The sequence below is a fragment of the Larus michahellis genome, unplaced genomic scaffold (assembly GCF_964199755.1).
Source record: "Larus michahellis unplaced genomic scaffold, bLarMic1.1 SCAFFOLD_117, whole genome shotgun sequence".
Lineage (NCBI taxonomy): Eukaryota > Metazoa > Chordata > Aves > Charadriiformes > Laridae > Larus > Larus michahellis.
This window is the reverse complement of record NW_027436403.1, coordinates 127,527-197,051: the sequence shown is the minus strand read 5'-3', so window position 1 is coordinate 197,051 and position 69,525 is coordinate 127,527. Positions and strand designations below refer to the sequence as shown.

Sequence of the window (69,525 nt, the reverse complement as noted above, 5' to 3'; positions counted from 1 at the left end):
GAGATGGGAGCTGAGACTAATAATTTTTTCCAGATATCTTTATTGAGCTTATCTAAAAAGAGAGCCAGGATCCATATGCAAACGAGGTCTTTGGGTCACGAAAAAAAGAAGTAGGAAGCCAAGAATTGTAATAACAAAGGTCTAGAACAAAAAAAACCAAAACACATAAAAACAATCAAATGAACATAAAAACCCAACATCAACAAAAAAATCCCACAAAGAGAAAGTAAAGAAACATATGAAGAAAAATTAGTCCTGCTTTTTCCTGAGATGCAGTGGGAGCTCCATTGGCACAGTGGACACCTTATTAATCTAAAGAAGATTGTATGCAAATAGTTTCCTCAGGGCATCCTTGAGCTCTTTGTTCCTCATGCTGTAGATGAGGGGGTTCACTGCTGGAGGAACCACTGAGTACAGCACTGCCACCACCAGATCGAGAACTGGGGAGGAGATGGAGGGGGGCTTCAGGTAGGCAAACATGGCCGTGCTGATAAGGAGGGAGACCACGGCCAGGTGAGGGAGGCACGTGGAAAAGGCTTTGTGCCGTCCCTGCTGAGAGGGGATCCTCAGCACGGCCCTGAAGATCTGCACATAGGACAGCACGACGGAAAAAAAGCAAACAAAAACAACCAAGGCACTAACCACAATAAGCCCAACTTCCCTGAGGGAGTCTGACTCTGAAGAGGAAAGCTGGAGGATCTGGGGGATCTCACAGAAGAACTGGTCGACAGCATTGCCCTGGCAGAGGGGCAGGGAAAATGTACTGGCCGTGTGCAGCAGAGCATTGAGAAACCCACTGCCCCAGGCAGCTGCTGCCATGTGGACACAAGCTCTGCTGCCCATCAGGGTCCCGTAGTGCAGGGGTTTGCAGATGGCAACATAGCGGTCATAGGACATGACAGTGAGAAGAGAAAACTCTGATGTAGCACACAAAAATAAAAAAAAGACCTGTGCTACACATCCCCAGTAGGAGATGGCCCTATTGTCCCAGAGGGAATTGGCCATGGATTTGGGGAGAGTCGTGGAGATGGATCCCAGGTCAAGAACAGAGAGGTTGAGGAGGAAGAAGTACATGGGGGTGTGGAGGCGGTGGTCACAGGCGATGGAGGTGATGATGAGGCCGTTGGCCAGGAGGGCAGCCAGGTAGATGCCCAGGAAGAGCCCGAAGTGCAAGAGCTGCAGCTCCCGTGTGTCTGCGAATGCCAGGAGGAGGAACTGGCTGATGGAGCTGCTGTTGGACATGTGGTGCCTCTGGGTGTGGAGCACTGAACAAGGAGGAAAAGACAGTGAGAAGTTAAGGGAGACTTCTCTGAGCAAAATCAACAGCATTTCTCAGACTTCACACTCTGCACTGCTTTTCCACTTCTATCAGATCTTCATTCAGCTCTGTGGCTGGAGCTCAGACTGTTTCTGGCGGAGTGTGCCAGGAGGAGCGGGACCTCTGCCCGCTGGCTGCCCAGGAGTCAGCCCTGCTCTGCAGCAGCAGATTCGTGGGAATGGGGTGGCCAGTCCTGGTGTTCCAATTTGTCAGATAAACCTCTCCTCATGGAAAAAGGGCTTGTCAGTCTCTGCCCTCCCATTGCCATGAAACCACAGTTGCAAGAGTGTTGGAGAGAGGTTCTTCTACAGCTCTCTCCCGTCTCAGCTGGAGATTCTCTTGCATTTCAGAAACCCTCACCATTTCTGCTGCATTCAGGGACAGCAAAGGGAGTCCTGCCAGGCAAGGGGATTGTCTGAGGGTTAGTGCAGAGAGAGGGGAGCTGGTCTGTCCCTCTGTCTTGTTCCCAGCTGCCCTCTGCTTCTGCCTTTCTGAGACAGAGGGGAATCGCACTCGCGTGTTGACATGGAAAGGCACCAGGCACTGCTGAGAGCAGAGAAACCCACTGCCGAGAGCTCAGTGTCTCACCCTTTCTCAAGGTCTCAGCACCCCACTTCTCGCCAAGGACACACATGGCTCCTTTCACAAACCCAGCAGCGTTTCCTTGGTCGTAGCGTCTCTGCGCTTCTCCACAGGGCATTCAGGTAACAGCAGGATGCTCCAGGATGGATTGGCATCCTGGAGGGCAGCGCAATGCTTGGAAGGACACCCCAAGGAGATACCCAAGTGTCCTAGTGATGGTATGTCAGAAAGGGAAAGTCATCTCCTTCCTCAAGGGATGATAGAGACTGCATTGCCCACAGCCCCACGCGTTAGAGGAGAGCTTGGACACTTCATTCCCATGGAGACACTTTATGGGAAGGAATCACTAGACCGGTGCCTGACTCGGCTGCTGCAACTCCCATCCGCAGAGAGCCTGGCTGGGAGAACAAGACGACAATCACAATATCACAAACAGGTGGAGAAACAAGGGAAAACGCAGTGATGGTCTGGCTGAGAGAGGCCAGGGCAGAGACAGCCGGGCACTCAGGACAGCGTTACCCCTACCCTGCTGTGCCCGTCACCTCCCCAGCATGAACTTTGCTGGGCCAGTTCTCTCGGCCCCTGTGCTCTGGAGAGAAAAATGGACACACGGCACATGGTTAGAGAGCTGCAGCACGGCTCTGCTGGAGCTCTGGCTTCACAGGAGGGTCATGCCTTGAACCACAGAGCCCTGAGGGCTGAGGCTTTGCTGGGTGGGAGAGGAGGCGAGGGGGCTTGCTCAGGGGAAGGGGTCTGCATTGGAGGGGATCATACGGAGTTTTCTGAATCCTTCCTCCCACAGCCATTTCAGGTTTTTGTTTCCACAAATTCCCTGACCCTATCCCTGCTGCCGGGAGATTCTCCTCCTGGGAGGTGTTTCCCTGTCCCATGTCTTTTCCCTGTCAGCTCTCACAGTCCCCATCCCAACCCCTGTGCACTCCCCTTGGCCCCACAGAAACCTGCCTGTTTGCCGGGCACTGCCTGGGTTCATGTTCCTGTTTGCAGGTGGAAAAGGGCAGGTCAGAACAACCCCGATGGGTCCAGCAGAGCTGATGCTGGTGCTGCCCATGGGCAGAGGAGTGGCTGAAGGCACTCCAGGAGGTTCCTGGCAGATCCTACTGACCACTCAAAGCTACAGCTCAGGAGTCTCACTGACTTCTTCCAACTTCAGAGCTCCCTATACATTTATCCCTTTCTCTACCTCCCCACCCTCTCACTAGGAAAATAAAAACACAAACGCAGGAAAGCTCCTTATCTGTAACGTAATTCCTGCCTTGAGCTTCCCCTTGAAAAGTGCCCTCAGAAATGTCCTGGGGGTGAAGTGCAGCTGAGAGCAGCCCTGACCCACGCAGCACCCCCTTGACAGCAGGACACTCTCCTGCCAGGAGCTGCCTCTTCCACCCACACCTTCTCCCCGCACTGCTGCTGGCAGCTCCTCAGGGAAACCGAGAGCTGATCCTGACAGGAGATAAGTCCCTGCCACAGCACAAAGCACCCTTGGGTGCAGGGACCCTGCTCTGAAGGACAGACCCCTGGCTGCACACCCACCTTCACACTCTGCAGCCATCCCCGGGTGAAGGCAGCTGATGTGCCCTGTCCCTTTGACAGAGCCATGGGGAAGCCCTGCTCCAAAGCAAGTCCTTTTTCTCTACACTGGAGAACCTCTGAGAGACCTCCTGATAGATCCCAGAGGCTGTGGGATGTGCCAGCTTCAGGAGATCATTCCAGGAACCGCAGCTGCATTGCCCTGCAGCCAGAGACTTACCCTGTTCAGGGCTGGGAAGATTTTTCTCCAGCTGAGCTCTGCTCTCTCCTCCACCCCAGACTGCCTTTACACCCTCTCTGCCTCCCTCCTCTGCCCTCGCTGCCTGCAGGCAGTGCCCTCAGCCCTGCTGCGCTTGGCAGAGGAGCTGCTCCTGGGCAGAGCTGTCTCTCTGCAGCGCTGCCCGCTTGCCATGAGCTCCCTCCATGCCAGGAGCCCAGCCCAGCTCAGCAGCAGAGGACCAGCCCAAGGCAGCCCTTTCTCTGCCCCCTCGGGGCTCCCTCCAGGTGTCCCTGGGGCTCCAGGGGAACCTGCTGGGAAACAGGATCAAGTAACCACTGATGTTCCCTCCCTTAGCTGGGCAGAAACACTTTCCAGAACTGTTAATGCTGCAGTCAAAATTATATCAAAATATCACCTTTTCTGCTCTTATTATTAGACAGGACACCAAGACAGTGACAGGCAGGCATATCCCTTACCCCTGCTGAGGGAAGGGATTCAGATGAATCTGTGGATCATATCATCCTGCGTTTCAATTCCCGGCCTTTGAAGGAGAATCAACTGCCTTCCATGCCTGCCGCAAACCCACAGGAGGTGGGATTCCTCTCTCCGCATTTGTTCAGGTGGGCATAAAATACGCACCTGCACGTGAGATCCTTGTCTCAGCTCCTGTGCTCATCAATGCAGATGGCAGACAGGACAGAATGCCTAGTGACATTGAAGGTGTCAGGGGTGGTCAAAGATATGTGTAGATAACTGCAAGCTCTACTGGAGCCATTCATAGAGACAGGGCAATGTCTCAGGGATCGTGAATGAGCCTGGTGGGAAATTCCTTTGGCCAAGTGAAATGACAGATGATGCCTAAATAAGGGCCAAAATAATCTTCTTCTACTTTTTTTGTTCATGGCAGTTTTTAGAGGAGTTCATATCAACGACTGCAGTCCTTGGCCACAGGTAGAGCTTGGTCTCTCTCTTTTCCATCAGCTCAATTTACCAGATCTCCAGTGACTCTCATGGCATTTGTCTCATGTTCAGCCCCACTTTGCCTAACAGAATTCAGGGCAGCTGCTCAATTAATGTTCAAATCCAGGCCCACAGAGCTACGTGAGATGCCAGGGCTGGCATTGACCACACAGGACCTATGGGAAATCAATTCCCATTCAGGGCGGATGCATCACAGATGCCCCAGAAGGCATCGCAGAGAGTGCAATTGGGTGTCTGTTCCCTTGACTGGCGCCTTCAGTCAGAGGCATCAGTCATCAGGTGTCATCAGAGAGGCGAGGTCTGTCCCTTCTCCACACAATAGCTGCAGGCATTGCATGGACATGGAGCACGTCACACAGGGATCTTTACTCACTGCCTTGATGATACAATCAATGCAAACACCAAGAGATTTCACAGTGTGCCTGGATACATCTTGTTCTCAAGGGCAGCATCCTCCAGATCCAGCAATGGTCCATATCAAAACTCAACTGAAACTCAAATAGGAATTCTGGGGCACCAAGAGGAGCTTTGGTAATTCAGGAATTACCTGAATAGTTAAAGAACAAAAGGGAATAATGTAGGACCACTGCTGAATTTAGTAGGAGTAGGTAGGTAGATCTAAAACATCTATTGTCCTCTTTGCCTCAGTTACCACCAGCGAGGTCTCCCAGGCCTTGGTGCTTTGAGGCAGGACTCTGGAGGAGAACAACCAGTGGTGGATGGGGATCAAGCCAAGGGTTACTTGAGCAAACTACACCCTTACCAGTCCATGGGACTGGAAGGTTGCATCCAAGGGTATTGGGAGGGTGCTGGACTGTGATGTGATCCCAGTAAGAAAGGCACTCCGACATCAGAAGGTATCTTTTAAAATGCTGTTTAGGAGTTCTGGCTTTTTACTGGGGGGTATCAGAGAGGCAATCTTATGTCCTTTTAGATGGGTACAGCATTCAATAAGACTTTGACCCAAATGCAGTAAGTCATGCAGGCTCCATCCATAGAAGAGAGTCTCCTGTTTTTCTCTTTCAAGCTACTGTAGAGTTTTCTTACAAGGAACATCACTATTCACCATCTCTACACTCAAAGAGAAAGGAAGTTTCCATGAGAACGTCCTGCTGCAGGGTTGGATACAGGCAAGCCCACGCAGGAGGCGTAATGCGCAGTAGAGAGTGGGACCTGTCTGCAGGCTCTTGTGTGACAACATGCTGCTGAGGTTGTCCTGCAGCCAAGGGACCTGTGCAGCACAGCACAGGCATGAAGGCCTCACTGTCCGTGCAGCACAGCCCAGGCCAGCACAAACTGCTCGATGGACAATGGTTCTTCTGGTCAGGATCAGTGCTCAGGTTTCCCTGAGAGGAGTCTGTGCTCCACCCGGGTGCCACAGCTGAGCTGCTGGGGCCCAATTGTGCCCTTCCAGGAGGAGCCCTGTGTCTTCTCCCAGCACTGTGATGGTTTTGGATTCAATGAGATGTGGTGGGACAGCATGCTTGTGGTGGGACACTGTCTTGGCAGTTACAGACTACTTGATCAGGCACAGTAGGCAGAAAAAGTCTTACAAAAGGAACTCAAAGAAGTCTCCAGGTTAATGAACAGGTTCTTATGGGGAACAGTAATTACCCAGGCATTCACTGGCCAGGCAAAGAAACAAGGTGCCAGCAGCCTGGAGGATCTTGACACACCTTCTTAGCAGAGCTGCCTGGTGGGCCAGGAAGGGTGATGCTCACCTAGACCTGGTCCTGGCCAACAAGGAAGGGCTGGTCAGGGATGTGATAACAAGTGTCAGCCTTGCTGGAGTGACCAGGAACTAGCGGGCTCCCAGATGCCAAAGAGGAGTGAGGAAGGCCAGCAGAGGAACACGCATGGGTGGCTCCAGAGGAGAAGACTTTTGATGTACTGGGGGGACTGATCCAAGCGGTGCCATGGCAAGCAGCTTTGAAGGGTGAAGGAGCTGGGGAAATCCTATAGGCGTTGCAGCACAGCCTCCTCCAAGCACAAGAATGATGTCTTGGAATGCCCATGAAGGGAAACACTCATCTCAGGAGGCTGCTGGTATAAAGTGACTGGGCGGCAGGGCACAAAGGCAGCACACAGGAGGTGCAAGAGGGGAAGCTGCAGAGGAGGCGTTTGGAAACCTGGCCCCAGGATGGGGGGAGGATGGCAAAGCCAAAGCTCCCAGAGGCTTGAGAGTTGCAGGGATGGGGAGAACATGCAAAATGAGTTGGTAGAGGCTCAGAGGGTCATGCGAAACGAGTCACACTCTGCCTGGAGGCCTGCAACGAGTGGGCACTGCAGAGGTTTGCATCTTGACTGTGTGCCTCAGCCTAGGAGATGGGCATTCCCCCTGCTGGGGGTGGCTGTGCCAGTCCATCCACATGGGTCTAGAGGGTGCAGACTCTTTCTGAAGACATTCCGGTAATGCAAAAAACGTTTGGATTAATGCAGAACTGGCTCTTCAAAATCAAACATTTCATTCACTTGGCCTCTTTGCTTGGACATCCTTTCATTTTGACTGCTCTCCTGAAATCTCTCCAATGAGCCACAGAAGAATTGAAGACTAAAGGAAACTTTTGCCCAGACGTGGCTCCTCATGGTGTTTTACGTGGAGATGAGCCCTCTGGTGCCGAGTTCCTGAACTGCAGATCCTGAAAGACTGAGCAAGCCTCTCGAGAAGTAAAAGCAAACCTCCAGGTTTCTGAGGGTGTTACCAGACCCTGCTGCAGTCCGTCACCGAAGAGACCATGGAGAGAAGGAGCAAACAAAGTTCCTGCCCCTGTGGTCTGGTGAAGCAGAAAGTCAGAGACACTTGGTCTGGGAAGAAATGTAAATGTGGAAATCACTGTGAAAGGCCTTGATGTTCTTCACCAAGCAGGATGGCCAAGCCTGGGCGCCCATCCCCTGGGGAGGGATGTCCATTGCCTCTTGAGATGCTCTGGGGTCTTTTTGGGTGATGTGGGAGTGATGAGGTGCCAGGTGCAGGTCAGCAGTAGGACACCTCCCAGGCTCTGTGGAGGGTGGGTGAGGAGGCAAGAAGGCACTGGAGCTGTAAGGACCTGGTGTCCTCTCCTGGGTCTCAGTGGAAGAGACAGAAGCCATAGCTGAGCGGACAAGGGTCTCTGTTCTGTTGGGGTGTCAAAGCCCCACCACGGCCCTTGGCCATCCCCACCGCACCTGCAGTTAGCAAATTCAACAGTGGCCATACAATATCTTTGTTCCTTCTTTAACTGTTCCTGAAGGAGGAGCAGCTCATCCTTGTGCCCTTGAACTCCTTTGCACGTGTTCTAGCTCTGTGTGAGCTCGGACTTTCCTAAATCCAACTCTATTTCTGAATTCTACCTTTTTTTTTTCTTTTTAATCCTTACATCTGCCTCTTGCATGTTTCCTTTTTTCTATGGACCTTCCCCATCACTTTCCTGTTTCCCCAGGCTTCTCTCCTGATAGCTCTGCCTGTTGTCCTGATGACTGTTCTGCACACTCTCATACTTGAAAGACACTGTCCTTGAAGAACTGCTGTACCGAGCTCTGCTGCCCTTCTGTGCTGCTCACACGGGCTCCCCCCAGAAAAGTCACAAGACTAGGCCAAAGTCTGCTCCTCTGAGGTCTGGCATCTGCACTCTTCTATTCCCCTTCCCCTTGGGAGGTGAGACCTAATTATGTCATGGTCACGACAGCCAGGGCTGACACTGGTTTTCACATCCATGTCCAGCTCTTCCTTCTTTGAGAGTAACAGCTGCAGATGAGTGTCACCATTGTTGGCCAATCCGGCAGCTGTGCTAGAAAGGCCTGTATCTCAAGCTGTGCCTTGAGCAAGACCCTCCAGAAACATCCGGGAGTGCTTGAATGCTGTTGTGGTCCCCTTCCACTGAATTCCAGGGTAATTAAGCTCTGCAAGGGTCTTTAATAGGTTCTTTGTCTCCCACTGCAATGTCACCCTTTACAGTCTCTCCTCGAATGCTCCCTCACCAGGGCTCACCCAACTTGTTCCTCCCAGAGAAGAGCTCCACACATCTCAGCAGCTCCTTCACAAGCCCCCAAGACCTCAGTTGTGCAAAGGCGTTGCTTCAGAGTTGGAGTGGCTGGCAGATAGTCATGTGAAGAAGAAATGAGGTTCTCTCAAAGAGAACAAACCCTACTTTCCAAACAGAGCTGGGCTGTGCAGTCTGAGCAGGAGAGGGGTTTGCTGTCTGTTGTGTCTCTGCAGCCCTGAGGGCCTGTGCTGGAGGTGAAGCTGATCTCAGGAAGGAAGACCGCTGATGGTCAGACAGTGGAGCTCTGCCAGGAAATGTGAAAAAATTATACACGTTTAAAGTAAGAGTACGACTTCATCAGCTGAAACAATTGAACACTTTAAAAAAGTTGTCATTGTTTTCCCATGAGATCAAAATGAGGAGTCTTCAGAGTGTGCGTCAATAGCAAGAGGAAAGCTGTAGACCTTCCAGACCAGGAGAACTCTACTTGCATTGTCAGTGCTCCCTCTCAGGCTGTGCATTTGATCTCCCTCATCTTTCACGTATTTCCACCTCTCCCAACTAAACTGACCCTGTCTGCAGTCACCTTTCCAGCAGCGCATCTGCACAGAAGCACTTGCAATTGCTCTCTAGATTTCCCTTCCCCTTCCTCTTTGGTCATGCAGACACCTCTCAGCAGTCCAGTTGCTGCTTTGAGCTTCAGGGACTTAAAACCTTGCCTATCTTCCAGTAGTCTGCCTCATTCTGTCTTTAGCACGATCTTTAGGTGTGCTAATTTGATAATTTTTCACCTCTCTAAAACATTTTTTGCGTGGTTATGCCTTGTGGAAGGTGAACATCATTGGTGGCAGCTTGTACTTGGCACACAGTTGAGGAGTGGTTTATTTTAATGGTGAAATTTATCAGGGTTTTTTTGTTTGTTCAAAAATAAAAAAAAATCCTCTTTGCCTGTGTGCAGCAGGTCTCTGAGGAAAGCAGGTGGGAGCTGGTGCAAAGGAGCTGGAACATCCAGCTGCAGACTGCGGTGGAGAAGTGTGATGGAAGGAAAAGGGATGCAAGTCCCAGGTGGCCGATGAGAGCCATGGTGGGGTTGGGGAGGTTGGCCGTCCTGTGTGGGGGGTGTGATGCTGAGTGAAGGACACCGGTGGGACAGTGCCCAGCCTTGCTGGGGGTGTGCAAGGAGGCCAGGAGGCCCCCCCAGTGCCTTAGGACAACATGTCTCCTCACAGGCCTTGGTGGCAGAGACCATTGCTGTGCCCAAGGGGACAAAGACTTGCGTTCTCTTGGTGACTTCCAGCCTTGCCAGTGCCCTTTGCCATCTCCACCACAGCTTGTCCTACGCTGTCCCACAGCTGCTTCTTCTTCCCTGCTGGCTGGAGACACCCATCTCCCTTCCCCACCTTGCTCTCACCCTGGCAGTTCCAGACACTCACTGACGTCTGTCCACCCTCACACTCTGCTCCTTGACACACAAAGACATGGACTCATCTCCAACTCCTGCAGGACTTGTGGAAAGGGATCCTGCTGCTGCAGGAAATACAATGGCTGCCATAGGATGGAGGATACCAGCCCCCCCAGCAGTGATGGGCATCACACACTCGCCATGCCCACCCCCATCCAGGACTGGGGTCAGGGGCCCAGGCATCTTGGCTCTGCTGGAAATCCCTCCAGTGAGTCCAGAAATCCCAAGACATTTCACTGCTGGGAAGGCAAATGCTGGCTGAAGCCTTGGGACCATTAGTGTGGATGTCCCACCACCTACGGAAGAGTCCAGGAAAGTTTCCAGGAAGAAGAGACCTCACAGGCACCAAACACAGCCTAAAGCCTCATCCTGGCCTAAAAAGGTATTCAGAAGGAAATGACCTCACAAACACAGACCCCAGTCATGGGGCCTGCTGCTGGACAATCGTGTGCCCAAGGAACCATAACCTCAGAAGCAACCTCTAGCTGCTGGCATGTTCCATACATGCTGGCATGGTCCATCCTGTGTGTTGCATTCATACCCATGCTGCTGGCATGTCCCGTACTTGGGACCTCACAGGAACCAAGCCTGGTCATCAACCCTCTGCAGGCCTAAAGGGTGCTCTGGAACACAGGCCTTCAAACACCCAGGAGCTTGCTCATGGTCTCTCAGGTCCTCAGGCAGCAGCACCCTCACAACTGGCATTCAGGCTCTTTGCCTGCTGCGGGGCTATAAAGGACTCAGGCAGATGTGACCTCCCAAGCACCTAGGTCATCCATGAGGCTGGTGCTGGCCTATCAAGCACTCAGACCTTTGCGGTGACCTCCAAACCAGTATCGAAGTGATCTGCCTGTTTCTGGCCTATCAGAGATTGTGGCAGCACTGACCTCCTAACCAACATCCACACCATGTGCCTGCTGCTGGCCTGTCAGGTGCTCATGAAGGAACAGCCTCGTAGGCACCAAACCCAGCCTTGAGCCGGGGGTTGGCCTGCCACCTGCAGAGACAGGGTGACCCCAAAATAGCATCCAAAGCAGATGCCCGCTGTTAGAGCAGCGGTGACCTCGCAATCAACATGCCAGACCTTGGCCTGCTGCTGGCCTGTTGGGTTCTCAGGCAGAAGGCACCTCACAAGCATCTACCCGAGACATTGCTGGACTGCCATGTCCTCACAGAATCATGTAGATTGAAAGGGATCTTTGGAGATCGACTAGTTCAATCCCCCTGCCCTAGAGGGAGTCAGCCAGAGCAGGTCACTTAAGAAGACGTCCAGGCTGGTTTTTAGTATCTCCACGACAGGACACTCCACAGTCATGCACCCCTCATGCCGAAACCTGTTTTCTTGAGTTCAGTTGGAATTTCTTATTTTTGAGGACTGGGGCCTAAAGCACGTGCCCTGTGTGGGGCCGGTGGGGGAGATGGGCTTCTTCAACCTGGTGAACCTCCTCCAGTGATGGTCACTGTCCAAAAGGGATAACCTCACTCCAAGCATGGGAGAGAGATGGATGGGATATGATGGATATAAAAACATGGAAGGATTTGGCTGAAGAGATTATCAGCCTGCTGAAAGACCAGGGCATTCTTCCAGCTGCCCGAAGCTCAAAGCTGCACCTGGGGAGTTTAGAGGGATGTGCCTGAGCGAGGAGTAAGGGGACGGGGAAACTGGAGAGCAAGGGGAAGGCCGGCCCTGCTGCCCCATTAACGGTCCAATGGCCCCACCATGCTGGAACCGCATGGGACAGGTGTGCTCAAGGGTGGGGAGACATCCTCCCTGCAGGCACAGAAATGCTCCCTAGCTCTTCTCCAGAGACACCCCTTCTTCCAGGAGAGCCTTTCCCCAGGTGAGCGTGTCCAGGCTGGCCTGGCTGGACATTCCTGGTTCCCACCCCGTGCTCCATGTAGGGTCTTCAGCTGCTGTTTCTGATCTGCAGAGGAGGGGGCTGTGGTGCCCTGGGGACATGCGGTGACCCTGCACTGGCCATGCTGGTCGGAGTGAGGAGAAGATCCCCTTTCCATCTTCCCTCCTGGGTCATTCAGACAGGACCAGGCTGGGCAGGACCAAGGGGTGTTTCCAGTGGCACAAAGGGCAGGGGAGGGGTGCACTAGATCCAGCCCATGGGGCTTTCCAAGAGGGTGTCCTGAACCACTCTCCAGTCTTCTGTCCCTTTTCCTGCTGGCTCCTCACAGCCTCTCCTGGCAGCCCACACTTGTTTGTCCATTGGCTCCTGATGTTCCTCTTTTCCTCAGGGAGACATTCCCTTGGATGGTCACTCGTTTGATGAGGTGCCCCTCACTGCCCACCCACCCTCACACACTGTCCCTGCAGATCCCCTGAGCTCTCTTGGCAGCTTCCAATTCTTTTCCACGATGAAATCTGGCACCAGCCCTGCTGCAAGTGGGGCAGCACCAGGCCCATATGGCAAACACCTGTTGCTGTTTGAGTGGACTTGTTCAACCTTGAAGAGAGGTCTTCATTCAACTCTTGGTCCAAAAACTATTCCCATGAGACTCCGAGCCTGTTGCCCTGAAACCATCAAGAACCACAGAGGGGAAAAAGTCCTTTGAGGGAGTGGCTCCTTGGGTGTAACGCCTGACGCCAGCTTTGGAAGAGGCATCCAGCCTTCTGACCCTGCCCTGAGGAGGCATTTTCATTACTATGTTATTTTCACAGAGACGAGCTCTGAAATAATGTTTTATATGGCCTGTTCCTGCCTGCAGCCACAGGGGTGCCACTGTAGAGACAACAGGACTGTCACAAGGTACACGAGGCCTTAGGGGGAACACAAAGGCAAGGGCACAGCAGGACAGTGGGGATGTGAGGAGAGACCATCACTGGAAAGGCCTCGTCCTGCTGCTGTCCTTGGCCATGGCTCCAGGGAAGCAGCAGCCCCGACTCGCAGGCGGCAGAGACAGAGTGCCCAGCGAGGCAGCCAGGGGCAGCCCCAAGGGCCCCAGGGGCGGATGCTCCATGGGGCAGATGAGCATTTGCCTCCTGAACCCCTCCTGCATACTGGGGCTGCTCACCCAGCTCCAGAGGAGAAGTGAAGAGATGGGAGCTGAGACTAATAATTTTTTCCAGATATCTTTATTGAGCTTATCTAAAAAGAGAGCCTGGATCCATCTGTAAACGAGGTCTTTGGGTCACGAAAAAAAGAAGTAGGAAGCCAAGAATTGTAATAACAAAGGTCTAGAACAAAAAAAACCAAAACACATAAAAACAATCAAATGAACATAAAAACCCAACATCAACAAAAAAATCCCACAAAGAGAAAGTAAAGAAACATATGAAGAAAAATTAGTCCTGCTTTTTCCTGAGATGCAGTGGGAGCGCCATTGGCACAGTGGACAGCTTATTAATCTAGGGAAGATTGTATTCAAATAGTTTCCTCAGGGCATCCTTGAGCTCTTTGTTCCTCATGCTGTAGATGAGGGGGTTCACTGCTGGAGGAACCACTGAGTACAGCACTGCCACCACCAGATCGAGAACTGGGGAGGAGATGGAGGGGGGCTTCAGGTAGGCAAACATGGCCGTGCTGATAAGGAGGGAGACCACGGCCAGGTGAGGGAGGCACGTGGAAAAGGCTTTGTGCCGTCCCTGCTGAGAGGGGATCCTCAGCACGGCCCTGAAGATCTGCACATAGGACAACAGATTCAAAACAAAACACACAAACACTAAAAAACAACCTAATACAAGTAGCCCAACTTCCCTGAGGTAGTCTGAGTCTGAGCAGGAGAGCTTGAGGATCTGGGGGATCTCACAGAAGAACTGGTCCACAGCATTGCCCTGGCAGAGGGGCAGGGAAAATGTACTGGCCGTGTGCAGCAGAGCATTGAGAAACCCACTGCCCCAGGCAGCTGCTGCCATGTGGACACAAGCTCTGCTGCCCATCAGGGTCCCGTAGTGCAGGGGTTTGCAGATGGCAACGTAGCGGTCATAGGACATGACAGTGAGAAGATAAAACTCTGCTGAAGCACAGAAAAAGAAAAAAAAGACCTGTGCTACACATCCCCAGTAGGAGATGGCCCTATTGTCCCAGAGGGAATTGGCCATGGCTTTGGGGAGAGTCGTGGAGATGGATCCCAGGTCAAGAACAGAGAGGTTGAGGAGGAAGAAGTACATGGGGGTGTGGAGGCGGTGGTCACAGGCGATGGAGGTGATGATGAGGCCGTTGGCCAGGAGGGCAGCCAGGTAGATGCCCAGGAAGAGCCCGAAGTGCAAGAGCTGCAGCTCCCGTGTGTCTGCGAATGCCAGGAGGAGGAACTGGCTGATGGAGCTGCTGTTGGACATGTGCTGCCTCTGGGTGTGGAGCACTGAACAAGGAGGAAAAGACAGTGAGAAGTTAAGGGAGACTTCTCTGAGCAAAATCAACAGCATTTCTCAGACTTCACACTCTGCACTGCTTTTCCACTTCTATCAGATCTTCATTCAGCTCTGTGGCTGGAGCTCAGACTGTTTCTGGCCGAGTGTGCCAGGAGGAGCGGGACCTCTGCCCGCTGGCTGCCCAGGAGTCAGCCCTGCTCTGCAGCAGCAGATTCGTGGGAATGGGGTGGGCAGTCCTGGTGTTCCAATTTGTCAGATAAACCTCTCCTCATGGAAAAAGGGCTTGTCAGTCTCTGCACTCCCATTGCCATGAAACCACAGTTGCAAGAGTGTTGGAGAGAGGTTCTTCTACAGCTCTCTCCTGTCTCAGCTGGAGATTCTCTTGCATTTCAGAAACCCTCACCATTTCTGCTGCATTCAGGGACAGCAAAGGGAGTCCTGCCAGGCAAGGGGATTGTCTGAGGGTTAGTGCAGAGAGAGGGGAGCTGGTCTGTCCCTCTGTCTTGTTCCCAGCTGCCCTCTTCTTGGGCCTTTCTGAGACAGAGGGGAATCGCACTCGCGTGTTGACATGGAAAGACACCAGGCACTGCTGAGAGCAGAGAAACCCACTGCCGAGAGCTCAGTGTCTCACCCTTTCTCAAGGTCTCAGCACCCCACTTCTCGCCAAGGACACACATGGCTCGTTTCACAAACCCATCAGCGTTTCCTCAGTCATAGCGTCTCTGCGCTTCTCCACAGGGCATTCAGGTAACAGCAGGATGCTCCAGGATGGATTGGCATCCTGGAGGGCAGCGCAATGCTTGGAAGGACACCCCAAGGAGATACCCAAGTGTCCTAGTGATGGTATGTCAGAAAGGGAAAGTCATCTCCTTCCTCAAGGGATGATAGAGACTGCATTGCCCACAGCCCCACGCGTTAGAGGAGAGCTTGGACACTTCATTCCCATGGAGACACTTTATGGGAAGGAATCACTAGACCGGTGCCTGACTCGGCTGCTGCAACTCCCATCCCCAGAGAGCCTGGCTGGGAGAACAAGACGACAATCACAATATCACAAACAGGTGGAGAAACAAGGGAAAACGCAGTGATGGTCTGGCTGAGAGAGGCCAGGGCAGAGACAGCCGGGCACTCAGGACAGCGTTACCCCTACTCTGCTGTGCCCGTCACCTCCCCAGCATGAACTTTGCTGGGCCAGTTCTCTCGGCCCCTGTGCTCTGGAGAGAAAAATGGACACACGGCACATGGTTAGAGAGCTGCAGCACGGCTCTGCTGGAGCTCTGGCTTCACAGGAGGGTCATGCCTTGAACCACAGAGCCCTGAGGGCTGAGGCTTTGCTGGGTGGGAGAGGAGGCGAGGGGGCTTGCTCAGGGGAAGGGGTCTGCATTGGAGGGGATCATACGGAGTTTCATGAATCCTTCCTCCCACAGCCATTTCAGGTTTTTGTTTCCACAAATTCCCTGACCCTATCCCTGCTGCCGGGAGATTCTCCTCCTGGGAGGTGTTTCCCTGTCCCCTGTCTTTTCCCCGTCAGCTCTCACAGACCCCATCCCAACCCCTGTGCACTCCCCTTGGCCCCACAGAAACCTGCCTGTTTGCCGGGCACTGCCTGGGTTCATGTTCCTGTTTGCAGGTGGAAAAGGGCAGGTCAGAACAACCCCGATGGGTCCAGCAGAGCTGATGCTGGTGCTGCCCATGGGCAGAGGAGTGGCTGAAGGCACTCCAGGAGGTTCCTGGCAGACCTACTGACCACTCAAAGCTACAGCTCAGGAGTCTCACTGACTTCTTCCAACTTCAGAGCTCCCTATACATTTATCCCTTTCTCTACCTCCCCACCCTCTCACTAGGAAAATAAAAACACAAACGCAGGAAAGCTCCTTATCTGTAACGTAATTCCTGCCTTGAGCTTCCCCTTGAAAAGTGCCCTCAGAAATGTCCTGGGGGTGAAGTGCAGCTGAGAGCAGCCCTGACCCACGCAGCACCCCCTTGACAGCAGGACACTCTCCTGCCAGGAGCTGCCTCTTCCACCCACACCTTCTCCCCGCACTGCTGCTGGGAGCTCCTCAGGGAAACCGAGAGCTGATCCTGACAGGAGATAAGTCCCTGCCACAGCACAAAGCACCCTTGGGTGCAGGGACCCTGCTCTGAAGGACAGACCCCTGGCTGCACACCCACCTTCACACTCTGCAGCCATCCCCGGGTGAAGGCAGCTGATGTGCCCTGTCCCTTTGACAGAGCCATGGGGAAGCCCTGCTCCAAAGCAAGTCCTTTTTCTCTACACTGGAGAAACTCTGAGAGACCTCCTGATAGATCCCAGAGGCTGTGGGATGTGCCAGCTTCAGGAGATCATTCCAGGAACCGCAGCTGCATTGCCCTGCAGCCAGAGACTTACCCTGTTCAGGGCTGGGAAGATTTTTCTCCAGCTGAGCTCTGCTCTCTCCTCCACCCCAGACTGCCTTTACACCCTCTCTGCCTCCCTCCTCTGCCCTCGCTGCCTGCAGGCAGTGCCCTCAGCCCTGCTGCGCTTGGCAGAGGAGCTGCTCCTGGGCAGAGGTGTCTCTCTGCAGCGCTGCCCGCTTGCCATGAGCTCCCTCCATGCCAGGAGCCCAGCCCAGCTCAGCAGCAGAGGACCAGCCCAAGGCAGCCCTTTCTCTGCCCCCTCGGGGCTCCCTCCAGGTGTCCCTGGGGCTCCAGGGGAACCTGCTGGGAAACAGGATGAAGTCACCACTCATGTTTCCTCCCTTAGCTGGGCAGAAACACTTTCCAGAACTGTTAGTGCTGCAGTCAAAATTATATCAAAATATCACCTTTTCTGCTCTTATTATTAGACAGGACACCAGGACAGTGACAGGCAGGCATATCCCTTACCCCTGCTAAGGGAAGGGATTCAGATGAATCTGTGGATCATATCATCCTGCGTTTCAATTCCCGGCCTTTGAAGGAGAATCAACTGCCTTCCATGCCTGCCGCAAACCCACAGGAGGTGGGATTCCTCTCTCCGCATTTGTTCAGGTGGGCATAAAATACGCACCTGCACGTGAGATCCTTGTCTCAGCTCCTGTGCTCATCAATGCAGATGGCAGACAGGACAGAATGCCTAGTGACATTGAAGGTGTCAGGGGTGGTCAAAGATATGTGTAGATAACTGCAAGCTCTACTGGAGCCATTCATAGAGACAGGGCAATGTCTCAGGGATCGTGAATGAGCCTGGTGGGAAATTCCTTTGGCCAAGTGAAATGACAGATGATGCCTAAATAAGGGCCAAAAAAATCTTCTACTTTTTTTGTTCATGGCAGTTTTTAGAGGAGTTCATATCAACAACTGCAGTCCTTGGCCACAGGTAGAGCTTGGTCTCTCTCTTTTCCATCAGCTCAATTTACCAGATCTCCAGTGACTCTCATGGCATTTGTCTCATGTTCAGCCCCACTTTGCCTAACAGAATTCAGGGCAGCTGCTCAATTAATGTTCAAATCCAGGCCCACAGAGCTACGTGAGATGCCAGGGCTGGCATTGACCACACAGGACCTATGGGAAATCAATTCCCATTCAGGGCGGATGCATCACAGATGCCCCAGAAGGCATCGCAGAGAGTGCAATTGGGTGTCTGTTCCCTTGACTGGCGCCTTCAGTCAGAGGCATCAGTCATCAGGTGTCATCAGAGAGGCGAGGTCTGTCCCTTCTCCACACAATAGCTGCAGGCATTGCATGGACATGGAGCACGTCACACAGGGATCTTTACTCACTGCCTTGATGATACAATCAATGCAAACACCAAGAGATTTCGCAGTGTGCCTGGATACATCTTGTTCTCAAGGGCAGCATCCTCCAGATCCAGCAATGGTCCATATCAAAACTCAACTGAAACTCAAATAGGAATTCTGGGGCACCAAGAGGAGCTTTGGTAATTCAGGAATTACCTGAATAGTTAAAGAACAAAAGGGAATAATGTAGGACCACTGCTGAATTTAGTAGGAGTAGGTAGGTAGATCTAAAACATCTATTGTCCTCTTTGCCTCAGTTACCACCAGCGAGGTCTCCCAGGCCTTGGTGCTTTGAGGCAGGACTCTGGAGGAGAACAACCAGTGGTGGATGGGGATCAAGCCAAGGGTTACTTGAGCAAACTACATCCTTACCAGTCCATGGGACTGGAAGGTTGCATCCAAGGGTATTGGGAGGGTGCTGGACTGTGATGTGATCCCAGTAAGAAAGGCACTCCGACATCAGAAGGTATCTTTTAAAATGCTGTTTAGGAGTTCTGGCTTTTTACTGGGGGGTATCAGAGAGGCAATCTTATGTCCTTTTAGATGGGTACAGCATTCAATAAGACTTTGACCCAAATGCAGTAAGTCATGCAGGCTCCATCCATAGAAGAGAGTCTCCTGTTTTTCTCTTTCAAGCTACTGTAGAGTTTTCTTACAAGGAACATCACTATTCACCATCTCTACACTCAAAGAGAAAGGAAGTTTCCATGAGAACGTCCTGCTGCAGGGTTGGATACAGGCAAGGCCACGCAGGAGGCGTAATGCGCAGTAGAGAGTGGGACCTGTCTGCAGGCTCTTGTGTGACAACATGCTGCTGAGGTTGTCCTGCAGCCAAGGGACCTGTGCAGCACAGCACAGGCGTGAAGGCCTCACTGTCCGTGCAGCACAGCCCAGGCCAGCACAAACTGCTCGATGGACAATGGTTCTTCTGGTCAGGATCAGTGCTCAGGTTTCCCTGAGAGGAGTCTGTGCTCCACCCGGGTGCCACAGCTGAGCTGCTGCCGCCCAATTGTGCCCTTCCAGGAGGAGCCCTGTGTCTTCTCCCAGCACTGTGATGGTTTTGGATTCAATGAGATGTGGTGGGACAGCATGCTTGTGGTGGGACACTGTCTTGGCAGTTACAGACTACTTGATCAGGCACAGTAGGCAGAAAAAGTCTTACAAAAGGAACTCAAAGAAGTCTGCAGGTTAATGAGCAGGTTCTTATGGGGAACAGTAATTACCCAGGCATTCACTGGCCAGGCAAAGAAACAAGGTGCCAGCAGCCTGGAGGATCTTGACACACCTTCTTAGCAGAGCTGCCTGGTGGGCCAGGAAGGGTGATGCTCACCTAGACCTGGTCCTGGCCAACAAGGAAGGGCTGGTCAGGGATGTGATAACAAGTGTCAGCCTTGCTGGAGTGACCAGGAACTAGCGGGCTCCCAGATGCCAAAAGGGAGTGAGGAAGGCCAGCAGAGGAACACGCATGGGTGGCTCCAGAGGAGAAGACTTTTGATGTACTGGGGGGACTGATCCAAGCGGTGCCATGGCAAGCAGCTTTGAAGGGTGAAGGAGCTGGGGAAATCCTATAGGCGTTGCAGCACAGCCTCCTCCAAGCACAAGAATGATGTCTTGGAATGCCCATGAAGGGAAACACTCATCTCAGGAGGCTGCTGGTATAAAGTGACTGGGCGGCAGGGCACAAAGGCAGCACACAGGAGGTGCAAGAGGGGAAGCTGCAGAGGAGGCGTTTGGAAACCTGGCCCCAGGATGGGGGGAGGATGGCAAAGCCAAAGCTCCCAGAGGCTTGAGAGTTGCAGGGATGGGGAGAACATGCAAAATGAGCTGGTAGAGGCTCAGAGGGTCATGCGAAACGAGTCACACTCTGCCTGGAGGCCTGCAACGAGTGGGCACTGCAGAGGTTTGCATCTTGACTGTGTGCCTCAGCCTAGGAGATGGGCATTCCCCCTGCTGGGGGTGGCTGTGCCAGTCCATCCACATGGGTCTAGAGGGTGCAGACTCTTTCTGAAGACATTCCTGTAATGCAAAAAACGTTTGGATTAATGCAGAACTGGCTCTTCAAAATCAAACATTTCATTCACTTGGCCTCTTTGCTTGGACATCCTTTCATTTTGACTGCTCTCCTGAAATCTCTCCAATGAGCCACAGAAGAATTGAAGACTAAAGGAAACTTTTGCCCAGACGTGGCTCCTCATGGTGTTTTACGTGGAGATGAGCCCTCTGGTGCCGAGTTCCTGAACTGCAGATCCTGAAAGACTGAGCAAGCCTCTCGAGAAGTAAAAGCAAACCTCCAGGTTTCTGAGGGTGTTACCAGACCCTGCTGCAGTCCGTCACCGAAGAGACCATGGAAAGAAGGAGCAAACAAAGTTCCTGCCCCTGTGGTCTGGTGAAGCAGAAAGTCAGAGACACTTGGTCCGGGAAGAAATGTAAATGTGGAAATCACTGTGAAAGGCCTTGATGTTCTTCACCAAGCAGGATGGCCAAGCCTGGGCGCCCATCCCCTGGGGAGGGATGTCCATTGCCTCTTGAGATGCTCTGGGCTCTTTTTGGGTGATGTGGGAGTGATGAGGTGCCAGGTGCAGGTCAGCAGTAGGACACCTCCCAGGCTCTGTGGAGGGTGGGTGAGGAGGCAAGAAGGCACTGGAGCTGTAAGGACCTGGTGTCCTCTCCTGGGTCTCAGTGGAAAAGACAGAAGCCATAGCTGAGCGGACAAGGGTCTCTGTTCTGTTGGGGTGTCAAAGCCCCACCACGGCCCTTGGCCATCCCCACCGCACCTGCAGTTAGCAAATTCAACAGTGGCCATACAATATCTTTGTTCCTTCTTTAACTGTTCCTGAAGGAGGAGCAGCTCATCCTTGTGCCCTTGAACTCCTTTGCACGTGTTCTAGCTCTGTGTGAGCTCGGACTTTCCTAAATCCAACTCTATTTCTGAATTCTACCTTTTTTTTTTCTTTTTAATCCTTACATCTGCCTCTTGCATGTTTCCTTTTTTCTATGGAGCTTCCCCATCACTTTCCTGTTTCCCCAGGCTTCTCTCCTGATAGCTCTGCCTGTTGTCCTGATGACTGTTCTGCACACTCTCATACTTGAAAGACACTGTCCTTGAAGAACTGCTGTACCGAGCTCTGCTGCCCTTCTGTGCTGCTCACACGGGCTCCCCCCAGAAAAGTCACAAGACTAGGCCAAAGTCTGCTCCTCTGAGGTCTGGCATCTGCACTCTTCTATTCCCCTTCCCCTTGGGAGGTGAGACCTAATTATGTCATGGTCACGACAGCCAGGGCTGACGCTGGTTTTCACATCCATGTCCAGCTCTTCCTTCTTTGAGAGTAACAGCTGCAGATGAGTGTCACCATTGTTGGCCAATCCGGCAGCTGTGCTAGAAAGGCCTGTATCTCAAGCTGTGCCTTGAGCAAGACCCTCCAGAAACATCCGGGAGTGCTTGAATGCTGTTGTGGTCCCCTTCCACTGAATTCCAGGGTAATTAAGCTCTGCAAGGGTCTTTAATAGGTTCTTTGTCTCCCACTGCAATGTCACCCTTTACAGTCTCTCCTCGAATGCTCCCTCACCAGGGCTCACCCAACTTGTTCCTCCCAGAGAAGAGCTCCACACATCTCAGCAGCTCCTTCACAAGCCCCCAAGACCTCAGTTGTGCAAAGGCGTTGCTTCAGAGTTGGAGTGGCTGGCAGATAGTCATGTGAAGAAGAAATGAGGTTCTCTCAAAGAGAACAAACCCTACTTTCCAAACAGAGCTGGGCTGTGCAGTCTGAGCAGGAGAGGGGTTTGCTGTCTGTTGTGTCTCTGCAGCCCTGAGGGCCTGTGCTGGAGGTGAAGCTGATCTCAGGAAGGAAGACCGCTGATGGTCAGACAGTGGAGCTCTGCCAGGAAATGTGAAAAAATTATACACGTTTAAAGTAAGAGTACGACTTCATCAGCTGAAACAATTGAACACTTTAAAAAAGTTGTCATTGTTTTCCCATGAGATCAAAATGAGGAGTCTTCAGAGTGTGCGTCAATAGCAAGAGGAAAGCTGTAGACCTTCCAGACCAGGAGAACTCTACTTGCATTGTCAGTGCTCCCTCTCAGGCTGTGCATTTGATCTCCCTCATCTTTCACGTATTTCCACCTCTCCCAACTAAACTGACCCTGTCTGCAGTCACCTTTCCAGCAGCGCATCTGCACAGAAGCACTTGCAATTGCTCTCTAGATTTCCCTTCCCCTTCCTCTTTGGTCATGCAGACACCTCTCAGCAGTCCAGTTGCTGCTTTGAGCTTCAGGGACTTAAAACCTTGCCTATCTTCCAGTAGTCTGCCTCATCCTGTCTTTAGCACGATCTTTAGGTGTGCTAATTTGATAATTTTTCACCTCTCTAAAACATTTTTTGCATAGTTATGCCTTGTGGAAGGTGAACATCATTGGTGGCAGCTTGTACTTGGCACACAGTTGAGGAGTGGTTTATTTTAATGGTGAAATTTATCAGGGTTTTTTTGTTTGTTCAAAAATAAAAAAAAATCCTCTTTGCCTGTGTGCAGCAGGTCTCTGAGGAAAGCAGGTGGGAGCTGGTGCAAAGGAGCTGGAACATCCAGCTGCAGACTGCGGTGGAGAAGTGTGATGGAAGGAAAAGGGATGCAAGTCCCAGGTGGCCGATGAGAGCCATGGTGGGGTTGGGGAGGTTGGCCGTCCTGTGTGGGGGGTGTGATGCTGAGTGAAGGACACCGGTGGGACAGTGCCCAGCCTTGCTGGGGGTGTGCAAGGAGGCCAGGAGGCCCCCCCAGTGCCTTAGGACAACATGTCTCCTCACAGGCCTTGGTGGCAGAGACCATTGCTGTGCCCCAGGGGACAAAGACTTGCGTTCTCTTGGTGACTTCCAGCCTTGCCAGTGCCCTTTGCCATCTCCACCACAGCTTGTCCTATCCTGTCCCACAGCTGCTTCTTCTTCCCTGCTGGCTGGAGACACCCATCTCCCTTCCCCACCTTGCTCTCACCCTGGCAGTTCCAGACACTCACTGACGTCTGTCCACCCTCACACTCTGCTCCTTGACACACAGACATGGACTCATCTCCGACTCCTTCTGCAGGACTTGTGGAAAGGGATCCTGCTGCTGCACGAAATACAATGGCTGCCATAGGATGGAGGATACCAGCCCCCCCAGCAGTGATGGGCATCACACACTCACCATGCCCACCCCCATCCAGGACTGGGGTCAGGGGCCCAGGCATCTTGGCTCTGCTGGAAATCCCTCCAGTGAGTCCAGAAATCCCAAGACATTTCACTGCTGGGAAGGCAAATGCTGGCTGAAGCCTTGGGACCATTAGTGTGGATGTCCCACCACCTACGGAAGAGTCCAGGAAAGTTTCCAGGAAGAAGAGACCTCAGAGGCACCAAACGCAGCCACAAGCCTCATCCTGGCCTAAAAAGGTATTCAGAAGGAAATGACCTCACAAACACAGACCCCAGTCATGAGCCTGCTGCTGGACAATTATATGCCCAAGGAACCATAACCTCAGAAGCAACCTCTAGCTGCTGGCATGTTCCATACATGCTGGCATGGTCCATCCTGTGTGTTGCATTCATACCCATGCTGCTGGCATGTCCCGTACTTGGGACCTCACAGGAACCAAGCTGGTCGTCAACCCTCTGCAGGCCTAAGGGGTGCTCTGGAACACAGGCCTTCAAACACCCAGGAGCTTGCTCATGGGCTCTCAGGTCCTCAGGCAGCAGCACCCTCACAACTGGCATTCAGGCCATTCACCTGCCGCGGGGCTATCAAGGACTCAGGCAGATGTGACCTCCCAAGCACCTAGGTCATCCATGAGGCTGGTGTTGGCCTATCAGGCACTCAGACAGCGGTGACCTCCAAACCAGTATCGAAGTGATCTGCCTGTTTCTGGCCTATCAGAGATTGTGGCAGCACTGACCTCCTAACCAACATCCACACCATGTGCCTGCTGCTGGCCTGTCAGGTACTCATGGAGGAACAGCTTCGTAGGCACCGAACCCAGCCTTGAGCCGGGGGTTGGCCTGCCACCTGCAGAGACAGGGGTGACCCCAAAATAGCATCCAAAGCAGATGCCCGCTGTTAGAGCAGCGGTGACCTCACAATCAACATGCCAGACCTTGGCCTGCTGCTGGCCTGTTGGGTTCTCAGGCAGAAGGCACCTCACAAGCATCTACCCGAGACATTGCTGCACTGCCATGTCCTCACAGAATCATGTAGATTGAAAGGGATCTTTGGAGATCGACTAGTTCAATCCCCCTGCCCTAGAGGGAGTCAGCCAGAGCAGGTCACTTAAGAAGATGTCCAGGCTGGTTTTTAGTATCTCCACAACAGGACACTCCACAGCCTCTCAGGGCAGCCTGTGCCAGGGTCATGTGCCCTTGATGCCGAAACCGGTTTTCTTGAGTTCAGTTGGAATTTCTTGTTTTTGAGGATTGGGGCCTAGCGCATAAGCCCTGTGTGGGGATGGTGAGGGACACGGTCTTCTTTAACCTGGTGAACCTCCTCCAGCGAGGGTCACCGTCCAAAAGGGATAATCTCACTCCAAGCATGGGAGAGAGATGGATGGATATGATGGATATAAACACATGGAAGGATTTGGCTGAAGAGAGTCTTAGCCTGCTGAAAGACCAGGGCATTCTTCCAACTGCCTGAAGCTCAAAGCAGCACCTGGGGAGTTTAGAGGGATGTGCCTGAGCGAGGAGTAAGGGGACGGGCAAACTGGAGAGCAAGGGGAAGGCCGGCCCTGCTGCCCCATTAACGGTCCAATGGCTCCACCATGCTGGAAGCGCATGGGACAGGTGTGGTCAAGAGTGGGGAGACATGGCCCTGGCAAAGTGCCCTGGCAGCCCTCAGGGCTCTGTCCCCCTCGGCCCTCCTCTTTTGGTGGCCTCCCGCAGTGCCTGGGCCACAGGTGGTCTGTGTCCCCTCAGTGCCAGCCCCTCTCCCCAGGCCAGCACAAGAGTCCTGCTCCAGGCACAGAGCAGCCTGCCCAGAGTGGGGGCCTGCAGAAAGAGGTTTCTCCTTCTCATGGATTCCTCCCTGCAGGCACAGAAATGCTCCCTAGCTCTTCTCCAGGGACACCCCTTCTCCTGGAGAGCCTTTCCCCAGGTGAGCATGTCCAGGCTGGCCTGGCTGGACATTCCTGGTTCCCACCCTGTGCTCCCTGCAGGGCCCTGAGCTGGTGGTGCTGCTCTGTAGAGGGAGGGGGCTGTGGTGCCCTGGGGCCGTGGGGTGACCCCACACTGGCCATGCTGGTCAGGATGGGGAGCAAGCAGACAGAAAAGGATCGCTGGTGCTGAGCCCCTTTCCATCTCCCCTGATTGCTCAGTAGCCAAGGACAGGGCTTGGCAGGACACTGGGGTGTCTTCGGTGTCACAAAGGGCAGGGAAGGGCTGCCCTAGATCAACCCCACAGGGTTTTCAGGACACTGGGCTGAACCATTGTCTAGTCTTCTGTCCCTTTGGCCTGCTGGCTCCTGGCATTGCAGGGGCCTTGTTAGTCCTTGGTCTCTTGAGGTTCACCTTTCCTTCAAGGACACTCCACCTTGGATGGTCACTCATTTGATGAGGTGCCAATCACTGCTCACCCAGACTCACGTACTTTTCTGGGAGATCCCCTGAGCTCTCCTGGCAACTCCAAGTTCCTCTCCAGGATAGCACTGGCCATCAGCCCCACCACAAGTGGGACAGTACCAGGAAGGACAACCAAAAACCATTTGCACTCTGCTTGGACATGTGCCACCAAGAAGGGAGCTCTAGGTCCAGCCCTTGGTCCCCAACAGATTCCCCTGCAACACTGACCGTGTCCCCCTGAGTCTGTGGAGAACCCCAGAACACCAAGAGGACTTTTCATGGAACAGTTCCTGGGGTGTGTTCTTGATACCAGCTTTGGAAGAGTCATCCAGCCTCTGCCCCTGCCTTGAGGAGTCCCATGAGTGACAGTGGTGCCAGTAGGAAGGCCCCCTCTGACACAGTGGTTCACATGGCCTGTTCCTGCCTGCAGCCACAGGGGTGCCACTGTAGAGACAACAGGACTGTCACAAGGTACACGAGGCCTTAGGGGGAACACAAAGGCAAGGGCACAGCAGGACAGTGGGGATGTGAGGAGAGACCAGCACTGAAACGCCTCGTCCTGCTGCTGTCCTTGGCCATGGCTCCAGGGAAGCAGCAGCCCCAACTCGCAGACAGCAGAGACAGAGGCAGCTGCCAGCGAGGCAGCCAGGGGCAAACCCAAGGGCCCCTGGGGCTGATGCTCCATGGGGCAGATGGGTATTTGCCTCCCAAAACCCTCCTGCATGCTGGGGCTGCTCGCCCAGCTCCAGAGGAGAAGTGAAGAGATGGCAGCTGCGACTAATAATTTTCTGCTGGCTTCTTTCTTGAGTTTATCTAACCAGGGAGCCCAGATCCATACATACCTTAGGTATTTGGGTCAAGAGGAAAACATATAAGAGACCAAGAAGAACATCACAGGTATAAAACAAACGAATAAACAAATAAAAACAGCAAAAATCGTTTAAAACCCACAAAGAAATAAGAAAGACAAATATGAAAATAGTTAGTCCTGCGTTTTCCTGATGTACAGTGGGAGCCGTAGTGGTATAATGGGCACCTTATTAATCTGAAGTGGACACCATTCAAATAGTTTCAAAACTGCATCCTTGAGCTCCTTGTTCCTCATGCTGTAGATGAGGGGGTTCACTGCTGGAGGAATGAGCGAGTACAGAACTGCCACCACCACCTCCAGGGATGGGGAGGAGATGGAGGGGGGCTTCATGTAGGCAAACATGCCAGTGCTGACGAACAGGGAGACCACGGCCAGGTGAGGGAGGCACGTGGAAAAGGCTTTGTGCCGTCCCTGCTCAGAGGGGATCCTCAGCACGGCCCTGAAGATCTGCACATAGGACAGCACCATGAACACAAAACATGCAAAAACAACAAAGGCATGAACCACAATAAGCCCAATTTCCCTGAGGTAGTCTGAGTCTGAGCAGGAGAGCTTGATGATTTTGGGGATTTCACAGAAGAACTGGTCGACAGCATTGCCCTGGCAGAGGGGCAGGGAAAATGTACTGGCCGTGTGCAGCAGAGCATTGAGAAACCCACTGCCCCAGGCAGCTGCTGCCATGTGGACACAAGCTCTGCTGCCCATCAGGGTCCCGTAGTGCAGGGGTTTGCAGATGGCAACGTAGCGGTCATAGGACATGACGGTGAGAAGATAAAACTCTGTTGCAGCTCAGAAAACAAAGAAAAAGACCTGTACAACACATCCTGTGTAGGAGATGGCCCTGTTGTCCCAGGGGGAATTGGCCATGGCTTTGGGGAGAGTGGTGGAGATGGAGCCAAGGTCAAGAACAGAGAGATTGAGGAGGAAGAAGTACATGGGGGTGTGGAGGCGGTGGTCACAGGCGATGGTGGTGATGATGAGGCTGTTGGCCAGGAGGGCAGCCAGGTAGATGCCCAGGAAGAGCCCAAAGTGCAAGAGCTGCAGCTCCCGTGTGTCTGCGAATGCCAGGAGGAGGAACTGGCTGATGGAGCTGCTGGTGCACATGTGCTGTTTCTTGGCATGGGGACTCTGTCCAAAGGAGGAAAAAAACAAGACAAAATTAGGACAGACGCCTTATAGCAAAGACAGTCTGCTTTTCAGTGATTGGTTTCTTTTGATTTTTCTACCATCATAGTTGGTGAGTGGTCGTTTGAGAGGAAGAAATTCTAATTTTTATGATTGAAACTCTGGAGTCTTGAGACAGGACAGGAAACAGGGCTCTGATCTCTGTGGTTTAGTGCAGAGTCAGGAGAGCTGCAGTGTCCATCAGTCTTTTTTCCATCTGCCTTGTGCTTCTGCTTGTGCTGCCTTGAAGATGACTTCACACACAAATTCCGCTCAAAAAAAAAACAAAAAACAAACACATAACTGAACTCATATGGGAACAGCAGAGCACTGTTTGAAAGGACAAATATACAAATTCTTCTCTTTCCCAAAGCAGAGTTAGAGCTGTGATGGGGAGAGCAGGACACAACCCCTCACAGAGAGAAGCAAAGGACTCTGTGAGGAGAGTGCCGACCCCCGAGGAAAGGCTCAGCCCTCCCTAGGATCCCACAGGAGAGCTCTGCCTTTCTGGGGGCAGCTGGCAAGCCAAGAGGACAGGCAAAGCAGAGAGTCTGGGGTCCCTAGGATGGGATGTTCTGAGGGGAGAGTCAGCTCATTGCCCAGCAGAGAATGCCCAGAAGACGTCTCCAGTGAAGGACCAAAGGAGAGCTGCCTGAGCGCCCCCTCCCCAGTGCGTGTTGGCAGTTTCCTCCCACTCCCTGCCCATGTCTCTGCTGCCTGGAGCTGCCCCTGCCAGGAGCTGCTTCTCTGTGCCCAGGTCTCCTCCCTGTCCCTGCTCCCACAGCCCATCCCACCCGCTGGGGGCTCAGCTCTGCCCTGCAGACCCCTCCTGGCAGCAGGGCACTGCCCAGGGCCATCTCCCTCTTTGTGGCTCCTCAGGAGGAGATGAGAGAAAGCCTGATGCTGGAAGCAAAGGTGCTGCTGGTGCTGTGTGTAGGGAGAGGAGGGGGTGAAGGCACTTTGTGAGCTTTCTGGCAGATCTGCTGATTCCTCAGTGGAACAGTGACAGCTCCTTTCCCTCAGGAGACAGCTGAGAGCACAGACCCTGCAATGTCTTCATCTTCCAGGCAGCCCCTGCCTTGACTTTCCTCTGTAAATGCTGCCTCTGCCAGTGCTCTGGGGGTGATCTGCAGCTGTGGGCAGCCCTGACCCACACAGCACACTCTCAGAAGAGCCAAAGGACCCTGCCCTGAGGGGAGTCTCTCCTTTGCCCCAGAGCTTCTCCCCACAGAAGCTCGGGGGGGAACTCCTTGGGCAGGCTGAGAGCTGACCCTGGCAAGCAGCAGAGTCCCTGCCCCGGCACAAAGCCCCCTGGGGTGCAGGGACCCTGCTCTCAAGGACAGCCCTGGGCACCCCTGCCTGCACACCCACCTGTCTTCAAAACCCTGCCACAGTCCCTCGCAGAAGGCAGCCCTCCTTCATTGTCGCTGCCATGGTGCAGCAGGACAGCCCTGCTCTGAAGCACGTCCTCCTTCTCCACACCAGAGAAGCCAGGAGAGCCATCCTGACAGCTCCTCTCAGCCAGCCCTAGAACATCCCTCCAGGAGACTCCCCTGCCTTGCCCTACAGCCAGAGACTGACTGTGTCAACAGGGGTGAAGATTTCCCCAAGAACAAGCTCAGAACTCTCCTCCCACTCCCAGCTGCCTTTGTCCTCTCTGTGCCTGGCTCCTCTCGGGTGCCTGCAGGCAGTGCCCTCAGCCCTGCTGCGCTTGGCAGAGGAGCTGCTCCTGGGCAGAGCCGTCTCTCTGCAGCGCTGCCCGCTTGCCATCAGCTCCCTCCATGCCAGGAGCCCAGCCCAGCTCAGACGCAGAGGACCAGCCCAAGGCCTTTTAATGACCCCTCTGGTGGGTTTGATGCCAAGTCCATGAACTTCAGTCGCTGAGAGGAAGTTGAAGAAACCTCTCAAGGAGTCAAAGTCAGGTTCAAACTCCAAAGTTTCTTGTAGTGTTAATGGGTCCCACTGAGGGACACCACTAAGACATTGTCCCCAGGGTCTAGTTAGAGCAGTAACCTGGAGGCTGCGATGACAGGTCAGAGAAAGCAAGGTGAAGGTGGCTCTGATGCTGAGTAAACCTGGATGTGTTTCATTAGCGCAAAGGGCCAAGCCCTGACCCCATCACCCAAAGGGCCAAGGCCCGACCCCCAGCCCCCAGGAAGGGAGATCCTGTCCCTCACTCATTCCTCAGGGCCCTTCCTGGGACACTGTGATGTGGGGATGTGCAATGCCAAGGACAGGGCTATGGTACGACACCTCCCAGGCTCCTGAGTATGGACAAGGAGGCAATGAGACCCCAGTGCTGGAAGGACTGGTTGTCTCCTCATAGGCGTCAGGACAACAGCCATAGCCCAAGGCATGAAGAGGTTGGCTCTGTCAGGGGCCTTTCAGCTTTGCCACATCCCTCTGTCTTCTCCACCACAGGCTGTCCTACGGTGTCCCATCACCTCTGCCTCTTTCCCTGCAGGCTGTAGTCATCCACCCAGCTGCCCCACCTTGCTCTCACCTTCCTTTGCTCAGATCTCTCCATACTCCCTGGCTCTTCCTTGAAACACAAAGCCTTAGGCTTATCCAGGCTCCTTCTGGGTGTCATGTTGCACCACAGCGTTGCCCTTGGGGTGACATTTCTTTCTCCTTGTGTCCAGTCTGCACCTCCCCAGCTGCATGTTGGGGCATTATTTCTTTCTCATGCTGTTTTCCACTACAGAGAAAAGCTCCACAAGCTCTGAAAGCACCCTTCAAGCACGCTCAGGCTTCTCCTGTACTGTCCTCAGTCTCCACACCACTGTGCCCAGGGCCCTCAGCCTCCTGATACTGCTCAAGTGCTTGAGGCCTCCAAACCCCATCTTGGGAGATCTCTGGGCTCTCTCCACGCTGTTTGCAGATGAAAACATAGTGGTCATAGGCCAAGAAAGATGGAGGGAGAGTTTTTACCAAGGCCTGTAACAGCAGAACAAGGGACAATGGCTTACACTGAATGATGGTAGATTTAGATTGGACATAAGGAAGAAATGCTTTATGATGAGTGTGGCAAGACCCTGGAACAGGTTGCCCAGAGCAGTGGTGGATGCCCCATCCCTGGAAGTATCCAAGGTCAGGAGCTTTGAGCAACTAGAACTAATGAAAGATGTCCCTGCCCATGGCAGGGGGGTTGGACTAGATGATTGTTTAGGACTTTTCCAAGCACAACCATTCTATGATTCTTTGATTCATCCAACTGAGGAGGGGGGTTTCTGCATCAGAGGTCTGACACTCGTGCTGGGAAGCCAGAAAGCACATTTTTGGATTGTGCAAGACTTGCCGTGGGATTTCTAGGAAAGGACCAAAGGAAGGGAAAGGTTGGGATCAAGGAGGTTTGTGGAGGAAGAAGCATGGGAAAACAGAGAGAAAAGGGATGAAATGAGATGGTCATGTGTAAACAGGTGGCTGGTGAGGACACTTCCCTGGCTGTGGCCCACAACCGATCACCACAGCCTGTCCTGTTTTCTTAATACCTCCTTTTCGAAGAGATTTGTGGGGCGAGGGAGATCTCTGCTCTCTCTGCACAGATGGAGGTTCAAGTGCCAGACACTGGAGTGGGAACCACAAGTCATCAGACCTTTTGAACGTTGGGGGGCCAGCAACTGGTGATAATGGTGCATATGCATATAACATTGGTGCGTATGTTAGTGGTTTACCCACAAGCAAACACCAGAGAAACCAGAAAGTAGAATACGCCTGCGGGGGCCTAATTTTGGACTGGACACTAGAGGGACCACAACATCTGCAACTTGGGTACTGGACGAAAAAGGTAGCCCAGACCACCTCCTAGAGAAACTGGGGGGTCACAGTATCATAGAATTGTCTAGGTTGGAAGGGACCTTTCAGATCAGCAAGTCCAACCATCAACCTAACACTGACAGAAACCATCACTGAACCATGTTGCTAAGCGCTACGTTGACCCGTCTAATTGGAAATACCTCCAGGGATGGGGATTCCACCACTTCCCTGGGCAGCCTGTTCCAATATTTGATAACCCTTTCAGTGCTTCCTAATTTCCTAATATCCAGTCTAAGCATCCTGTGGCGCAACTTGAGGCCATTTCCTCTTGTCCTATCACTTGTTAGTTGGGAGAAGAGACCGACCCCCACCTCTCTACACCCTCCTTTCAGGGAGTTGCAGAGAGCAAGAAGGTCTCCCCTCAGCCTCCTTTTCTCCACGCTGAACACCCCCATTTCCCTCAGACGCTCCTCACAAGACTTGTGCTCCAGACCCCTCGCCAGCTCCCTTGCCCTTCTCTGGACCCGCTCCAGCCCCACAACGTCTTTCCTGTAGTGAGGGGCCTAAAACTGGACACAGCACTCCAGGTGGGGCCTCACCAGTGCCCAGCACAGGGGGACGATCACTTCCATGGTCCAACTCACCACACTGTTCCTGGTAAAGGCCAGGATGCTGTTGGCCTTCTTGGCCACCTGGGCAAACTGCTGGCTCGTAGTCTTTCTCTTCACTGACAGAAGAAACAGACTGTCGTTTCTCTTTGGTGCTTCTCTCTAACCCAAACGAATATGCAGCACTAAAGTGGGTTTCCCTACATGGAGCAGCTTTGCACAATGTCTGCTCCAAGAGGGGAAATATCTCAGACTGCAGCCGGAAATGGGTGAAGGTGTGGAGGAAAAATGTGTTGCTTCTGACACTATTTGATATGCATACAATACAAAAAGGCAGGGAAGGCTAACCACCATGAAAGAAACAGGAAAACTGCCCATCAATGAAGCTCTGCAGAAGGAGGATGGAGCCGTACATAACATGAGGTGGTATCATTGGGATCAGCACCTAGAGAAGACTTTTGTAGGGAAGACTTTCACCTGCTCTAGGTGACCCTGCTCTGGCAGGGGGGTTGGACTAGACGATCTCCAGAGGTCCCTTCCAACCCTTATCATTCGGTGATTCTGTGACTTTTCAAATTCCTCAGGAAGAGGACAGTGCTGTAACCCAGCTGCAGCACTGTGTTAATGCAGAACTGGCTATTGAAAATCCAGTATTTCATTCACTTGGGCTCTTGGCTTTGGCATCTTTTCACTTTGACTCCACTCCTGACACCTCTCTCATGAACCCCATAAGAATGGAAGACTAAAGGAGAATTAGGCTCAGAGCTGGCTCCTTAGGGCGTTTGGCGTGTTAATGAGCCCTCTGGTGCCGAGCTCCTGCACTGCAGATCCTGAAAGACTGAGCAAGCCCCCGCAGAAGTAAAAGTCAGAAGAAACCTCCATGTTTCTGGGGGTGTTAGCAGGCCCTGCTGATCTCCGCCTCTGAAGAGACCGAGGAGGGAATGAGCAGACAAAGTTCCTGTCCCTGGGGGCTGGTGAAGCAGGAAAGGATGTCAGAGACACTTGCTACAGGAAGAAATTTAAACGTGGAAGTCATTGTGAAAGCCCTTGATTTGCTTCCCCAAGCAGGATGGCCAAGCCCTGACCCCCATCCTTTGGGGAGGGAGCTCCTTTCCCTCTTGGAATGCTCAGGGCTCTGTGTAATGTGTGAGTGTGTGAAGCCGGGTACTGGTCAGCAGGAGGACACTTTGCAGGCTCTGTGGTGGGTGGGTGAGGAGGCAACGAGGTGCTGGAGCTTTAAGGAGCGAGTGCCTTCTCATGGGTCTCAGTGGAAGAGGCAGAAGCCTACTCAGGTCTGTTGGGGTGTCAAGGCCCAAAGCCATGCCCACCGCAGCTACACTGTCCCATGCCTGTGCCAGGTTCTTTAGCTCCAAAAAAAAGCTGTGGAGTTCTGTGGATTTGCCAGTTCCTGTGAGTCCCCTCCAAACTATTTGGTTTCTTCCAAAAGCCTTGTCAATGCTCATTTATCCCCCAAGATTTGCAAGCCCCAGACATGCTAGAATCCTCTATTTAGCTCCACAACCCAGCGCTGAAGTGCATGTCCTCCTCATTCTGCTGCCTCAGAGTGAAAATTCAACCTCTGACATTTCAGCATGACACCCCTTGCTATTTCAGGTCCTTCTGCTGCCTTTCACACGCTCATTGCTATGCACACACTGCTCGTTCCCTGCATGCCCATGTCTCGCACAAACCCTTCCTCTTCCGCTGCCGAGATGGGACTTCAAGAGGTTTGTGCATCCTCCACGCCCATGGTCTGAACTCACAGTCGTCTCAGGGAACCTGTGTCCGACTGCGGCCAGTGTTGTCCTGCCAGCTCAGGGTCTGAGTTCCATTTGAGCCCAAACCATTCCAGTTCCCGCTGCCTCCCTCTTCCCTCTGACACTGGCTACTGTGTGACACAACTGCTGTACAACTCCAGGCAGGATGGGCCAAAGAGTTTAATTAGCAAATTGGGACATTTCCCCTTGCTGGAAATGTGAACTTGGCTCTCAATATTTATGTATTGAACTGCTTTGCCACTTTGAAACTGCTTCTCCAAAAAACTAGCCCAGCGTGTTTTTTTTCTAGGTTTGTTTCTGTTCTTTTTAACCCAAATGTACATGCAGCACTGAAGTGACATTCCATAGCATGGAAAGTGGGTTTCATAGAATCATAGAATCATAGGGTTGGAAGGGACCTCTGGAGATCATCTAGTCCAACCCGCCTGCCAGAGCAGGGTCACCCAGAGCAGGTTGCACAGGAACGCATCCAGGTGGGTTTTGAATGTCTCCAGAGTTGGAGACTTTACCACCTCTCTGGGCAGCCTGTCCACAGGCTCTGCAGCCCTCAAAGTCAAGAAGTTCCTCCTCATGTTTAGCTGGAACTTCCTATGCTCAAGTTTGTGCTCATTACCTCTTGTCCTGTTCCCGGGCACCACTGAAAAGAGCCTGGCCCCATCCTCCTTATGCACACCCTTTAATTATTTATATGTGTTGATAAGGTCCCCCCTCAGCCGTCTTTTTTCCAGACTGAAGAGACCCAAATCCCTCAGCCTTTCTTCATAAGAGAGGTGTTTGAGTCCCCTCAGCATCTTGGTAGCTCTCTGCTGCACCCTATCCAGCAGTTCCCTGTCCCTCTTGAACGGGGGAGCCCAGAACTGGACACAGTACTCCAGGTGTGGCCTCACCAAGGCAGAGTAGAGGGGGAGGATGACCTCCCGCCACCTGCTGGCCACACTCCTCTTGATGCACCCCAGGATGCCATTGGCCTTCTTGGCCACAAGGGCACATTGCTGGCTCATGGTCATCCTGTTGTCCACCTGGACTCCCAGGTCTCTTTCCACAGAGCTGCTCTCCAGCAGGTCAGCCCCTAACCTGTCCTGGTGCATGGGGTTATTCCTCCCGAGGTGCAGCACCCTACACTTGCCCTTGTTGAATCTCATAAGGTTCCTCTCTGTCCAGATCTCCAACCAGTCCAGGTCTCTCTGGATGGCGGCACAGCCTTCCGGTGTGTCAGGCACCTCCCCCCAGCTTTGTGTCATCGGCAAACTTGCTGAGGGTGCACTCTATCCCCTCATCCAGGTCATTGATGAATATATTGAAGAGGACTGGAGCCAGTACTGACCCCTGGGGAACACCACTCGTCACTGACCTCCAACTAGACCCTGCGCCCCTAATCATGACCCTCTGAGCTCTGTCTTTCAACCAGTTATCTGTCCACCTTACTGTCCATTCATCAAGCTCACTCTTCCTAAGCTTCCCTATGAAGATGCTGTGGGTGACCGTGTCGAACGCCTTACTCAAGTCAAGGTAGACCACATCTACCACCCTCCCCTCATCTATCCATCCAGTCATGCCATCATAGAAGGCTATCAGATTAGTCACACATGATTTCCCCTTGGTCAATCCATGTTGAGTACTTCTGATAGCTTTCTTTTCCTCCACATGCCTTGAGATGACGCCCAGAACGAGCTGTTCCATCATCTTTCCAGGGATGGAGGTGACGCTGACTGGCTTGTAGTTCCCCGGCTCCTCCTTCTTGCCTTTTGTTAAAACTGGAGTGACGTTGGCTTTCCTCCAGTCCTCAGGCACCTCGCCTGTTCTCCAGGACCTTTCAAAGATGATGGAGAGCAGCCCAGCAATGCCTTCCCCCAGCTCCTTCAGCACTCTCGGGTGCATCCCATCGGGGCCCATGGACTTGTGAATATCTAATTGATCTAATTAGATTAGATTGATCAAAGACTACAGCTATTTCTCTCTCTGGTCCTTCTGCTCATATACCTGACAACAGTGATGGGGAATGCAACCATCATTTTCCTTGTGCGCGTGGGTCACCACCTGCAACCCCCCCTGTACTTTTTCATCAGCAATCTGTCCTTCCTGGAAATCTGGTTTACATCCTCCACAAGCACCAAATTGCTTGTGATCCTGGGTTCTGGTAGGAGAACAATCTCACTAAGCAGCTGCTTTGCCCAATCCTATTTCTGTTTTGCCCTGGGCACTACAGAGTTTGTTCTACTTGTTGTCCTGTCCTTTGACCGCTACGTTGCCATCTGCCAGCCTTTGCGTTATGCTGCCATCATGAAGCCTCAGCTCTGCATCCACCTGGTTGTTGCTGCTTGGGTCATGGGCACCACACTCTTGAGTTACTCTCTGGTCCTCCTCTACAAGCTGACTTTCTGGGGCTCGAAGAAGATCCACCATTTGTTTTGCGACAGCTCCCCCTTGTTCAAATTGTCCTGCTCTGACACCAGCCTGCTTGGGAAAATGGACTCTATTTTATTATCATTTGTCATGCTGGATTCCTTATGTTTAACTCCGGCATTTTACACAGGCATCCTTTTCTGTATTCTACACCTTCCAGGAGCCTCTGGGAGGAAAAAAGCTTTCACTACATGTTCTTCCCATCTCACCACCTTGGCCATTGCCTATGCGCGCTGCATTGCTCTCTATGTGCATCCTTCAGAACACGTTTCCTCGCAGGCAAACGGAATGGTGGCTTTGCTAAACACTGTCCTGTACCCATTCTAAAATCCGTTCATTTATAGTCTAAGAAACAAGACCGTGATACTGGCCCGGAATGAAGCCATTGCCCGTGTAACAATAAAGCTTTTTGCCTTATCACGATGCATTTCTGGACAGCAATTCCCATGATCTGCTATCAAATGTTAATGCCCTGCCCATCTGCTCCCAGACCCATCACAGGAGAACCACCTGGAACCCATCTCCAGAAACCAAGAAGAGCACAAAGGCACAGTGGCAGATGGGAACCCAAATTACAGGCTCCTGAGGAATGAACACCTTGTCCCACTTATTATGGGAAGTTTAGGGGAGGACACGACCAGTGCAGTCTGTCCTGTCTTCTCATTAAACTTCTAACTCTTTTCCATGTGAGTGAATCTTCTGTGTGAACATGTGAGCACGGTGGTGTGAGTGCAGCAGCCGGAGCAGGACCAGGAGGTCAGACAGCCCATATGCCATTAGTGCCAGAACCAGAGAGACTGGAGTGACTGGACTTAAGAGTTCATGTGCGTGTGTGTGAGTGTGACTGGGGTGGTCTGTACCAGCATCTGGAATGGAGCTGTGGCTGCAACTGGGTAGGCTGGTATCCAGGGGCTGAGTTTCCAAGCAGAGCTTCTGGAGGCATCCACCCTCTACAGGTGTATATATAGAATAGAATAGAATAGAATAGAATAGAATAGAATAGAATAGAATAGAATAGAATAGAATAGAATAGAATCATTTGGTTGGAAGGGACCTACAATGATCATTTAGTCCAAATACCTGAGCACTTCAGGGCTGACCAAAAGAAAAATCATGTTATTTGGGGCATTGTCCAAACACCTTTTAAACACCGATGGGCCTCTTAAACACTTAAACACAAGGCATCAACCGCCTCTCTAGGAAGCCTGTTCCAGTGTTTGACCACCCTTTTGGGAAAGAATTGCTGCCTTCTGTCCAGTGTAAACCTCTCCTGACAAAGCATCCCGTGCGTCCTATCACTGGGTATGAGGAAGAAGAGCTCAGCACCTCCCTCTCTACTTCCCCTCCTCAGGACCCTGTAGAGAGCAATGAGGTCGCCCCTCAGCCTTCTTTTCTCTAAACTGAACAAACCCAGAGTCCTCAGCCGCTCCTCACAGGACATGCCTTCCAGCCCTTTCCCCAGCTTTGTTGCCCTCCTCTGGACACATTTGGGTACCTTCACAGCCTTCTTACATTGTGGGGCCCAGAACTGCACACAGAGCTCAAGGTTGAGGTCGCATCAGCGCTGAATACAGTGGGATAACCACCAGCTGCTTATACCGTGTGTGACGCACCCCAGGATGCAGTTTGCCCCCGTGGCTGCCAGGGCACACTGCTGACTCCCATCGAGCCTGCTGTCGACCAGCAGCTTCAGATCCCTTTCTGCAGGGCTGCTTTCTAGCCACTCCTCTGCCAGTCTGTATTGTGTCCAGCATTATTTCATCCCAGGTGCAGAATGCAGCCTTTGTTCTTGTTAAACATGGTGGGAGTTACCTCCTTTGGGTCATGGATACAGGTGCTAAACTGAACAGGGCCCAGGAGAGCTTCCTGTGCTGCCCCATAGTCCCCCAGTATGTCCCAGTGGCCTCCAGGTAGGGTATGAGCCCTTCACCATTGCTCTCCCAGCCTCATCATCCAACTGGTGTTTTACCATCCGTTTGTCTGCCCTTCCAGACTGTACTGTCCTAACTTGAGTACAAGAGAGATCGTGTCAAAAATCTTGCTGAAGTTGAAGTGAACGACATCTACTCTCCTCCCCTCCTGCACAAAGGATATTACTCGCTCCTTGAAAGTCCAGGCTTGCTGCTTTTGGACATGGTCTTCTCTTTTAGGTGCCCAGAAATATCACCCAAGAGATATCGATGGTTTGCTCCTCACCAGACTGAGCTGGTACAGCCTGTAGTTCCCGGGGTTGCCCTTTTGGTTTCTTTCAGAGTTGGGTGCAACATTGGCTTGTCCTCTCTCACGAGAGACCTCTACCAAGCCCATGACATGTCAAAAAGGATATTCCAAAGAAATCTCAATCTTCCCCTGTAACTTCATTACCACTATTCTGCCTGTTATACGATGTACTTAATTTCTCTAATCTTTCATATGTTTTCTCCTGTCCTGATACAATGACCACTTCTAAAGTCATCTTTTCTGGTGCAGACTGTCTAGACAAAGGCCTTTTCAGTTATACTCCCGTTTTCTCCTTCTCTTACTCTTTGTTCATTCAGGTCCCTGTCACTCATCCAGCTGCTGCTTCGAGCTTCATGTAGGTAAAAGTTTCCCTGTCCTTCAGTCTAATTGTCTCCTGTGGCCAACTCTTTATACCTATCTGTTTGTACCTATTTCTCATACGATTATCCCTCGTAGAAGAGCAACCTCATTAGAGGCAGCCTGTACTTGGCATATGGCTGCAGAGGGTGTTTTAGTGTTTATCAAACATGATTATTCTTTACTTTTCTTTGCTTGCAAAGTGGAAAAATCCTTCTGTGCCTGGGTGCAGCCGGGTCTCTAGGGAGATCGGGTGGGAGCTGGTGCAATGGAGCTGTAACATCCAGCTGCAGAGATCAGTGGAGAAGTCTGATGGAAGGACAAGTGATGTAAATCCCAGCTGGCCAATGAGAGAGATGGTGGGGTTGTGGGGGTGAGGAGCAAGGATGTCCATACAGTGTCACCTCAAGGGACTGCTTTTCCTAGCCATCCAGACCTCCTGAGGAGACCTTCTGGATCAATATCAATTGCAGAAGACTTCCATCATCCCTTCTCTAAACTGAAAAATAAATTTAAAATAGTAATAGTAATAAAGAAATTATTAGGTTCTCTTTGAAATCTTCCTTCTTAACTACACTATGAAAAGAAACTCCAATTAGCTGTAGAAGTATTGAAGACTTGAAGGAAATTGAAGGAAGAGAGATAGCTCGTTAGGGCTTTCTGTACTTTAATGAGCCCCGTGGTGGATTTAGCTCTGAGTCCACGAACCTCAGATACTGAGAGAAGATTGAAAAACTGCTCAAGGAGTCAGAAGCAAAACTCAAAGTACATGGAAGCATTAATGGGTCCCACTGAGGGCCACTGCTGACAAAGTCTCCCCAGGGACTCGTTAGAGGAGATAGCTGGAGGCTGTGATTGCAGGAAGGCAAAGGCACAGCGCAGGTGGCTGTAATGCTGAGAAAACTGTTGCTTTGTTTGATGAAGCAGCAAGGCCAAACCTGACCCTCAGGCCCTGGGAAGGCAGATCCTGCCCCTCAGGTGTGGCTCAGGGCTCTTCCTGGGGGCAGTGGGGTGTGAGGGTGAGCAAGACCAAGTGTAGGGAAACTGTGCAACACCTAAAGGCTCCCCCATGTGATGGTGAAGAAGAAACCAAGTCCAGAGCCTCAAAATAAAGTTTCTTCTGGTGGGCCTCGGTGGCAGAGGCAACTGCCATAGCCAAGGGGAGAAAGACCTTGGTGCTGTTGGGCTTTTTAGCCTTGCCAGAGCCCTGGGCCATCTCTGCTGCAGGCTGACCATCACTGTCCCATGCCTGCACCTCTTTCCTTGCAGGCTGCAGACACCCATGATGCTTTCCCACATCGCTCTCACCCCGGCATTTCCATATCTGTACTGATGTCTCTCCACTCTCACCGGCTGTTCCTTGAAACACAAAGCCATGGGCTGATCCAGACTCCCTCTGGGTGACCTCTTGCACCACAATGCAACCACTTGAGTGAGATTTCTTTTTCCTCACATGCAGTCCGAACCTTCCAAGCTGCACTTTGTTGAGGTTTCCTTCTCTTCCCCCTACCAGGAAAAGCTCCACCATCTCTGAAGCCACCCTTCAAGCAGGTGCAGGCTACTGCTAGAGAGCCCTGGGCCTCCACTTCAAAAGGTACAGAAGCCCAGCTCCATCAGCTTCTCCAAACAAGCCCCAAACCCCACCCTGGCTGATGACCTTTGGAGCTTCTCCAGTTCGTCCTCCTTCCTTCAGAACAGAGAGCCCCACACACAGGCACACACGTCCAGACGTGGCCACACCAGTGCTGGGTCAAGGGCGCTGATAAATGCCTTGTCTGGGTGGCCGTGTGCCCCCTAATGCAGCCCTGTGTGCAGCTAGTCCAATTCACGGTCCGCATGTGCCACTGGCTAAAGTTGCATCCCTCGTAATGCCCAGGCCCTTCTCCTCGGGGTCAGTCCTCGGCCAGTCAGGTCACAGCATGCCCTCATCTGTGGGGTAATCCTGCCCCCAGGAAAGGCCTGGCCACTTCTCCTTGTAAAACTATGTGAGCTTTCTATTTGCTGAATCCCAGAGTTTTCCAGGGTCCCCCAGGAATGAAGCTCCATTGGTCCAGTCGGTCATGTGTGCGTGCAGATGGCTCTCCCTGACATGTGGTGCCTCTGACAAGATAGCAGCATGAGGAATCGCAGGACACTACTGTGTCCTGTGATATAAAAGGTAGGCACTTGATCAATGCCGTTGTTCACCAAGGTTATTCCCATGGTGAAAAGCTCAGAAACGCCAAATGGAAGTACAAAGGAAGCCAAACGAGGACCATGGAGGAAAGGGTAAATAGAGGTGGGCTATTTGCATGGGAGGGTACAAGGATGGTCAAGGGGAAGAACTTGTGAGTGGGAAAAGAGGGAAAAAGAAATGGTGAAGCAATGGAAAGGATCAGGGCTGTTTGCAGCCCTGCACCTGAGTAACTATGCCTGGAGTGGGACAAGAAACTCCCAGATCATCTGACGGGATTTTCTGGTTGACTTCTGTGGTCACCAGGAACCTGACTGATTTCCCTCCCCTCATGAAAGAAAGATGGTGGATTGAAACACAGAATCGTTCATGCTGGAAGGAAGATGAGGAAATCTCTAGTCCACTCTCCTGCTCACAGCAGGGCCAGCTGTCGGGTCAGACCAGGTTGCTCAGGGCTTCCTCCATTTTGGGATTGAAAAGCTCCAAGGGTGGAGATGACACAAGCTCTCTGGGAAATCTTCTCCAGTGTTTGCCTGTCTTGACAGGGAGAAAGGTTTGCCCATTTGTTTCAGCTGATGCCATTGGCCCTCATCCTCCCATCACCCACAATAGTGAAGAGCCTGGATGGATTTTCATGGCGACAGCCAAGAAGATGTGGGAAGGCTGATAATATCTCTACCCAAAGCCTTCTCTTCTCCAGGCTTTGCACCTTGGCATCAAAGATGGCCAATGTCTTTCTGGGCTGCACTAGGAAGAGCACTGCCAGCAGGTCGATGGAGGTGATCCTTCCTCTCTGCTCAGCCCTGCTACAATTTGTCTTGCACATTTCCCTCAGTGTTTTCTACCCGACTACCTTCACTTAGAGGTAGCCGTAGGGCTTCAGGTTACTGGTTGTGAATAGGGTAAAGGCCTCCCATGAATGTGTTCACAGTCAGTGTCACAGAAGTCTAAACATCATCTGAACAGGTCTTACCTCTTCAAACCTTCCAACCCCTACTGTTCTGTGATGCTGTGATTCTTTGATTCCACTGTCATTGCCCAGAGGGGCTACCACAGATGTAGACTGCTCCAGTGCAGGTATTTCTATTTAGGCAGATCAATGATGTTGTTGCTTTAGTGGTTTTTCGTTGTGGTATATGCTGCTGCTGTTAGGGAAATCACACAAACACTTGAAGGACAATGGAAGGATTACCACCTTGGTGGCCCTCCAGTGAGCTGGTTCCTGTTTGCCCTTGTCTCACTGTCACTGGGCAGGGTGTGGTGTAAAAGGTGCTGAGCAGAGCAGGATAATCACTTCTCCTGGCTGTTCTCCTGCTCATAGCACCTCAGATGCTGTTGGCCACCTTTGCTGCTGGCTCTTGTTTGGCCTGATAAAACTCAAGGAGCCCCAGGGCCATTTCCACAGAGCTGTTGCCCAGCCACGCAAAATGATCCAAAATGGATCAGAGCAGCCCTGCTCTGACATCAGCCTGGTCTCTCAACATCCTTGGATTCATCCCATCTGGTCCAATGGACGACCAAAGGTTGACCTTACCTATGTAGCCCCTGACTTGATCTGCAGCCACTGCTGGATTTTGTGTGGGGTTCTGCCTCTCAGGCACATGGAACTGGGAGACCTTGCTGGTGAAGATGCAGGGCTAGACTACCTCATGCCTATCTACACCTACTCTTTGCAAATTCAGCCGTTACCACACATTGTCTTTGTTTACTGTTTCACTGTTCCTGAAGGAGTAGCTGCTCATTGTTGTGCCCTTCAAATCCCTTGCAAGTGTCAACTCTATGGGAGCTTTGGCTTTTCGAAAACCAACCATGTTTTTCAATTCCTCCTTTGTTTTCATTCTTGCATCCACCTTTTCATGATTCCTATTTTCTGTGGAGCTTCTCCATGAGTGTCTTGTTTCCCCCAGCTCTTCTTCTGATAGCTCTGCTTGTTGTCCTGCGTATGGGTATGACCACACTCTGGTACGTGAAAGACACTGTCCTTGCAGACCACTGTACTGCAGACCCTCTGCTGCCCTTCTGTGCTGCTCACATGGGCTCCTCCCAGAAAAGTCACAAGACAAGGCCAAAGTCTGCTCCTCTGAGGTCTGTCACCTGAATTCCTCTATTCTCCTTCCCCTTGGGAGATGAGAGCCTATAATTTCACAGTCACGACACCCAAGGCTAGCACTGGTTTCCACAAGAAAAAACAACATTTGCATTAGTTGAAAATGTCCACGGTGTCGACATCCTTTGATTCAGGCATACTGTGATAATCATTGGCATGCCCAAAACTGGGCAGAGAAGGCCCCCACAAAGTTCATCAAAGGGAAAAGCAAGCCCTGGACACAGGGAGAAATAGTCCTCTGCACCAGTACAGCTTGGGGGCTGAGTGACTGAGAGCTTCTCAACACTTTGGCAGAGAAGTACCTTTGGTGTTCTGGTAGAGCAGCAGCTGACCGAGAGCCAGCAGTGTGCCCTTGCAGCAAAGCAGGCCCACAGCCTCCTGGGCTCAAGACCTCGGCTGTGCAAAGGCTCTGCTTCAGAGCAGAGACACGCTGAAGTGGATGGCAGATAGTTGTGTGAAGAAGAAATGAGGTCCTCTCAAAGAAATCAAACCCTGCTTTCCAAAGGGCCAGCGATAAACAGAGCTGGGCTGTGTAGTGTGAGCAGGAGAGGGCTTTGCTGTCTGTTGTGTCTCTGCAGCCCTGAGGGCCTGTGCTGGAGGTGAAGCTGATCTCAGGAAGGAAGAGATGATGTTGACAATGTCCTTGACTGTAGACATCCTGTGATTCAGGCCCACTGTGAAAATCACTGGCCTGATCCATGGTTGTATCATCAAGGGGATGGTTAAACCCATAGGGGAGAGAAGAACCAGCAGAGTCTGAGAGTGAAGGAACACGTGTGGAGACCCTGGTGTGATGTGCTTGGTTTTCATGCCCTGCCCGGCATCTACCGTAAAGAGAAGGGACAGCCCTTGCGTCAGTGCAGTGGTGGGATTCAGTCAGTGGCCCAAAGGCAGCGCCCCTGTCTGAGATGCCCTGGGGGATGCCTGTCCCACAGCTAGTCTGGATGGGGACGGGGTTCCTGTACAGGACCTGTGCTGTCCATGCCAGCTGCGTGCAGTTGTGCTGGAGAGCCCTGGCACCTCCCAGAGCACCACAGGCCTGAATGTGTCAATTAAAGTAAGATTCAGCTGCCCTGAGTTAGGTTAGGCAATGAAGGGTATGGGAGACATGTGGAAAATACAGCTGATGGAGATCAGAAAGACTCAGCTGTCCCTGTGCCACATGACTCCATTTGGTGAGCTGAATCCCTCTATGGGCTGCCCTGGACATAAGGAAGAGTTACAAATTCCCTTGTCTTACATGTGGGCACCTTCTGTCATTGAGGTTGGCCACAGGAATTTCCCACTAGTCTCCAAGACGTCCCCAGATGCTGCTCTGTGTCTATGAACATTAGAGCTTGCAGTGACCAGCATGCATCTTGGTCACCTCATATGTCCCCAGGTGACTCTGTCTGAACATCTGACTCCTGTCATCCATCTGCACTCATTAGCAAGGGAGCTGAGACAAGGAGCTCACATGCAGGATCCTATATTGGGCACATGTGAACTGATGCAAAAGGAATCCCACCTCCTGAGGGTTTGTGGTGTGCCTGGGATGGAGCTAAATCCTTTTTTAGCCCAAGGACTACAAGCCCAGGATGAGGGGCCTCCATTGATTCAGCTGAATCCCTTTTCTTCAGAACAGGTGAAGAAGATTCCTCCCTGGCATTGTCTGGGTGTCCTGTCTAATTAAAAAAAAAAAAAAAAGGAAGAAAAGAAAAAGAGAAAAAAAGTTGTTCTTGGACCTCAATCTGTCTCTGATTGAGAAATGCAGCTGCTGGAAAGAAGTGTCTGTCCCCAGCTGAGGGAGGGAACATCAGTGCTGACTTCATGCTGTTTCCCAGCAGGTTCCCCTGGAGCCCCAGGGACACCTGGGGGAGCCCCGAGGGGGCAGAGAAAGGGCTGCCTTGGGCTGGTCCTCTGCTGCTGAGCTGGGCTGGGCTCCTGGCATGGAGGGAGCTCATGGCAAGCGGGCAGCGCTGCAGAGAGACAGCTCTGCCCAGGAGCAGCTCCTCTGCCAAGCGCAGCAGGGCTGAGGGCACTGCCTGCAGGCACCCGAGAGGAGAGGAGAGGAGGGAGGCAGAGAGAGATTAAAGGTAGACTGGAGGGGGAGGATGCTGAGAGTTAATGGGGGGAGAAATCTTCACAAAGGAAAGCAGCTGTGGTTCCTGGAATGATCTCCAAAAGCTGGCACATTACACAGCCTCTGGGATCTCTCAGGAGGACTCTCCCAACTTCTCTACTGTGGAGGAGGAGGACATTCTCCAGATCAGGGCTTCCTTGCTGCACCATCAGAGGCACAGGGCATGACAGCTGCCTTCTCCCTGGAAAAGGTAAAGAGTCGTGAAAGTGGGTGTGCAGCCAGGGGTGCCCAGGGCTGTCCTTCAGAGCCGGGTCCCTGCACCCCAGGGGGCTTTGTGCCGGGGCAGGGACTCTGCCACCTGCCAGGGTCAGCTCTCAGCCTGCCCAGGAATCTCTACATGGAGCTTCTGTGTGGAGAGGCTGTAGTTGGAAGGAGCGATCACTGTCAGACCAGGGTCCTACTGCATTCAAGAGAGTGCCATATGGATCAGGGTGGCTGACAGCTCCAGATCACTCCCAGGACATCAGCAGAGGCAGCATTTCAACAGAAAAGTCAAAGCAAGGGCTACCTGAAAGATGAAGACCTTTCCAGGGTCTGTGCTCTCAGGTTGTTCTAGAGGAGAAAGGGAAAGCAGCTGTCAAGTTTCAGTAAGTCACTGAGACTGCAGAACCATTACACTGAGGGATCAGCAGATCTGCCAGAGAAAAGGTAAGCAGAGGATGCCTGTGTGGTGACCAGCAGGTCACTCGTGTGGACAAAGGGCAGAGAGCCCTTCTTTCCTTTTCTATTTTTTTTAGTGTTCAGGCTAAAGGCAATGAAATGAGAAGGATGTCTGCCTCTCCAAAGGCAGTTTCTTCAGCAGCACAAACTTGATCTCACAAAAGGAGCTGAATTACAAAGGAAGAGAAGTCATTATGGGGGTTTTTTTTGGGAAACAGCACAGATAGGCTCAAAGAAGTCTGTCATGACTTCTCAATATCTTCTCTTTCAACAGTTTGTCATGCCCAGAGTGAACAAATGTCCAACAGCAGCTCCATCAGCCAGTTCCTCCTCCTGGCATTCGCAGACACACGGGAGCTGCAGCTCTTGCACTTCGGGCTCTTCCTGGGCATCTACCTGGCTGCCCTCCTGGCCAACGGCCTCATCATCACCACCATCGCCTGTGACCACCGCCTCCACACCCCCATGTACTTCTTCCTCCTCAACCTCTCTGTTCTTGACCTGGGATCCATCTCCACCACTCTCCCCAAATCCATGGCCAATTCCCTCTGGGACAACAGGGCCATCTCCTACTGGGGATGTGTAGCACAGGTCTTTTTTTTATTTTTGTGTGCTACATCAGAGTTTTCTCTTCTCACTGTCATGTCCTATGACCGCTACGTTGCCATCTGCAAACCCCTGCACTACGGGACCCTGATGGGCAGCAGAGCTTGTGTCCACATGGCAGCAGCTGCCTGGGGCAGTGGGTTTCTCAATGCTCTGCTGCACACGGCCAGTACATTTTCCCTGCCCCTCTGCCAGGGCAATGCTGTGGACCAGTTCTTCTGTGAGATCCCCCAGATCCTCAAACTCTCCTGCTCAGACTCAGACTACATCAGAGAAGGTGGGCTTCTTGTGGTTAGTGTCTGTTTAGGCTTTGGTTGTTTCGTTCCCATCGTGCTGTCCTATGTGCAGATCTTCAGGGCCGTGCTGAGGATCCCCTCTGAGCAGGGACGGCACAAAGCCTTTTCCACGTGCCTCCCTCACCTGGCCGTGGTCTCCCTGCTTCTCAGCACTGCAGCATTTGCCTACCTGAAACCCCGCTCCATCTCGTCCCCAGTCCTAGATCTGTTGGTGGCAGTTCTGTACTCAGTGGTGCCTCCAGCAGTGAACCCCCTCATCTACAGCATGAGGAACCAGGAGCTCAAGGACACTCTGTGGAAATTGATGACCAGAAGCAGTAAACTGTCCTGTTTTGGAAATCACTCCTAATGTCCCTCGTTACAGGGCAACCCCATCTTCTGTAATTTTTCTTGGGCTTTGTTTGAGTTTGTGATTGTGTCATTGTTTTTCTTTGTATAATGCTGTCCACAAAGAATTCTCATCATTTTTGCACTTGCTAATTATGCATCTGTCTTAATTTGTGAATCCCACAGACATTGTAAAAGAGGACCTGTGCTCTCTGTGTATTTAAGCAAAATAAAGAACCTTCTAGTGACTTGTTTGCCCAAGATCTTCCCTCTGGAACTCACTCTGGAGCTGCAGGGCTATGCCTGTGAGCAGAGGTGGAGGGGAAAGTGTCTCAGCACAGCAGCACTGTCAGGGAGCACCAGCCGCCTTCTTTTCAGGCTTATTCTCTGTTTCCACACTCTCCTGCTGAGCGCTGGCGCTGCTGTAAGGACCGAGTGCTCTGGCAGCTCATACTCCTGCTGTGTGCTGTCCCCTCAGGCAGGGACAGGCACCGGGTGCTTCTCTGGCAGAGCTGGCCTCCCCAACAGCTCCTCCATCACACCATGGCATTGCCTCAGGGCAGTGCCTGAAGGCTCAGGCCTTCTCCCAAAGTTGCTGTCAAGAAAATGCCCAGGAAAGTGCCCTGCAAGGGAAAACACCTGTGTGCAGCTTAACTGTGTGAGTGTGCAGGCTGGGGACAAGCGGCAGCTTCCTCACTCAGCCAGGGCTCCTGGGAAAGACATGAAGGGCCGGCAGAGCAGGTTCTTCTCTGTCCCTGTGTGTGCTGGACACCAGGGGTAAGATGCCCCAGGGCAATCCTCACACACCTCTCCAGTAACAACCACCATTTCTAGCACTGGCCTCTCGTCCCAGCTTGGGGAGGTTGGTTGTCCCTCCAAAGAAGTTCATGTTTGTATTGTAGGAATGAGATGTAAGCATGCACATCATGTGCGTGTGGGGAGATGAACCTGAGAGAGCACAAACACCATCAGCTATTCCTGGGGGTTCCTTGAAGGCCTGTGGGACAGACAGCATCTGGAGGTCACTTCATTTGGAGAGTAACGTCCCCAGGGAAACCCCCTGAATGCAGCACTGGGATGGGCTTCCTTGACCCCAGGTCCCTGTGTCCTTTCCTCACGCCGTGGGGCATCTCAGAGAGGTGCCGAGCAGGGAGACACAGCGCGGGGCTGAGGGGCTGCCAGCCTCTGGGAGTGGCAACAGGAGGCCAGGGAGTCTGCTGCAGGGCCTCTGCCCGTGCCAGGGAAGGACTCGTGTCTCTGAACAGCCCTGCCAGAGCCCTGACAGTGCTGGGTGTGCCTCCAGGAACAGCCTGTGTGCTACCTCACCCTCCCCTCTCTTCATGGCCTGTCCCTTTGATTACACGGTGTGACAGAAGCACCTCTGTGGGGCATCTCCCCTGTGCAGTCAGAAAGGGTTCTGCAGGCGTGAGCGGCATTGCCCTCCAGAAGATGGCATTTCTCACCTCTCACAAAGCACAGAGCACGTCTAGGCAGTAGGAATGCAGCCAGAGGCACACACCCCTCCACGTTTCACCTCTCTCAATGTCGATCACAATATTTTTTAAGCACCAGACAGAGAAACAAATGGTCTCACTCAGAGTTGTCCTCCCATCTCTTCCTCCTCTCTTCCTCACGACCTGCCCCGTGACTGTGGTTGGGAGCACCCTCCTCATCATGGGGATGCTCCTGGAAAACTGTGAAACCTGCTCCAGCGGCACCACCCTGACTGTCCCCTGACTGGGGACAGCACAATCTCTGCTCGCAGCAATATTTGTGCTACTTCCCGCACCTTTGGCACGTACGGAGTGTTTCCTGCTGGTGGCCACATCCTACGATGAGTACTGGGCTGTATGCCACCCCCTGCTCTCGGCAAGGCTCGGGAACTGGAAGGGCTGTCTCCATAAGAGGGCTGCACCTTGGCTAGGGGGATTTCTGTCATCTACAGGTGTCATTTTGTTCTTTTTCCAGATACATTTTGTGTCCCTGATGTCCCGGACCACTTCTTCTGTTCTTTTGCCCCAATGCTGGAACGCCCCTGCAGTGAAAGCATGACACTCATGGCCTTTGATTTCATAACCTTCTTTTTAGACCCACTCTTTTCCTTCCTATTAGTGCTGGTGTCCCATGTGTGCATCAGAAGTTCCACCCTGGGAAAGCTCTCCTGCCCAGGTGAAGACTTTCTCCAGCTGCTCCTCTCACCGTGCTTGGGTGGGAAGCGGTCTGAACAATAATGTTAAAATGTCATCTCTGGTACAAAGTCCTCCTGGCAGCCAATTACTAATGGCGTCCCTCATTGACTAACCCTTGACCACCACTGTGGAATGTTTGTATCATCTCTCTCTACAGTGCGAGAAAATTCACTTTCAGCTCATTTGTGGATGATGCCAAGTTGTGGGGAGCCCTTGAGGAATCTCACCCAGTTAGCACTGTTGGTAGCAGGAGAGTTGGGAAGGATGACTGGTGGGTTATGCATGGCTGGCCATCAGGTGCCCACCAAGCCATGGGAGGTCCTCACTCCTCCTCCTCAGCATGAATAAGTGAGAAAAGACAGTGAAAATACCCATGAGTAAAGATAAAGGTAACTTAACAGAGGGGGAGAGTGTTTGTGGGGAAAAGGATAAAAGAAAAATAAAGTGAAAAGCAAAGGCCACAGGCAGAAGCAAAGCAAAACCAGATGAGATTGTTTCCTCTAGTTCCTGTCAGCAGACAATATCAGCTACCTCCTGGGAGGCAACGATCCTATACATGTAGCAGTCTCTTTGGAAAACAAATGTCTTAATAATGAATGTCACCCCCTTCCCTCTCTTTTCTCTCAGTTTTTCTTGCTGAGCATGATGTCATATGGCAAGGAATATCCCTTTGGTCAGTTCAGGTAAGCCGTCCCATCTGTGGTCCATCCCAACCACTTGCCCACCCCGAGTGTACTACCTTTAGAGGGGGTTGGAGAGACAGCCTTCACGCGGTGCAAACACTGCTCAGCAATAGCCAAAACATTGGTGCGGAATCAACACTGTTCCAGGCACGAGTAGAATGCACAGCAGGGTATGGGCTGCTATGGGGAAAGTTCACTCCATCCCCGCCAGACCCAGTAGCTGTTGGTCTGTGTAGGACAACCTGCGGTGAAGATGGCAAACGGCACTGTCAAGGCTGGAAGTCACCAAGAGAATGCAAGTCTTTGTCCCCTGGGGCACAGCAGTGGTCTCTGCCACCAAGGCCTGTGAGGAGACTTGTTGTCCTAAGGCACTGGGGGGGCCTCCTCATGGCCTCCTTGCACACCCCCAGCAAGGCTGGGCACTGTCCCACCGGTGTCCTTCACTCAGCATCACACCCCCCACCTCCCCCTGCCCCAGGAAGAGCCCTGAGCCATGCGGGAGGGACAGGATCTGCCTTGCCAGGGCATGGAAGAGGTGACAGCAGCATTCTCTGACTGATATGGATCCAGGGTCTCTCCTAAGGAGATCTGGACTGCTGGCAGAAGCTGTCCCTTGAGGTCTGACACAGGATGGCCAACCTTGCTCCTCACCTCCCCAACCCCACCATGGCTCTCATCGGCCACCTGGGACTTGCATCCCTTTTCCCTCCATCAGACTTGTCCACCGCAGTCTGCAGCTGGATGTTCCAGCTCCTTTGCACCAGCTCCCACCTGCTTTCCTCAGAGACCTGCTGCACACAGGCAAACAGGGAAGTTTTTATTTTTGAACCAACAAAATAAAACTGATAAGGTTCACCATTAAAATAAACCACTCCTCAACTGTGTGCCAAGTACAATCTGCCACCAATGAGGTTCACCTTCCACAAGGCATAACCATGCAAGAAATATTTTAGAGAGATGAAAAATTATCAAATCAGTAAAACTAAAGAATGTGCAGAATGAGACAGACTGTTGAGAGACAGGCAAGCTTTTAACTCCATGAATCTCAAAGTATCAACTGGACTGTTGAGAGGTGTCTGAATGATGAAAGAGGAAGGGGAAGGGGAATCTACAGAGCTGTTGCAAGTGCTTCTATGCAGATGCGCTGCTGGAAAGGTGACTGCAGACAGGGTCAGTTTAGTTGGGAGAGGTGGGAATACGTGAAAGATGAGGGAGATTAAATGCACAGCCTGATCCAGAGAGTACTGACACTGCAAACAGAGTGGAAGGTCAATAGCTCTCCTCTTGATATTCATGCACTTCCTGAAAACTCATTTTGATCTTGTGGGAAAACACTGATAGTTTTTAAAGTTTTCAATGTTTTCAGCTGATGATGTCATGCTCATAATTTTTAACATTTGTTTCTCAGGTTTTCAAGCAGACCTCCGCTGTCTGCCCATCAGTATCCGGTGGTACTTCCAGAGGATCCAGCGTCTCTGAAGTGCATGCCTGGGACTGGCCTCTGCCAGCTTCAGCCCTGAAGTGGCCAGGCAGGTGGACTGAATGAACACTGAAGGCTCCTTCCAATTTAAATATTCTCCTTCCTCTCCTCTCCTCTCCTCTCCTCTCCTCTCCTCTCCTCTCCTCTCCTCTCCTCTCCTCTCCTCTCCTCTCCTCTCTTTTCCCCAGTTGTCAGGGAGTTTCTTTGATCACTGGAGAGGGGTAGAGGTAGGAAAAGCTAACATGCTTGGGCTGTTGCTTGTGAGGTCACCTCATGACAGCAAGGTGATTGGCCAGGAGAAGGCAGACATCATGAGGTCATCAAGGACATCAGATGGGAAGGCTGCAGACAGATGACTGGGGCCCTGGTGAGGCCCTGCTCTGGGCTGAAGCCACCAGCACATGCCATGGGAACCTATGGGTTGTGGCATGAGAAATGTGACAGAGAACAGTGTGAGAAGGGACCAGCAGTATGGGCAGCTGCCTGTGTCCGTATCACAGGGTCCGTATGGCCTGGGTCTCACAGGCAGCTGCAGATGTGAGAAGTGGCCAAACTGCACAGAGGGGAAGCACTGGGGATCTCCTGGGCAGTCAAGTCTTGCAAGGGAAGTGCCTAGGGAAGCCATCAGTGATGCCACTGAAGTCCCAGAGGACCTAGGCAATGGTATCAAGTGTAGTGTAGTGTAGTAGTATCCAAACTATCAAATTGTGTACAAATGGGTAAAACCTGAGACTATTAGGCAAAAAGTAATTGGTGTGGGTTACGAATTGGGGAGGAGACTGGGGCAGGGAAAGGGAGGGATCAAGGTCGATCGTGGAGAAGAAGCCTATGGAAGATGTGGAGGAGGGGGATTCAAGGTGCCAGCTGCCCATGGGGAGGTGGCTGGTCAGTGCTGGTCTGGCCAAACCCCACGCCTCATCACCGTGGTCAGTCCTGCAGTACTGGTTTCAGTTGGGGTGGAGTTAATTATCTGCCTAGTAACTTGTATGGGGCTGTGTTTTAGACTTGTGATGAAAACAGTGTTGGTAACACACCAATGTTTCAGTCATTGCTGAGCCGTGCTTGCACAGCACCAAGGCCTTTTCTGCTCCTCACCCCACCCCACCAGCGACTAGGCTGGGGGTGCACAAGGAGTTGAGAGGGGACACAGCCAGGGCAGCTGAGCCCAACTGACCAAAGGGATATTCCATACCATAGGGCATCGCGCTCAGCAAGAAAATCTGTGGGAAGAAGGAGGAAAGGAGTAGCGTTCAGAGTCATGGGATTTGTCTTCCCAAGTCATCGTTATGCGTGATGGAGCCCTGCTTTCCTGGAAAGTGCTAAATATCTGCCTGCCAATGGGAAACAGGGGATGAATTCCTTATTTTCCTTTGCTTGCACACACAGCATTTGCTTTCCCTGTCAAACTGTCTTTATCTCAACCCATGAGTTGTCTCACTTTTACCTTTCTGATCCTCTCCCTCATTGTACCGTGAGCGGGCGACTGTGTGGTGCTTAGCTGCTGACCGGGGTTAAACCACGACATTTACTCAACTCTGCTCCTGGCTATTTGCTGTGTGAGTGGGCTCACTCTTGTTTGTGTGGTTTTGGCATGAATGTATGTACATTCTTTGCTGGGGTGGGATGGCAAGGAGGAGGAGGAGGACACGGGGCAATGGAGAGACCCAGGGCCGGGAGTGTACGGACCACTCATGCAACCTTCACATCAGATCAGCCACAGAGTGGGAAAAGGATGGGGCCAGTTGTGTGGCTCATGGTCGTGTAAGTGCTGCTGTTGGTGGGTCGCTGTAAAGGTGCTGGTGCCCTTTGGAGTTGGTCTGTGTCGGGTTGCCTGTGTCCATCTTGTTTCCTTGCAGATACCTGGACTTAATGCTTTCCCTTTGGGTGACTCCACTTTGGGCGATCGCTCGCTTTGTGAGGCTCCAGTCACTGACCACCCCAGGTGCACACAGTCCGTGCCTATCTCGCAGGCTCTCCAGGCACCTCCAGGTCCTTCTCCTGGAGTACGTCCTCTGCCCTGTCGCACGCTGGGACAGTGCACTGTGACAGTATCTCAGTGACCATTCACCATCTCCACCGTCAATAGGCAACAACAGATGAGTCCTAAGTCCAACCCTTCTTCCCTAACACCTTCCAATATGACAACGAGCTTTTTACTCGGGCCCTTTTGGGGTGAAACATCTGGGCCGATATCATCTGTTCCTGATATCAGCTTTGGAAGAACAGCCAAAACTTGAGGAACTGCACAGGGAAGATGTCACAGTATTAGAGAGATGTTACAGAAGTGGCAGCTCTCAAATTGTGTTAGAAAAACATTTATACAGGTTTCAGGCGATAGAGAGAGATGGGTTCATGTCTCAGGAGAGTGAGCTAAATACAAACAATTATTTAAAAACGTAATAACCATAAACAACACTACAGGAAATGCTAGAAAGAAAAAACAATAAACAGAGTACAGGCCTGCACTGGGATACCGTAGATGTCATTTGTGGACAGTGATGGAAAATTTATCAACATTGGCAAACATCGAATAAAGGACTTTCCTAATGGACTCCTTGAGCTCCTGGTTCCTCATGCTGTAGATGAGGGGGTTCAGTGCTGGAGGAACCACTGAGTACAACACTGCCACCACCAGATCGAGAACTGGGGAGGAGACGGAGGGGGGCTTCAGGTGAGAAAATATGCCAGTGCTGATAAAGATGGAGACCACGGCCAGGTGAGGGAGGCACGTGGAGAAGGCTTTGTGCCGTCCCGGCTGAGAGGGGGTCCTCAGCACGGCCCTGAAGATCTGCACATAGGACAGCACGATGAAAATAAAACATCCAAAAACTAACAAAGCACTTAATATAAGAAGGCCAAGTTCCCTCAGGTAGGAGTGTGAGCAGGAGAGCTTGAGGATCTGGGGGATCTCACAGAAGAACTGGTCCACAGCATTGCCCCGGCAGAGGGGCAGGGAAAATGTACTGGCCGTGTGCAGCAGAGCATAGAGAAACCCACTGCCCCAGGCAGCTGCTGCCATGTGGACACAAGCTCTGCTGCCCATCAGGGTCCCGTAGTTCAGGGGTTTGCAGATGGCAACATAGCGGTCATAGGACATGACAGTGAGAAGGGCACACTCTGCGGCAAGGAAGAAGACAAACAGAAAAAGCTGGGCAGCACATCCTGTGTAGGATATAGTCCTGGTGTCCCAGAGGGAATTGACCATGGCTTTGGGGACAGTGATGGAGATGAAGCCAAGGTCGAGGAAGGCGAGGTTGAGGAGGAAGAAGTACATGGGGGTGTGGAGGCGGTGGTCACAGGCGATGGTGGTGATGATGAGGCCGTTGGCCAGGAGGGCAGCCAGGTAGATGCCCAGGAAGAGCCCAAAGTGCAAGAGCTGCAGCTCCCGTGTGTCTGCGAATGCCAGGAGGAGGAACTGGCTGATGGAGCTGCCGTTGGACATTTGTTCCGCTCTGGGCATGGGGGACTGTTGAAAGAGGGAAAGACCTTGGCAAGTTAAGGCAGACTTCTTTGACCCCACCTCATTCTGTTTCCAAAAAGATCTCCGCAAAAGGACTTCTCTTCCTTTGGAATAATTTCATTCAGCTCCTTTTTGTGAGATCAAGTTTGTGCTGCTGAGGGCACTTTCTTTGCAGGGGCAGAAGTCCTTCTCTTTCCCATTGCCTTTAGCCTGAACACTGCTGAGCCCTGAGGGACAAAAGGGCTCTCTGTGCCCCAGTGCAGAGTCAGGAGAGCTGCTCTGCACACCAGTGACCTGCTGGGCACCACCCAGCTGTCCTGTCCTTACACCTCTCGGACAATGGTCTCCCTGACAATGTACTTGAAGATGAAAATGGCTTTTGTGGGTGTTAAAGTGTCCATTTTCAAAGTCGGTTTCTCCCATCTGGTTTCTCTTTCCCTGTGCAGCCGAGCAGAGAGGGATGCAGCCCGGTGGAGTGGCTCTCTGCTGCCTGGAGCTGCCCCTGCCAGGAGCTGCTTCTCTGTGCCCAGGTCTCCTCCCTCTCCCTGCTCCCACAGCCCATCCCACCCGCTGGGGGCTCAGCTCTGCCCTGCAGACCCCTCCTGGCAGCAGGGCACTGCCCAGGGCCATCTCCCTCTTTGTGGCTCCTCAGGAGGAGATGAGAGAAAGCCTGATGCTGGAAGCAAAGGTGCTGCTGGTGCTGTGTGTAGGGAGAGGAGGGGGTGAAGGCACTTTGTGAGCTTTCTGGCAGATCTGCTGATCCCTCAGTGTAATGGTTCTGCAGTCTCAGTGACTTACTGAAACTTGACAGCTGCTTTCCCTTTCTCCTCTAGAGCAACCTGAGAGCACAGACCCTGGAAAGGTCTTCATCTTTCAGGTAGCCCTTGCTTTGACCTTTCTGTTGAAATGCTGCCTCTGCTGATGTCCTGGGAGTGATCTGGAGCTGTCAGCCGCCCTGATCCATATGGCACTCTCTTGAATGCAGTAGGACCCTTGTCTGACAGTGATTGTTCCTTCCAACTACAGCCTCTCCACACAGAAGCTCCATGTAGAGCTTCCTGGGCAGGCTGAGAGCTGACCCTGGCAGGTGGCAGAGTCCCTGCCCCGGCACAAAGCCCCCTGGGGTGCAGGGACCCGGCTCTGAAGGACAGCCCTGGGCACCCCTGCCTGCACACCCACCTGTCTTCAAAACCCTGCCACAGTCCCTCGCAGAAGGCAGCCCTCCTTCATTGTCGCTGCCGTGGTGCAGCAGGGCAGCCCTGCTCTGAAGCACGTCCTCCTTCTCCACACCAGAGAAGCCAGGAGAGCCATCCTGACAGCTCCTCTCAGCCAGCCCTAGAACATCCCTCCAGGAGACTCCCCTGCCTTGCCCTACAGCCAGAGACTGACTGTGTCAACAGGGGTGAAGATTTCCCCATGAGCAAGCTCAGAACTCTCCTCCCACCCCAGACTGCCTTTGTCCTCTCTGTGCCTGGCTCCTCTCGGGTGCCTGCAGGCAGTGCCCTCAGCCCTGCTGCACTTGGCAGAGGAGCTGCTCCTGGGCAGAGCTGTCTCTCTGCAGCGCTGCCCGCTTGCCATGAGCTCCCTCCATGCCAGGAGCCCAGCCCAGCTCAGCAGCAGAGGACCAGCCCAAGGCAGCCCTTTCTCTGCCCCCTCGGGGCTCCCTCCAGGTGTCCCTGGGGCTCCAGGGGAACCTGCTGATGTAATCCCTGCTGTTCCCTGCCTCAGCTGGGCAGAGACACTTTCCTGCAGTGTTATTTCTCCCATTACAAAAAGACATTTTGTTCCAACATTTGCATTTCTCAATAAGAGACGTACTGAGGTCCAAAAATAGCTTTTTCTTTTTAATATTAGACAGGACACCCAGACAATACCAGGAAGGATTCTCCTTTACCTTTTCTGAGGGCAGGGATTCATCTGAGTCAATGGAGGGTCCTCATCCTGCCTTTGTAGTCCTCTGGGATAAAAGAGGAGTTAGCTCCATCCCAGGCACACCTCAAACACCCAGAAGGTGGGATTCCTTTTGCATCAGTTCACATGAGCCCAAAATAGGCTCCTGCAGGTGAGCTCCTTGTCTCAGCTCCCTTGCTAAGGAATGTATAGGCTGGGCCAGAGGGATATGTTCAGGTACAGATAAGCGGTGATATATCAGGTGCCAGATGTGACCAAGATGCATGCTGGTCACTGCAAGCTCTAGCTCTGGCGGAGCAATTCATAGAGACAGGATGACCTCTGGGGGCATCTTCCTGGAGGATGGTGGGAAATTCCTTTGGCCAACTTCAATGACAGAAGGTGCCCACACGTAGGACAAGGGAACCTGTAACTCTTCCTTATGTCCAGGGCAGCCCATAGAGGGATTCAGCTCACCAAATGGAGTCATGTGGCACAGGGACAGCTGAGTCTTTCTGATCTCCATCAGCTGTATTTTCCACATGTCTCCCATACCCTTCATTGCCTAACCTAACTCAGGGCAGCTGAATCTTACTTTAATTGACACATTCAGGCCTGTGGTGCTCTGGGAGGTGCCAGGGCTCTGCAGCACAACTGCACGCAGCTGACATGGACAGCACAGGTCCTGTACAGGAACCCCGTCCCCATCCAGACTAGCTGTGGGACAGGCATCCCCCAGGGCATCTCAGACAGGGGTGCTGCCTTTGGGCCACTGACTGAATCCCACCACTGCAGTGACGCAAGGGCTGTCCCTTCTCTTTACGGTAGATGCCGGGCAGGGCATGAAAACCAAGCACATCACACCAGGGTCTCCACACGTGTTCCTTCACTCTCAGACTCTGCCGGTTCTTCTCTCCCCTATGGGTTTAACCATCCCCTTGATGATACAATCATGCATCAGGCCAGTGATTTTCACAGTGGGCCTGAATCACAGGATGTCTACAGTCAAGGACATTGTCAACATCATCTCTTCCTTCCTGAGATCAGCTTCACCTCCAGCACAGGCCCTCAGGCCTGCAGAGACACAACAGACAGCAAAGCCCTCTCCTGCTCACACTACACAGCCCAGCTCTGTTTCTCTTTGACATTGGGGTGAGCATCATTTGCTCTCTTGGTGGGCACTTCATTTCTTCTTCACACAGCCATCTGCCTTAGACTCCAGCATGTCTCTGCTCTGAAGCAAAGCCTTTGCACAGTTGAGGGGGCCTTGGAAGCAGGGTTCTACTCTCAACCCAAATGTGCCACAGCTGAGGTGCTGCAGCCCAGCCATGCCCCCCTGATGCCTTCAGCCTGGGGCCTAGAGAGGAGGAGCTGGAGCTGTGTGTGCAACCTCTTCCTTCCACTTGGAGGGAAAAACAGCTGAGGGGTGTTGGGACAGCTCACATGCCTGGGCTGCTGTCTTGGGTGGGGTCAGGATGATCAGGAGTCCAGGAAGGTCAGGAGGGATGTGTCCTCTGTGTGAAGGAGCTGCTGAGATGTGTGGAGCTCCTCTCTGGGATGAAGAAGTTGGGTGAGCCCTGGTGGGTGAGTGTCAGAGGAGAGACTAATAAGGGTGACATTGTGGTGGGAGACAAAGAACCTATTAAAGTCCCCTTGTAGACTGTAATTGTCCTGGCATTCAGTGGAAAGGGACCACAGCAGCATGCAAAGAGTCCTGGAGGGTCCTGGAAGGTCTTGGTCAAGGCACAGCTGCCAGGTTGGTCTACAATGGTGATACCAATCTGCATCTTGTACTCTCAAAGAAGGAAGAGCTGGACATGGATGTCAAAACCAGTGTCAACCTTGGCTGTCGTGACCATGAACTTGTGGGGTCTCACCTGGGAAATAGTGGGGTCTCACCTTGGGAAAGCTCCATAGGAAAAGGAAGCATATGAGAGGCTGAGGAGGGATTAAAACAAAAGAGGAATTTAGAAATCAGGGAGGTTTTAGAAAAGCCAGAGCTCCCCTGGACTTCAAGGGCACAAGGATGGGGAGTTCCTTCTTGAGGAACAGTTAAGGAAGTAAATGTAAATTATTGACCACCGCAGAAGTGTGTCACCAGTGTTGAGTAGAGAGGAAGGATCACTTCCCACGACCTGCTGGCACCGCTCTTCCTAACGCAGCCCAGGAGGCTGTGGGCCTGCTTTGCTGCAAGGGCACACTGCTGGCTCTCGGTCAGCTGCTGCTCTACCAGAACACCAAAGGTACTGCTCTGCCAAAGTGTTGAGAAGCTCTCACTCACTCAGCCCCCAACCTGTACTGGTGCAGGGGACTATTTCTCCCTGTGTCCAGGGCTTGCTTTTACCTTTCCTGAACTTCGTGAGGCTTCTTTTCTGTCCAGTTTTGGGCATGCCAATGATTATCACAGTATGCCTGAATCAAAGGATGTCGATACCATGGACATTTTCAACTACTGGAAAGTTGTTTTTTCATGTAAAAAACAGTGCTAGCCTGGGGTATCGTGACCATGCAATAGTGGGGTCTCACCTCCCAAGGAGAAGCATAATAGAAGAATGCAGATGAAAGATCTCAGAGGAGCACAACTTGGCCTAGTCTTGTGACTTTTTTGTGGGGAGCCCGTGTGAGCAGCACAGAAGGGCAGCAGAGGGTCTGCAGTACAGTGGTCTGCAAGGACAGTGTCTTTCCAGTACCAGAGTGTGGTCATACCCATAGTCAGGACAACAAGCAGAGCTATCAGAAGAAGAGCTGGGGGAAACCAGACACTCATGGAGAAGCTCCATAGAAAATAGGAAGCATTCAAAAGGAGGCTGCAAGGATGAAAGCAAAGGAGGACTTGAGGAATATGGTTGGTTTTAGAAAAGCCAGAACTCCCATAGAGTTGACACTTGCGAGGGACTCGAAGGGCACAACAATGAGCAGTTATTCCTTCAGGAACAGTGAAACAATAAAGAAAGATAATGTGTGGTCACGGCTGAATTTGCAAAGAGTAGGTGTAGATGGGTACGAGGTACTCTTGCCCTGCATCTTCACCAGCAAGGTCTCCCAGTTCCATGTGTGTAAGGGGAAGAACCCCACATGAAATCCAGCAGTGGATGCAGATCAAGTCAGGGGCTACATAGGTAAGGTCAACCTTTGGTCGTCCATTGGACCAGATGGGATGAATCCAAGGATGTTGAGAGACCAGGCTGATGTCAGAGCAGGGCTGCTCTGATCCAGTTTGGATCATTTTGTGTGGCTGGGCAGCAGCTCTGTGGAAATGGCCCTGGGGCTCCTTGAGTTTTATCAGGCTAAACAAGAGCCAGCAGCAAAGGCAGCCAACAGCATCTGAGGTGCTATGAGCAGGAGCACAGCCAGGAGAAGTGATTATCCTGCTCTGCTCAGCACCTTTTACACCACACCCTGCCCAGTGACAGACAGTGAGACAAGGGCAAACAGGAACCAGCTCACTGGAGGGCCACCAAGGTGGTAACCCTGCCATTGTCCTTCAAGTGTTTGTGTGATTTCCCTAACAGCAGCAGCATGTACCACAACAAAGAAACACTAAAGCAACAACATCATTGATCTGCCTAAATAGAAATACCTGCACTGGAGCAGTCTACATCTGTGGTAGCCCCTCTGGGCAATGACAGTGGAATCAAAGAATCACAGCATCACAGAACAGTAGGGGTTGGAAGGTTTGAAGAGGTAAGACCTGTTCAGATGATGTTTAGACTTCTGTGACACTGACTGTGAACACATTCATGGGAGGCCTTTACCCTATTCACAACCAGTAACCTGAAGCCCTACGGCTACCTCTAAGTGATGGTAGTCGGGTAGAAAACACTGAGGGAAATGAGCAAGACAAATTGTAGCAGGGCTGAGCAGAGAGGAAGGATCACCTCCACCGACCTGCTGGCAGTGCTCTTCCTAGTGCAGCCCAGAAAGCCTTTGGCCACCTTTGCTGCAAAGGTGCAAAGCCTGGAGAAGAGAAGGCTTTGGGGAGACCTAATATCAGCCTTCCCACATCTTCTTGGCTTTCACCATGAAAATCCATCCAGGCTCTTCACTATTGTGGGTGATGGGAGGATGAGGGCCAATGGCATCAGCTGAAACAAATGAGCAAAACTTTCTCTCTGTCAGGACAGGCAATCACTGGAGAAGATTTCCCAGAGAGCTTGTGTCATCTCCACCCTTGGAGCTTTTCAATCCCAAAATGAAGGAAGCCCTGAGCAACCTGGTCTGACCCGACAGCTGGCCCTGCTGTGAGCAGGAGGGTCGTCTAGAGATCTCCTCATCTTCCTTCCAGCATGAATGATTCTGCATTTCAATCCACCATCTTTCCTACATGAGGGGAGGGAAATCAGTCAGGTTCCTAGTGACCACAGAAGTCAACCAGAAAATCCCGTCAGATGATCTGGGACTTTCTTGTCCCACTCCAGGCATAGTTACTCAGGTGCAGGGCTGCAAACAGCCCTGATCCTTTCCATTGCTTCACCATTTCTTTTTCACTCTTTTCCCACTCACAAGTTCTTCCCCTTGACCATCCTTGTACCCTCCCATGCAAATAGCCCACCTCTATTTACCCTTTCCTCCATGGTCCTAGTTTGGCTTCCTTTGTACTTCCATTTGGCGTTTCTGAGCTTTTCACCATGGGAATGTGTACCTTGGTGAACAATGCCATTGATCAAGTGCCTACCTTTTATATCACAGGACACAGTAGTGTCCTGTGATTCCTCATGCTGCTATCTTGTCAGAGGCACCACATGTCAGGGAGAGCCATCTGCACGCACACATGACCGACTGGACCAATGGAGCTTCATTCCTGGGGGACCCTGGAAAACTCTGGGATTCAGCAAATAGAAAGCTCACATAGTTTTACAAGGAGAAGTGGCCAGGCCTTTCCTGGGGGCAGGATTACCCCACAGATGAGGGCATGCTGTGACCTGACTGGCCGAGGACTGACCCCGAGGAGAAGGGCCTGGGCATTACGAGGGATGCAACTTTAGCCAGTGGCACATGCGGACCGTGAATTGGACTAGCTGCACACAGGGCTGCATTAGGGGGCACACGGCCACCCAGACAAGGCATTTATCAGCGCCCTTGACCCAGCACTGGTGTGGCCACATCTGGACTCGTGTGTCTGTGTGCGGGGCTCTCTGTTCTGAAGGAAGGAGGAGGAACTGGAGAAGCTCCAAAGGACATCGGGGTTTGGGGCCTGTGTGGAGAAGCTGAGGGAGCTGGGCTTCTGTACCTTTTGAAGTGGAGGCCCAGGGCTCTCTAGCAGTAGCCTGCACCTGCTTGAAGGGTGGCTTCAGAGATGGTGGAGCTTTTCCTGGTAGGGGGAAGAGAAGGAAACCTCAACAAAGTGCAGCTTGGAAGGTTCGGACTGCATGTGAGGAAAAAGAAATCTCACTCAAATGGTTGTACTGTGGTGCAAGAGGTCACCCAGAGGGAGTCTGGATCAGCCCATGGCTTTGTGTTTCAAGGAACAGCCGGTGAGAGTGGAGAGACATCAGTACAGATATGGAAATGCCGGGGTGAGAGCGATGTGGGAAAGCATCATGGGTGTCTGCAGCCTGCAAGGAAAGAGGTGCAGGCATGGGACAGTGATGGTCAGCCTGCAGCAGAGATGGCCCAGGGCTCTGGCAAGGCTAAAAAGCCCAACAGCACCAAGGTCTTTGTCCCCTTGGCTATGCAGTTGCCTCTGCCACCGAGGCCCACCAGAAGAAACTTTATTTTGAGGCTCTGGACTTGGTTTCTTCTTCACCATCACATGGGGGAGCCTTTAGGTGTTGCACAGTTTCCCTACACTTGGCCTTGCTCACCCTCACACCCCACTGCCCCCAGGAAGAGCCCTGAGCCACACCTGAGGGGCAGGATCTGCCTTCCCAGGGCCTGAGGGTCAGGTTTGGCCTTGCTGCTTCATCAAACAAAGCAACAGTTTTCTCAGCATTACAGCCACCTGCACTGTGCCTTTGCCTACCTGCAATCACAGCCTCCAGCTATCTCCTCTAACGAGTCCATGGGGAGACTTTGTCAGCAGTGGCCCTCAGTGGGACCCATTAATGCTTCCATGTACTTTGAGTTTTGCTTCTGACTCCTTGAGCAGTTTTTCAATCTTCTCTCAGTATCTGAGGTTCGTGGCCTCAGAGCTAAATCCACCACGGGGCTCATTAAAGTACAGAAAGCCCTAACGAGCTATCTCTCTTCCTTCAATTTCCTTCAAGTCTTCAATACTTCTACTGCTAATTGGAGATTTCTTCATAGTGTAGTTAAGAAGGAAGAATTCAAAGTGAACATAATTTTTTTATTACTATTACTATTTTAAATTTACTTTTCAGTTTAGAGAAGGGATGATGGAAGTCTTCTGCAATTGATATTGATCCAGAAGGTCTCCTCAGGAGGTCTGGATGGCTAGGAAAAGCAGTCCCTTGAGGTGACACTGTATGGACATCCTTGCTCCTCACCCCCACAACCCCACCATCTCTCTCATTGGCCAGCTGGGATTTACATCACTTGTCCTTCCATCAGACTTCTCCACTGATCTCTGCAGCTGGATGTTACAGCTCCATTGCACCAGCTCCCACCCGATCTCCCTAGAGACCCGGCTGCACCCAGGCACAGAAGGATTTTTCCACTTTGCAAGCAAGGACAAGTAAAGAATAATCATGTTTGATAAACACTAAAACACCCTCTGCAGCCATATGCCAAGTACAAGCTGCCTCTAATGAGGTTGCTTTTCTACGAGGGATAATCGTATGAGAAACAGGTACAAACAGATAGGTATAAAGAGTTGGCCACAGGAGACAATTAGACTGAAGGACAAGGAAACTTTTAACTACATGAAGCTCGAAGCAGCAGCTGGATGAGTGACAGGGACCTGAATGAACAAAGAGTAACAGAAGGAGAAAACGGGAGTATAACTGAAAAGGCCTTTGTCTAGACAGTCTGCACCAGAAAAGATGACTTTAGAAGTGGTCATTGTATCAGGACAGGTGAAAACATATGAAAGATTAGAGAAATTAAGTACACCGTATAACAGGCAGAATAGTGGTAATGAAGTTACAGGGGAAGATTGAGATTTCTGTGGAATATCCTTTTTGACATGTCATGGGCTTGGTAGAGATCTCTTGTGAGAGAGGACAAGCCAATGTTGCACCCAACTCTGAAAGAAACCAAAAGGGCAACCCCGGGAACTACAGGCTGTACCAGCTCAGTTTGGTGAGGAGCAAACCATCGATATCTCTTGGGTGATATTTCTGAGCACCTAAGAGAGAAGACCATGTCCAAAACCAGTCAGCCTGGACATTCAAAGGGTAGATCATGGTTCACCAGTCTGACCACCTTCATCATGGAGTACCATGCTTTGTGCATGAGGGGAGAAGAGTGGATGTCGTTCACTTCAACTTCAGCAAGATTTTTGACATGATCTCTCTTGTACTCAAGTTAGAACAGTACAGTCTGGAAGGGCAGACAAATGGACGGTCAAACACCAGTTGGATGATGAGGCTGGGAGAGCAATGGTGAAGGGCTCATACCCTACCTGGAGGCCACTGGGACATACTGGGGCACTGTGGGGCAGCACAGTGTGAGAAACGCTCCTTATCCAATAACAATGGCTCAGGCAGTGATTGATACGAAGCACATTTTATTTAGACATTCTTGCAAGAACGGGTGTCCTAGCAGGTAGGCACACCTGAGGTCCCAGAATAACTTCTTTTTATTTCCTATCCCCGGCCAAAATTTCCCTCCCCTGTTTCCCCACTGGCTAGGTACTCCAGGGTTTACAGTCTATCCGATTCACCTAAAACTACTTCTGTTCATCCCGCCTCTGTTTACTTCTCCCCATCACCCCTCCTAAACCCCTTACTTCACCTGTTTGTTTCTTCCCTTTTTGGTATTATTGCCCACGGTAGCTGGTCTCAGTTAAAGGTTCATCCTCCCGTTAAACTACCGATCCAGCATAGACTGGTTTCTCCTTTGTCTAAGGGATGAGTATTCTTGCATGTGTCTTGATCAGCCTTTTTCTAATTAATCATTCTCTAGCTGCATTTTGCAGACTGGCCAAGTTGTTCCTCTGCAAAAACAATACTTAGATTTTTCTTACAAAATCTAAGGAGACTCTCCTGGGCCCTGTTCAGTTTAGCACCTGTATCCATGACCCAAAGGAGGTAACTCCCACCATGTTTAACAAGAACAAAGGCTGCATTCTGCACCTGGGATGAAATAATGCTGGACACAATACAGACTGGCAGAGGAGTGGCTAGAAAGCAGCCCTGCAGAAAGGGATCTGAAGCTGCTGGTCGACAGCAGGCTCGATGGGAGTCAGCAGTGTGCCCTGGCAGCCACGAGGGCAAACTGCATCCTGGGGTGCGTCACACACAGCATAAGCAGCTGGTGGCTATCCCACTGTATTCAGCGCTGATGCGACCTCTACCTTGAGCTCTGTGTGCAGTTCTGGGCCCCACAATGTAAGAAGGCTGTGAAGGTACCCAAATGTGTCCAGAGGAGGGCAACAAAGCTGGGGAAAGGGCTGGAAGGCATGTCCTGTGAGGAGCGGCTGAGGACTCTGGGTTTGTTCAGTTTAGAGAAAAGAAGGCTGAGGGGCGACCTCATTGCTCTCTACAGGGTCCTGAGGAGGGGAAGTAGAGAGGGAGGTGCTGAGCTCTTCTTCCTCATGCCCAGTGATAGGACGCATGGGACGCTTTGCCAGGAGAGGTTTAGACTGGACAGAAGGCAGCAATTCTTTCCCAAAAGGGTGGTCAAACACTGGAACAGGCTTCCTAGAGAGGCGGTCGATGCCTTGTGATTAAGTGTTTAAGAGGCCCATCGGTGTTTAAGAGGTGTTTGGACAATGCCCTAAATAACATGATTTTTCTTTTGGTCAGCCCTGAAGTGCTCAGGTATTTGGACTAGATGATCATTGTAGGTCCCTTCCAACCAAATGATTCTATTCTATTCTATTCTATTCTATTCTATTCTATTCTATTCTATTCTATTCTATTCTATTCTATTCCATTCCATTCCATTCCATTCCTTTCCATCATATATACACCTGTAGGTGGATCACTCTAGAATCTGGGCTCGGACACTCAGCCCCTGGATACCAGCCTACCCAGTTGCAGCCACCTGGACATACGAGTCCCTGAGGCCACAGCTCCATTCCAGATGCTGGTACAGACCACCCCAGTCACACTCACACGCACGCACATGAACTCTTAAGTCCAGTCACTCCAGTCTCTCCGGTTCTGGCACTAATGGCATACGGGCTGTCTGACCTCCTGGTCCTGCTCCGGCTGCTGCACTCACACCGCCGTGCTCACGCGTTCACACAGAAGATTCACTCACATGGAAAAGAGGTAGAAATTAAGTTTAATGAGGAGACAAGACAGACTGCACTGGTCGTGTCCTCCCCTAAACTTCCCATAATAAGTGGGACAAGGTGTTCATTCCTCAGGAGCCTGTAATTTGGGTTCCCATCTGCCACTGTGCCTTTGTGCTCTTCTTGGTTTCTGGAGATGGGTTCCAGGTGGTTCTCCTGTGGTGGGTCTGGGAGCAGCTGGGGCAGGGCATTAACATTTGATAGCAGATCATGGGAATTGCTGTCCAGAAATGCATCGTGATAAGGCGAAAAGCTTTATTGTTGCATGGGCAATGGCTTCATTCCGGGCCAGTATCACAGTCTTGTTTCTAAGACTGTAGATGAACGGATGTAAGAATGGGTTTAGCAAAGCTACCATTCTGTTTGCCTGCAAGGAAACGTAGGAACCCTGCAAGGATGCACATAGAGAGCAATGCAGCGCCCATAGGCAATGGCCAAGGTGGTGAGATGGGAAGAACATGTAGTAAAAGCTTTTTTCCTCCCAGAGGCTCCTGGAAGGTGTAGAAGACAGAAAAGGATGCCTGTGTAAAATGCCGGAGTTAAACATAAGGAACCCAGCATGACAAATGATGAAAAAATAGAGTTCATTTTCCAAAGCTGGCTGGTGTCAGAGCAGGACAATTTGAACAAGGGGAAGCTCTCGAAAAAAAAATGGTGGATCTTCTTCGAGCCCCAGAAAGTCAGCTTGTAGAGGAGGACCAGAGAGTAACTCAAGAGTGTGGTGCCCATGACCCAAGCAGCAACAACCAGGTGGATGCAGAGCTGAGGCTTCATGATGGCAGCATAACGCAAAGGCTGGCAGATGGCAACGTAGCGGTCAAAGGTCATGACAACAAGTAGAACAATCTCTGTAGTGCCCAGGGCAAAACAGAAACAGGATTGGGCAAAGCAGCTGCTTAGTGAGATTGTTCTCCTACCAGAACCCAGGATCACAGGCAATTTGGTGCTTGTGGAGGATGTAAACCAGATTTCCAGGAAGGACAGATTGCTGATGAAAAAGTACCGGGGGGGGTTTGCCCGCGGTGACCCACGCACACAGGGAAAATGATGGTTGCGTTCCCCATCACTGTTGTCAGGTATATGAGCAGAAGGACCAGAAAGAGAAATAGCTGTAGTCTTTGATCAAGCCCTGAGAAACCCTCTAGGATGAACTCAGTAACTGCCGTTGCATTTTCTGGTCCTGTGATAAATTTCAGTTCACCCAGCCGAGACAGGAACATGGCAAAAAAATCAAGTGTGGTAATTTCACAGTCTGGATGAAAAGTTCTGTCCTTTTCTGCTTTTTCTCCTTTCCCTCAGTCTCCCTATATAACACAGAGAGTACGGCTCACACCCTGGTTTCTGTGTTTCACATTTCTGTTAGAGGCCTCAGAGAATTAGTTGTCTTCTTTCCACCTTTTTCAAACACTCACAAAGGATTGTTTCTCCAGAACAGAAGAGATTAAAGAGGCTGTTAGCTATTTCACCCCATTCCTGGGAAATTCCAGCTTCACTCAGATCTTTTGCAAATGTTAAACTCATCTGTGCCCATGAAGTCAGAGAAGAAGGTCTGGGACTTGTAAGCAGCTGCAGAGGCACATCACTCTCCAACATGGGACCGCCAAACATGTTAGGGGCAATGACCAAGGCGAACCAACTATCCAAGAAGGACAAGGTACTGAGGATGGGATACATGGGGGTGTGTTATTAGTGGTGGAGCCAAATGATGGCAATGGTGACTGCATTCCCCATGACAGTGAGCAGATCAACCACCAGCAGCAGTGGGAAAAGGAGGATTTTCAACGCTTGAATGACTGAGAACGTCTTTAGGAAAGATATAGGACAGTTGTGAGGATCCATTTTGGTACCCGGTCACTTGAAGGTGTGATAAGAGTAACCAATACCATGCCTGGTGAAACTCATCTTGTTACGTTTGTCAGCCTTCCTTCCCTTTTCTTAGGCTTCCTCTTCCTTCTTGAAATGGGACACCAGAATTGGGCTCTGTAGGGAGTCCGCTTTTCTCTGTGTTTTTACCCAATGACATGAAAAATATTGATCCAGCCCACTTCTCTTCAGACACAGGGAATGCCTCTCCAGCCTGGCTGCTTTGCATGGGTATTCTGGACTGCCAGCTGGAAACTGATATTTCTGGCAAAAGCTGTGTGAATTCTGTTCCATTTCTAACGGTGGTGTAGCTGGGCATCAAGCCTGTGCCGGCGTGCAACCAGAGCACTTAGGTCATTAATCCCCTGGCTGGTCCAGGGACTCTCCCATCTCATCATGCACACGGACGAGAGGAGAGACTGGTCTGAGACAGTGGACTGACTTGAAACCAAGGGATTGAGCTCAGTCAACCACCTTTAGAATTAACCACCTCCAAGATTAGCCAAAATGAGTCACCTTCAAAATTAACTGGTGGACTTGGCAGTGTTAGGTTAAGAGTTGGACTTGATGATCCAAGTCCAGAAAAAGATGGGCTTTTTCCCACCTAAAGGATTCTATGATTCTATGGTCAGTTTGGAAGCATCTCTTCTACAGTCCCACAGAGCCACTGCAATGGTCTCCTTCCAATTTCCCTTTAAGCCTTCTCTTGACTAGGATGCCTACAGCACCGTAATGGGTATATTACTCGTAATACTGAAATTAAGGCACTCAGTTAAGTTCCTGGTGTTGGTAGTCATGGACAACTCCTCTTGAGCCTAAAGGAAAACAGAATCAGCAACAAAGCGGTTTGGCAACCAAACAGGAAAAGAGAGCAAAGGGGACAAAGGCACTGTGTACGTGTAAACAGGTTTCTAGTCAGCAGGCTGCTCTGATGGAGCCCTGCACGAGCCTATGCCCTCTTCTCATTAGAGCCTATTTCCAGCTCCCTTCTGTGCGGGTGCATTCTCTGTCCATAGTGGACATGTGTGAATGGCAGTGAGCTTCAAGCTGGAACCACGGATGAGTAGGTGGTCGGTGGCCAGCCCAGCCCACACCACAACAGTAGGCTACGGGGTCTGTGTTCAGCAACTGGAGCAGGGCTGAAAACATCCTGCACTCCCATGCCTGGGCACCTGCCATGGGGAGACCATGAAGATCACGGCCCAGGTGCTGGATAGAATTAGTGCCTAAGGAAGACCTGGGTCTCCTCCTAGAGAGACTGATGGGCTGCAGAAGGCTGACTGGCTCCCTCCTGCCCACTGGCAGCACAAGACTCACAGGGTCCTGCTGACCACAGGCCTCAATGCTGCAAGAGCTGAGGAACTCATGGAGGACCAGTGTGGGGCAACTGGGCAAAACAGGCTCTAAGTCCTTGTCAGGCCTGGCTCTCCAG

The 69,525-nt window shown here is 51.9% G+C and overlaps 5 protein-coding genes and 1 pseudogene across 5 annotated transcripts in view; 2 read left to right on the top strand and 4 right to left on the bottom strand.

Moving 5' to 3' along the window:
* Positions 1-1,242, bottom strand: part of LOC141737420 (olfactory receptor 14J1-like) — a 1,567-nt gene extending 325 nt beyond the window's left edge. Inside the window, exon 1 of the mRNA XM_074572113.1 lies at positions 1-1,242. This exon is cut by the window's left edge and continues 325 nt beyond it. Within this exon, the coding sequence (XP_074428214.1) occupies positions 313-1,242 (930 nt within the window). The 3' untranslated portion in view covers positions 1-312.
* A 25,459-nt stretch (positions 1,243-26,701) lies between these two features.
* On the bottom strand, positions 26,702-27,694 carry LOC141737393 (olfactory receptor 14A16-like; annotated as a pseudogene).
* An 8,194-nt stretch (positions 27,695-35,888) lies between these two features.
* LOC141737421 (olfactory receptor 6E1-like) lies at positions 35,889-36,626 on the top strand. The gene has a single exon (XM_074572114.1). The coding sequence runs from the start codon at positions 35,889-35,891 to the stop codon at positions 36,624-36,626; it is 738 nt and encodes a 245-aa protein (XP_074428215.1).
* Positions 36,627-44,689: 8,063 nt separating this feature from the next.
* Positions 44,690-47,189, top strand: LOC141737392 (olfactory receptor 14A16-like). The gene is made up of 2 exons (XM_074572081.1): positions 44,690-45,468; positions 46,213-47,189. The coding sequence occupies exons 1-2, from the start codon at positions 45,309-45,311 to the stop codon at positions 47,187-47,189; spliced, it is 1,137 nt and encodes a 378-aa protein (XP_074428182.1). The 5' UTR covers positions 44,690-45,308.
* Positions 47,190-54,001: 6,812 nt separating this feature from the next.
* LOC141737414 (olfactory receptor 14C36-like) lies at positions 54,002-54,961 on the bottom strand. The gene has a single exon (XM_074572106.1). It carries the CDS (start codon positions 54,959-54,961, stop codon positions 54,002-54,004), a length of 960 nt encoding a protein of 319 aa, XP_074428207.1.
* An 11,477-nt stretch (positions 54,962-66,438) lies between these two features.
* LOC141737391 (olfactory receptor 6E1-like) lies at positions 66,439-67,450 on the bottom strand. Its single transcript, XM_074572080.1, is given in 3 exon segments — positions 66,439-66,621; positions 66,624-67,238; positions 67,241-67,450. Coding segments are annotated over 3 exon segments (1,008 nt in total).
* Between the last annotated feature and the right edge of the window lie 2,075 nt (positions 67,451-69,525).

Bases quoted from the DNA above. Each gene is read 5' to 3' on its own strand.
- LOC141737421 (XM_074572114.1), top strand. From the start codon at position 35,889: ATGGGGAATGCAACCATCATTTTCCTTGTGCGCGTGGGTCACCACCTG.
- LOC141737392 (XM_074572081.1), top strand. From the start codon at position 45,309: ATGATCTCCAAAAGCTGGCACATTACACAGCCTCTGGGATCTCTCAGG. The intron at 45,469-46,212 runs GTAAAGAGTCGT...CTCTTTCAACAG, and splicing joins CTGCCTTCTCCCTGGAAAAG to TTTGTCATGCCCAGAGTGAA.
- LOC141737414 (XM_074572106.1), bottom strand. From the start codon at position 54,961: ATGTCCAACGGCAGCTCCATCAGCCAGTTCCTCCTCCTGGCATTCGCA.